The sequence below is a fragment of the Protomyctophum bolini genome (assembly GCF_963924005.1).
Source record: "Protomyctophum bolini genome assembly, chromosome: 11".
NCBI classification, from domain to species: domain Eukaryota; kingdom Metazoa; phylum Chordata; class Actinopteri; order Myctophiformes; family Myctophidae; genus Protomyctophum; species Protomyctophum bolini.
In genome coordinates this window covers 14,671,380-14,725,931 of record NC_137872.1, presented here as the reverse complement: position 1 = coordinate 14,725,931, position 54,552 = coordinate 14,671,380, and the positions used below count along the sequence as shown (strand labels likewise).

Below are 54,552 nucleotides of genomic sequence, written 5' to 3'. Positions count from 1 at the left end.
GTTCCATCCTGGAGGCCAATCTTTCCGGTGATAAGATGGCCACCAACGTAATCAAAAAAGTCAATCAAAGAACAAGATTCCTCTACAGGATCTCCTCACTGGTCAACAAAAACACCTTGAAGACCTTAACAGGAGCCCTCGTACAAGGTTTCTTTGACTATGCAGTATGCATCCACCTCTTGGTACCACAGCACCTCAAAGGCCCTTAAAACAAGGCTCCAGACCTCCCAAAACAAACTGGTCAGGCTCCTACTTGGCCTCACCCCCCGAACCCACCTCACCCCTGCCCACTTTGACAGGCTGGGATGGCTTAGGGTCGACGACAGAGTACAGCATCTTGCAATGGGTCTGGTCCACAAGATTCGATACACCACCAAGATACCCATGTACCTGTCTAAATACTTCCTTAATGTAAACGAAGTCACAACCCACAACACCAGAGGGAGTGCATCAAACCATGTACAACCCAGATTCGGCACAAACAAGGGACTAAATTATTTTCGCTCCTATGCCACCAAAATGTGGAACGCCCTACCAACAGTCATTAAGACATGTGAATCCCTTGACTCCTTCAAAACTGCTCTCAAAGGGCACCTACGGATGGCTGCAATTCGAAACTGGCCTCTGTAAAAGCTGAATTTTTATCTGGATTGTACTATGTTTTTGTATAGACGTGGTGTTGGGTGCCTGCACATATGCACACATGGCATCAACGCATGGTGTTGTGTGCAGGCGCCCTGCACTTTGTCCTTCTTTTATCTGTTGTACTATGTTTTTGTATGGACGTGGTGATGGGTGCCTGCACATGTGCACACATGGCATCAACGCATGGTGTTGTGTGCAGGCGCCCTACACTCTGTCTTTCTTTTTCTTTTACCCCCCTTTTCCCCTCACTGTATATGTATTTTTTCCCTTTTTGCTTCCTATATGATGAATTCCTGTTCTGTTCTTTAACTACATAGAAGTGTCTATTTGTTTGTCTCTAAATGTTTTGATGAATTGAACAATGTGGACCCTGTTGTAAACAAGTGTAAGGCTTAATTGGGTCGTCCACTCACAGTTAACAGTCTTTGTATTGAGTTTGTGCTTGAAATGTACTGTAATTCTGCAAACTGTTAATAAATATTTCAATCAATCAATCAAAACTGTTCAACCCCGGCCTATACCAAGGGGCCAGTGCCACCTATTGCCTGGCCAATGGTGAAACCCTTCACGTCCACAAACCACAGTTAACATTTTTTGTATTGAGTTGTACTTGAAATGTACAATGCAAACGGTTAATAAATTACTTCAATCAGCCCACAAAAACGAATTTCACCCACTTAAAACTGCGACGTTACAATAAAGCTGATTCTGGCTTGTATTTCTAGACCGGTTGCTTATTTCTTTCGAATCTGGCAACACTGTGAAGATGTAAAACCACTGGTTGTAACTTGTGTCCACACACACAGCAGCCAGTCGGCTGAAACTGGTCCGGGGAGGGAAGTTGTTCGTCTTATTGCATTTTGACGGCACGAAAAAACAAAAAGACCCGACTCGAAACCCATCATCATCACCATGACTTCGACGAACATGTTCCAGGGGCTGGACAGCAGCAAGCCCAGTTCGAGGTAATAAACACTGAGCCCGGGGTTCACTGTAACTTCACTTCACTCGACGAAGTTATGAAGGATACAACAAGTCAGCGTTGCGTTGTTTTACAGTCTCGGCCTCTTTTTTTGCCAGCTATTCTTCTGTTTTAGCCATAGAGTATGGTTTTAGCTCATAGCGGCTAGCTTGTTTCTACCGTGGCCACGTTTCGTTGCTTGTGTAACCCTGGGTTCTTTCAGCAACCTCACACCTCGTCCTCTGCAACGGTTTGTTTGGTGTTACCATAATGTCTGGTCTGGTGAGACTGTCTGCGTGTATGGCAAGGTTCAACTGGAGCTTTCTGGCGAGCTAAGCTAGCTAGTTGGCTAGCTAGTTTAGCCTCTACGGAACGGGTGTTGTGACATTTGGCAGCCCCGTCAGAATCTGTTTCCATGTGAAAGCCTGGTGAGGCGAGCTTAGTTTCCATGTAGTTTAACATTTACCGCCTTAGTTTTTACGCATTTTATTTTATAGCGAACATTTTTTATTGTATCATGTATTCTTCACTGTTTGGGAGTATTAATAAACGTGAATTGTCGCAGTGGAACCTCGTATTTAGGCGTAGCCTAAGATTTAGACTAGTAGTTGTATTTGATCGATTCTGACGAGATTCTTTACGAGTCTGTCTAAATCTTATGCTAATGTAGGCGTATCTTATCTGTTTGTACGTTAATTGAGAGCTTCTTATTTAGACCTCCTAGACGACCGATTTATTCAACGATTGGTAAATCAGTCAACGTGTTTAATTTTCTCACATGTAAACCCGAACGGGATGAACCGATGCCATGGGGCATGACATTTGACACACCACTACTACCAGGCGTTGCCCGCGAAGAGATCCGCTGTGTGCTAGTTCTGGACTGCGCTGTGGCCAAGCTCCAGTTTCTTTAAATCTTGTGTTTTCAAATTGGCTTTTTATGATACTTTTAGTGTGCATTTTTAACGAACTTAAGCCAAATCTAAAGGATCCTCGATCCATTGAAAGAATCTCCGTGTAATGTATATAGCATGACGTGCTTTGTCACTCCCAAGGCATTATCACATCATCACAAAACATCTCCGGGTGCGTCGATCACATAACACAACGTCCCTGTTCCATGTCCCTCTCACTGCCCTCATTTTCCTATGCAAATAATACTGCTCTCTTTTAACAGTCTTGCTTTCAAATAGATTTTTAGACAGGGAAACTATAATTTCAGCCTCTGGCATAGCCCCAACTTAAAATCTGCTCAGACCGTTATTGTTAAGCTTTCTTTAGCAAAAGGCACCGTGGGTGGCAGTAGTGAGCACCCTGCACCACAGTAGACTATTTTTGAAGCCTACCTTAAGGAATTATTTACTTTGTTTGTGTAGGTTTTCCTGGTAAATTGACTATTTCTTTAGCTCCTTTCTCCAAAGCGCTTATATTACATGATGTCAGATTCACCCATTCACATTGCACACACTCATTCGCAAACTGATGGCAGATGAAACCATGCAAGGCACCAACCTGCTCATCGGGAGCTGTAGGATTTAAAGGTGATATAGACAAGTTTTAAGCCAAAATTATTATTATTTTTGCCCTTTTCACTATCTTCATTAGTTACTGCCTCGGCAGTGTATTATTTCTGTTGTCAAAAGATACAAAATACATACAATAAAAAACAGTGCAATAAAAAATGGACAAGCAAAAAATCAAATCAAATATAAGCAATTGATTATTCTCAGTGCAATGCATTTGGTTGGTTGATTTTATTTCTCATGCATGCTTACTTCCACTCACGCACATAAAATGTACTATGTTGCATTCTGCGTCCATAGACACAATGGATTGATAAAGTATGCAATCATATCGCCCCCGGGGGTTCCTGGAACGCAATACTGTTGTACAGAATCCACGCCGTAAATGAATATAAATAATCCACGGACAGTCATTTTGCATGGCTGCATCAGACATCATCCTATGTTACATAAACAATGAAATCCACGTATACATCGTCGTAGAAACATGATCGAAATAATCATAACACATGGGCACAGCCATCTTGAATTGCGCAGCCTCAGACCAGAGATCTTTGGAGAGAAACTGCCGTCAGTGGCACGTAACCCATGTGCTCAAGATTGACAAGCTGGAGTGGCCCCAGGAAGTGAACCGAGTTGTCGCAACTCATCTAAATGGTGCTGCCGCAGACCATAGACCAAATTCTTTAAGGTCACTTCTTTGAGCATAACGGTGCAACACAGCGAAACAGTGGACATCTCTCTGCCAAAACAAGAGCACTGAGGACTGAGCAGACCCGATTGAATGGGTAACAGACTAGTAAATGAGTGTATTCACGGACCTCCGTGCCGACTAACACGGACCCCCGCCAAAGTGTTTTCTGTTTGCAATGCATAATACTTTGAAAATATTAAAGTTGTCAGATTGGGAATTGTATTTATTTATTTCAGATAAATTTTCTACATTCATATACCGGTAACCGAAATGGGAGTTAAATGCTGCAATTTGTAACAAAAAAAAGATGAAGTGGGACTCATGAAATGTCCCTGGGACCCATGTAAAAGACCACCCCTGGGTCCTGGGACCCATTTAATTGAAAACCTATTTACATCAGTTAACGCTTTGGCCAGGTTACAAACCTTGGATAAATGCTGGAGCTAACATGACGGGTATAGCTGACAACTTTTGAAACAGTCTTTTTATTATTAAAAATATTTCGATTCATTTTTCTGTAGAGTGTTGCGGCCTCCAGGAGGTGCCTCCAGTAACCTGTTTGGTGGTTATGAGGATGACGCCGCACCATCAAGAAGGCCCAATAAGACGGCCTCCTCTGCCATTTTTGCTCCAGCAGAAGAGCCCCAAGCAGGACCCAGACGCTCCAATCCCCCAGGTTAGACTTCTTGCGAGTCTGGGCAAATGGAGTACAGGCAGGCTTATCAGGGTCTCTCAATGACCAGGGTGTGAAAGCTGTCAAAGATCCCTTCAGTACAATTATTTGCTCATTGTCATCTTGACCTCGACGGGCTGTATGTTAACAGACCGCTTATTAATCCTCAGCCTCATTGTAATAAAGGGTAATTTAGCTGATTTTGAACCTAAATCCCATATGTACCCCATGTCATTTGTGTATTTCTCCTATAAGATGTAATGTCCTCAAAAATGTAATTGTCTGATGTGCAAGATGAAATGGGTGTGATTTTATGTGGACTGGCTGAACCAAAACACAAAAGAGAAAAAAGCCTAGTAGGAAAGTCTGTGAAAGATTCAATGTAAATTGCATGCTGCGTTCATGATTTGAGGCTTTTTGTTCAAGAAGGGCCAATCCTGCAAACTTTGAAAGCCAATGTTAGCCAATTAGGATGGAATATGAAATATCGGACAGATCCGTCTTGAACACATGACTATAGAGATAGTGTGTAACGATTTTTACAATCTTTTGGACAATCTGGGGAAAAAATGCGTTTCAAAAGTCGACCTCCTGGAACATTTGCGGCAGAGGTTCATCGTTTGCATCGTGTGTGTGTGTGTGTGTGTGTGTGTGCGCGCAGAATTTGGCAATCGACAGGGTGCCAAATAGCTGGTAACGGACGGACGCGCACACACTCGCACACGGATGGACTCGCACACGGACGGACTGAGTGCAAAACATAATCTCCCCATGCCTTCAGCCTGGTGGAGACAATAAAAATCACACCTATGTGAAGTGAGGGGCACTCCTATCATACATCATCATGACGTAACATGTCCATTTGCTCAGACATTGCCAATGTTTGTTGGCACAAAAAGCCGATTTGCTCAGACACATGACGTAAATTCTCCTTTCATTGTCAATGGCAAATGTGATACGAGTTATGACAAAAAGCTGTATATAAGAGGGGCTAGCGCCCCTCAAATCTAGGCTAAAAGGATAACACAAACTCGACTTCACGTAGCGCTGCAATGCTTGCATGCACTGTGGATTGTTTACAAAGCATGACCCCAGCAGATGATGGACCAGGTTTATCTGATCCAGTGTCCGTGAAATTAACTTGACATGTATTAATATTATGTAATGATAAATGAACAAGCTTGTCTCTGTCAACTCTGTCTCTGTCAACAACATCGACTCTGTATGGCACACAACACTTCCAAGTGTACAAACTTACAAGACATGCCCAAACACCCATCCATAATGGCAGTCTCTTTATCAAGCACCACATGAACCTTTTCCAGTTGAATATACATCGTTGTTGTGCAACAAAGTACAATTTAGCCTTAATGTGAATGTCAATAACGATGCCAATACAGGAAGATTCAACTCTGATACACACCCTCTGACAAATACAGTAATGGATGGTCTTAACACCCCACCTGCAAAATAACATGAAAAATAAAACTATTTTTAATGCTATAGGTGGGAAGAGTAGTGGAATATTTGGGGATCCTTACACTCCAGCTCAGCCACAGAAACCTGTACCTCCTGGAGGACCATCCAGCAACATTTTCGGGGGACCAGAGCACACCCCTGAAAAAAGCCCAGTCCGAGACCACCCCAACAAGCCAAAGGTTAGGAAAAGCTTTACTGCGAGTACATTAGTATCTATTCGTACACTAGGTACATTTCTGTCATTTAAGGGCTATGCTTAGTATTCCTGGATCCCAGTGCTTATTTACTCAATGAATGAATGAACCATTGTAAGCGCTTTGAGTAGGCACATAGTGCATAGAAAAGCGCCATAAAAATGCAATTAATTATTATGACACCCCCACTGGTCCTACACCCGCCACCCCTGGTGATATGTTCGAGTTACATGGATGTTTAATGACCACAAATCATTGTATGAAAATAGAGGATTGCCCATACCTAGTCCCCCCCACACACATGCAGCGTCTGTTCTTCAGGTGGGTCTACTCCATTAGTCAACATTACCATGTAGCATGCACAAGCTCCTGAGCTGTGTGTGTGTACTGGTGTCATGTGCATTGTTTAGCCTGCTGTTAGCATTCTATATTAGATAACAATGGATAAATATGTAAATAAATAGATGTAGGCGCTCCCTACCCTACCATACCCCCCGGCCGGCCGACGCCCAGTTCGCCACTTCACAACACTATTTCTTCCATGGTGAATGAATGAATGCCGACGATATGCTGGCTCCCCCAAAATATTTAGCAAGTTTAAGTGATGACTGTACCCACACAAAATTGGAAATCTAATTCAGTGGAGTATATGCTGACCATAATTGGTCATGGTTATTCTGGTTTGACAAATTAAGAAATGCATGTTGAGCAACTTGTTTTCTTACATTTTATTTTATAGGAAAACATAAGTGTGGTTGCTGAGCCTGAACCACCAGGTGAGTTTTTCTATATTCTACTTTTAATTTTGGTCTGTCAGCGCTGTCCAGATCAGCACATTGGGGCTGTTAAAGGGTTAGACCACTTTTGTAGAGCTTTGGGTTGTGTAGTTGCCTTGCCATGATGTAACTCCAAATGTGGACAAGAAATCAAAAATATTTGCTCAATTTCTTTTTTGGAAATTGATAAATCAAAATATGCTCCTCATTGACTTACATTGTACACTGAAACAGCTCTCAAACCTCACTCTTTTAGTACGTATACAAACACAAAGTTGATTCAGACAATATAGACTCTGCGCATCACAAACTCATGCTGTTTTATTTTTTTATAAAAATGTTAACGTCCTGTTTTTACTATTTATGTATTTGCTTTTTTTACCATGTCTTCTGTTCTTGCGTACTGTAAATCGCTCTGGATTAAGAGTGTCTGTTGAATGCCTAAATTGTAAGATCTTGATCCAGATCCACAAAGCCAGTCCGAGTTTTCTTCCTAATAAAAATGGTTTTGTGATGCTCTATATTGTCTGAATCAACTTTGTTTACGTACTAAAAGAGTACAATGTAAGAGTACAATGTAAGTCAATGAGGAGCATATTTTGAATTAGCAATTTTCTATTTCTTGTCCACATTTGGAGTTACATCAAACCTCTACAAAAGTGGTCTTACCCTTAAACTATTACATTCTTACAAATAAGCATATTTCTCGCTCTATTTAATTATTATATTTTGCCTAGAAAATGATGCACATAATGCATGCTATGTTCTGTACAGTTATAACCACAAGAGGGCACTCTCATACATGTAAAGAACAAGCTTACAAAAGTAACTTTAGTGGGTGTAAGGAGCAGTACAGCCTTGCTGCTAGTGGGGGTTTTAAGATAAGTTTTGTCAAGTATAAATTGAACTTAAGGAAAAGGTACTAGATTCGAGAATACATTGCAGAGTTTCTTGTTGAATCCATGCACTCAATTGTCATAGTAAATATACTATATTTTCTCTCTGAGACTTCGCAAAATAATTTGTTTAAAGAGAAGTTGTGCACATCAGCCACGAAGTATTATTATTATAGTAATAGTACTGCTTATTTAGGATTTGAACACTGATACAAATTCTGAATTCATCCAAGTATTCCTCACTTACACCTTCTTGTATCTTCAAGTGCCCCAAGCCACAGTTAGCCAAGTGGAGGTAAAAGAAGTACCCGTTTCCCCACCTGCCGAGCCCCCAGTACCAGCCAAGGAAGAGCCTGCCCCAGCCCCAGTCCTCGCCATGGTAGAGCCTGCCCCAGTCCCAGCCTGTCCTAAGCCAGAGTCCTCCCCATGCACCACTCAGGCTGAAGAACTTAAGGACCACGAACCCCACTTGGGGCCCCGGCCTCGCTCTCACAACAGGGTCCTCAACCCCCCAGGAGGAAAGTCTAGTGTTGTCTTCTACTGAACACCCTCCCACCCTCCCATATGACACTCCCTCCCTTGTTTTCTGTCTGTGCACCTCTCCCTGTCGGCTGTCGTACTCAACCTATCTCATTCCAACTTTATATTTGTCCTTTCCCCTCCATTTATTTCAACTGTACGATCAGGAATGTTAGCCTCTTATGATGACTTCCTGATTATGACTGTTGTTCATAACTTCTTGCACTTTTTGCCCCAATCCTTGGCCCTCTTTGTTTGTAGCTTTTACATTCTGTGAAACATTTAACAATCATGTGTACAATCAACAAACAGGCTATCTTCAATCTAATTACTGAAACTGACATAGTTCAGTCATTCAATCTCACGGTTACGGTTTCTTAACTTTTTCAAAAAGTTCCATGTTGGTCGAAGGCACGGTTATTTCAAATAAAACAAATGAATGCCTTGTAAGTGTTCTTGGGCAATGGGCAGACACAACTCCGTTTTTAAGTGGGCCTGTGTTCAATGTTTATTGTCACCTTTCATTTCCATAGGTCATACTGATGATGAGTAGATAGACCCCTCTATGTAATGCTTTAAGATGCCTTAGAGAGTTGATACAATGGTAATGTTTGCAACCAAATGTTTATTTGATTGAATAACCTTCAAAGGGATTATGCCAAATTAAAGCTCTGGGTAAGCTTGTTGACAAAGGATACCTTGCCATATGATGGAAGTATCACTCTCACTGACTTCACCTTTGCTATCAAGTTTTACATTTGATTTCCAGCTGTCAGGTTAGAACACTGATCAAGGAGCAACACCAACTTTTTAAACTATGACGGACGGTCGACATTGCCCAGTTCCAAAGTTGCCTGTTTCCTCAAAATGCATTTTAATTTTGTCATGTTGAGGCCGAATGTATTGTGCGGGTATTCTGCTCTGTCTTCATTGCTTGCTCTGGAGAGAAAATGCTCCTCGCTCAGGGTAGGCCTCTGTTTATGTTTTAAATTAAAACGGCTGAACACAAGTGAACTCTGGAAAAGTGCATGGCCGACAACTTTGTTTTCACAGACTTACTTCATTTACTGCACATGTTCACGGTATTCAAGTGCCAGCCTTTTCCCTTGAGTGTTGATGTGCCTGGCAGACAATGAGCACAGCAGAAGGACAAAAACAACCTGTGTATTGCAATAAAAATGTTATTTTGCAGCTTGTGTTTGTGTGTGTGACTATAATGGTACAGTTCAGAAGATGTGAAAGTTGTATTTATCGTCTAAATGTTTTTTTTGTCTCCCTGGGAGCTAGGAACCATACGAGCTGGGGATGATGGAGAGAAAGAAATCACATTTCATCATCCAGTCTGTTGCAGTGTACTAGCAGACGGATTGTACTAGGCCATAAGATAAGATAAAACCTTCCAAGAACAGTAATATATATCATATACAGTAATATTTAATTTAATTTTGAACAAAGTTGAAGGGTAAAACAAAACCCCCCGACCAGCGGGTCGGGGGTCCTTCAAATGAAATGGTGTGTGTGTGTGTGTGTGTCGCAGCCTGGGGAGCAAAGGAAAGCGTGCTCAATGCAGTTGTCTGTGTGAATTGAATTGTGTGTGTTTGACGTCAGCACACACGGTCAGCTCAGCTGGCAACAGTGTTGCCATGTCTGCTTATTATAAGCGTTATTGGGCTTCTTTTTCTGTGAAGTTGCTTGTAAAAATCGGTAGTTGAGGCTTGCTGGGTTTTTTTGGGTCTTGTTTACAAAACTATGCTTGTTTCTAAAGTGCTCCCAGACTCCAGTTCCAAATGTTTTAATTTAATAATGAAAATAGCCGATGCCTATAGGTCTAAACAAGTGCTCGAGTCATGACTGAGTCATGTGTGGGGCCTAGTTGCTTCTTTTGGGATTGTTTTCCTAGACCAGGTTGCTTATTAATCCCTCTCATAAAATCTGGCAACACTTGTCAGAATTGAAGAATCCAGGGAGAGTCCCGTTCCGTTCCGCTCCAGTCCGTTCCCCCCGTAGCGCCGCCGGGAGACATCGCTGGCTGTGCTGCTGCCGCCGCGCTGTGAGCCAGCATATCGTCGGCATTCATTCATTCACCATGGAAGAAATAGTGTTGTGAAGTGGCGAACTGGGCGTCGGCCGGCCGGGGGGTATGGTAGGGTAGGGAGCGCCTACATCTATTTATTTACATATTTATCCATTTATTTATTTATTTATTTGAGTCTGCTGCCAGCAGCCAGACAGTAATGGCTGAGGTCCACCGTTGCGGCTGCTGCTGATAGAGCGAGCGAGAGAGAGAGAGAGAGACAGAGAGAGAGGCAGCAGGTGCATCATCATTTCGGTATGGACTCAGCAGCGGCGAGGGCCGATCATCACCCACAGGCTGGACATCGCTTAGCGCAGCATCGCACCCGGGATTGGACGTTGACGTCGAGGAGGAAACGGTAGCTGGCCTGGTGGTGAAGAACCGTTTCTTCTCATCGAGGCTGCGGCGCAGCCGTGGTGCCCGAGGCGGCGGAGGACTGGGAGGAGGAGGAGAAGGAGGAGGAGGAGGAGGGCTCCGGCCTCTTTACATCAAAATATAGGTTCTAAATATTTCACTATACCCTGCTTCAAGGTTATGCGCTGTAAACACAGTCGTCGTCACGTTCTGTGGCAATATTTATATTGTAACGTGATCGGTCCTGGCTGAAATATGCCATAAATACAAATTTCTTGTTTCCATCAGGAAAAGACTGTGATTAGCCTACATGCCCCCTTTTCTTTTACGTTGATTGGATCGCAAAACCTTATAGCCTAGCATAATACAGTAACAGTACAGTATAGGCCCAGCTGTTCGACAGCAACATCTCCTGGAACCTGAAACCACCACCACCACAACATCATCATCATCCAGACCGCTCGCCAAGATGATGGAGCTCCAGTTGGACGAGGTGGTGTACCAGGAGGACTATGGCTCCGTGTCCGTGATGTCGGAGCGCGTGTCGGGCCTGGCCAACAGCATCTACCGGGAGTTCGAGCGGCTCATACGCAGCTACGATGAGGAGGTGGTGAAGGAGCTCATGCCCCTGGTTAGTTAATAAATAAAAACCCAATCTGGGAATAAATTCCTTATCAATAAATGTCTTCACCAATGTGTTTGTAAAGGTCTACTCTAGTGACACGTCTCACTGTCAAAGTCACTGTGACTGTCAATTTCCCTAGGGGAATCTTTGACAGCTGCATAAAGTTGGGGTATACCCTAATAATTGATTGGACACTAACAGTTTGCATGGGCAAGCACAGGGAAGTAGTTATTAAGTCTGCTAAAGCTAAAGGATGAATCCAAGAAATACTTTTTCTATTGAGTGTGCTTGAAATGTACTGTAATTCTAGTGCAAACTGTTAATAAATACTTCAATCAAATCAAACCAAAACGGAAAACCACTCCTTGGCAGAAAAAGTCCAAGCCCAGCTTCCAGCTCATTGCATACAATATCCTCCATATAGGCTATGCTTTTAGAAACACATTGGTGAAGAAATGTTTTGTTTTATATATTATATATATATATAGCCCAATGTGCTTTACATGATGTCATGTGGCAGCCAAGTCTATGGACTTTATATGTTTGCTTTAAGCATGCACAAACTAATAATCAATCATGCAATATTTACTGTATCGATGGTACACAACTGCATAAAGTTCACCAAATCAAATATCTTTGTCTCTGGCTTGACTCATGTCTATCACACAAATGTCATACGGTAGTCAGGAAAACCAACTTAAGCTACTGGTGTTCTACCAAGCACTGGTGTTCTAAATGCTTCACATTTACAGTAAGAAAGAAACTTGTTCAACAACTCATACTGCCAATTCTTGATTATGCTGATATAGGTTATCAGAATGCCCCCAAAACAAACATTCCTCTTAACTCTGTATACAACTGTTTATGCAGATTTATTATCGGTTGGCCATATATGACCCATCACTGTATCATGTACGAAAATCTCAACCTGCCATCTCTCATCTCAAGAAGACAGCAGCACTTATCCAGAGTATCTGAAACAGCTTTTGCTCACAGGTTTACTTTAAAATACCTAAATCAGTTGGCAAAAATCATTTATGTGTAAAGCTCCTTCTAACTGGAACAATGCACCTGTCCATATTTGTTCAATAACATCTTCTCAATTGTTTAAAACTGTGCTGTCCTCCCTCTCACCTTGGGATTACCTGTTCGTGTTTGCAATGATCCATACATACTATACTGTATGTCATAATATGTGTTATATGTACTGTAGTTATGTTGCAGTTGTGTTTTCGTATGTTTTGTTTTGTATGTTTTTGTCTGGTTGAATTGTGAATTGTCTGTCAAAAATATTTTGTCTTATTGTATTTTGTAATTTGTGGACCCCCTTGAAAACGAGATGGTTCATCTCAAGGGCTTTCTCCTAATGAAGACAATTTCAGACATGCTCCCCCGTGGCGTACAAAAGCAAACAAAAGAAATGCACCCCTCAGTTCACACAAGTGTGATTTATTAAATATCCTCTGCCTAGGTGGTTAACGTGCTGGAGAACCTGGACGCCGTGCTCACGGAGAACCAGGAGCACGAGGTGGAGCTGGAGCTGCTGAAGGAGGACAATGAGCAGCTCATCACGCAGTACGAGAGGGAGAAGGCGCTACGGAAGCAGGCGGAGGAGGTGAGCTCATACACAGACTAAACACAAGCAGGGGTCTTTTTCCCCCCAACGTTTTTCAGCCCAAGCACCCTTTAGGTCCGTGGTGCTCAACCTGTGGCTCGTCGGGACACCCTGGGGGGGTTCGTACATGAAAGAAGCAACATTGTAAAAATAGCAGATCTACTACGTTGTCGATCTGCTATTATCACAATATTTACATGTGGAAGTACTGAGTCACACTAAATTGAATACCGCAACTCCTACAATTCACAATGACAAGTGCTTGTCAGGGTGGGGTCCCACAAAAAGTCTAAACATAATAACATCATAGTCTAGTTTCCTAGAGAAATGTCTTGTATAAAAGTCTTAGATTTTTGACATTCATCTGCTTTTACCATTTGGCAAGAAAAAAATAAAGAATTATCATTTGAGAGTTGTGAAATAGTGTCTAATTGACCATAATTGACCATAATGGTCTAATTGACCATATATGGCCAAATATTACTCGACCCCCACTAGTACTACTAAATTATAATAACAATAATATTACTGAAGATTTTGCCCACCATACATTGAGTACTACAAATAATAAAAGCATGGGGGATTAATAATTCTGATCCATGGTGTACACATATTTGGGCCCCACACACAAGCTGATGAGATAAGTAAACACTACTGCAGGGGGTGAGAAACGTCATGCGCTTTGAGCTTGTAGAACAGCTATTTCCACTGTTATTGTAGTATAGATAGAAGTATTTAAATGTGTTATTTATCATATCTTCCCTGTGCAACTTTTGTTTACGAAGCCTAAAAGCCATAAAAAGTCACAATTCATTCATTCATAATGTTAATGTTCAACAACAGAAACACAGTTAAATCATTAATCACAATTATTTGAGAGATAATTAATCTAAAATATAATTGTGACAGCTCAAAATTAGATTCGTATTAGTGCTCAATGCTTTGCCCCCTGTCAAAAATGGAAGAGGCCTTTGTGACATGTTCCTTTTGAAGATATGTTGGTCATAGTATCCATAGCAATAAGCATCATCGGGGCCAGCAAAGTCTGTGGCTGTGAATATAGCAGCTTCGGAGTTCGGATGTTATCAGACTATTTAATCTCTCATCAGTCCTTATCAACACCATGCAATGCAGCCAGTACTATGGACATTACCACATACTGACGTTGTTATCAGCCATTTTGTGGCGTTGGTTGTGTTGTCCGACTATTACTAACCGTAACCCTAAATCTAACTCTAACCTCAGTCTTAAATGTCCACATAAGGCCCCTAACCTTATCAGTCTTAACCGACCACGTAAGGCCCCTAACCTTATCAGTCTTAACCGTCCACGTAAGGCCCCTAACCTTATCAGTCTTAACCGACCATGTAAGCAGTTTCACTATTTTTCGCTTCAGCGGCAGTAATTTCACTTACGCATTTCCTAGACGCCTACTCACGGTAGGCAGTATGTGGACAAGACATGTCCATATTGCCTGCATTGCATGGTCTAGACAAGAACATATGGTGATTATCGGTTGATAACATTCAAAGCGGGTGGTTTGATTGATTGATTGAATTTTTTATTTTATTTTTTATTTTATTTCACAGTATGCAGAATGGGTACATTTCAAACGAAAGCAATTCAATACAAAACTGTTACTGTGGACGACACCATGAATAAGCATTACGCTTGTTTACAACAGGGTCCACCATATCTACTTGTCGACAACAACTCAGTCAAGCCAGTGAACGGAAGCCACCACACCTTTGCTCAAGTTAGAGTGCTAAATTTGAATGTGACAAATTACACAGAGATATAGCTGTGTGTGTGTGTGCCTGGCAGAGAAGCATGGTGGGGGTTGGGATGAGTCGTTGGGGCTGGGGGAATCATAGTAAATCAATAGTACACAGAGGAGCACATTGAGGACGCCTGCTTTTCTAACCTAATTTGTACTTATGAGGAGAGTCACAGAGAGGCACAGAGCCACAGATGTATCTGAGAAAAATAAATTAGTTCATTTCAGTTCATAAAAACAAAACAAAAGTGTGCAGAGAGAATTGATGTAACATACTCCTGTGCCAGAAAGTATGTGAGAAAGCAATTATGGATTATAGTTCTCAGTCGCAACGACTGATTTCAATCAATTGGATTCCATTAGAAACCAGCATGTCTACTCTCAATGTGTCTCTGCGACGCATTGAGAGCTTGTAGATAGGCTATTTTCGATTATCATTTTAGGACTAAAGCATTTTAAGTGTTCAAATTAACTATCAATATGTTCAGATTCAGAAGCATCTGGCTTCCATAAAATGTCTCGGTCGGATATTTCACATCGATCTGTGATTTCTTCACCTGGTTGGCACTGGCAGTATGTGGAACAGCAGGAACAATGTACTAAAACAACATCATAATTTGACATACCGGATATTGTGTTCATTGTTTAGAAATCAGTGCTAGTAGTGTGGTGGGGGCTCCTTTCACACTGTTTTCACACAAATCATTTGTTCATACAGACATGTTTCAGTCGTGAGATTTGTATTTTTGCTAATCCACCATGAGCAGTGCACTGTGAGATATAGAGAGACAATGAACAAATAGACATGGAGGAATACGTACCCAGCCAAGGGAGGGAGGCAGAGAGAGAATCTCAAGGCCAGACAGACAACAACCCACCAATGTGCATCCTCCTCTCATGAGATGCAGGGAGTGGTGAGCACTGGGGGTCTCGGATTACAGGGCCTTTCTGACTCAGCCTAATGGTAAACAAAAGCCTCTTCTCCCTCTGCCCCACGATTGTCCTTGCGTAACACTGTGTAACCAGGATTACAGTGATTTACAGTAGCTGTTGGCTAGTAAGGATGTCACGATTATGACATTTTACATGCTGATTAATAAGTTGTCGTTGAACACTGGGAACATATGAATAAAGAACATTTTTGCTTCGTTTTTTAGGCTTTGGAGTTGCACAGGGCATATATGGCAAATAACCAGCCAAGACACATTTGATAATAACTTAACTTAATAACAACGCATGAGCTTGTAGAACTGCTATTTCCACTATTTTTTGGAAACGTTATATATTTGCACCTTTCGAAAGTATTTGCACCTTTCTCAACATGATGGAAATGCTTATGACAATTGTGCAAAGAATATTTGATCTAAAATCAGATTATTTCAAAGAATTGCTATCAGGCGATTATGTTACCGTAATGTGAGACAGGCCTAGTAGCTAGTCTCTGTTGTTGTCCTCTGATATGATCCCTACTTCACTGACTCTGCTGTTTCACCCAACACGTCCACTTACCGTATATGACCGCTGATTTAGCTTAAATGGCGTGGTGCATCTGTATGTTGAGAGCTCGCTTTCCACCAGCCTATGTAAGATGGTGCGCTTACTTTGGCACGTTTCACGTATAGACTGGTGGAGATTTCATCGTTGTCATCACCCTTTATTTCACCTCGAGAAGGCATTAAGAAAGAAGTGACCTAACCTTCCTTTGCAATGGAATCGAGTTATAAAGGATTTCCTGTGAGGTGTTTGTTTGCATCGTATAGTCAGTGTATTTGTGTTTGTAAAAGAAAAAGATGTCAAAATCTATTATAAAATGAACATTACGTTTTCGACCGACCATCCCTCCAGGCTACGGACAGTAACTTGCCCTAATCGGACGCAAGCTATCCGTCTGGCTATGGGCTCTATGTCAGAGCGTATGTCATTCGACAACACCATTTTTATAATTCATCATCAGACACACACACACACACACACACACACACACGGACCAACACACACAGATGAGAATCGAGGAGGGGATACTGTTTTCAAGCTCCAAAATAACGTACTTTTATTACTGGGGGAATGTTTCGACCCTTTTAGGTCTTCATGAGACAAATATTGCCTGTCTAACATTTGCTGTGGAGAGTCCAGGAGCTTAAAACAGTGTGCGGATGTTTTATTCTCTCCTTGATTCTCGCCTTGATGTCCAGCACCTGGCCTAAATACAGGCATTAACTGTGCACACAATCTTCTCTGTGAAGAGACACAGAGATCACGAGCAACTATGACACACACATGCATGGGTCATTTTACTATTAACCATGATAGGTTTCTGTACACAGAAATGGGCAGAATATGTCATCTCTCATAAGTCTGAATTCCAAAACTGTTACTTTTCAGGATTCAAATTAAAAAGTAGCAAAAGTATGCATAAAATGCAGCTCACTGAAAAACGCAGGCTGTTTTGGAATAATTAATGAATTAACATCTGTCCTTAATATCAGGCATATTGGATTGCCCGATATGTTTTTTGTTATTATGTCAGATGAAGGAGCATCCGTGGGATAAAAGTGCCTATTGGTTTCAAGTGTTATTACTCTGGTCCTGTGTTTGTGGTCTGTGTGCTCATATCAGCTGCATAATATGCAGCTGGCTGCATGCCACTGTCTCTTTGCAGTTGGAGGATTACAGCATTAAGGCTCAGTGTCCTTGCGGCACTGGAGAAAAAAGAACGTCTTTGTGAGCAGCTTTATAAAAACAGAACTCTGTGAGGCAGTGAGACAGGGAGGCTGATCTTTTTATGTTCAGCCTTTTCCTGAGAGCTTACTAGCTGAATTTACATGTGAGACAAATTGAGCTATTTTAAGGGCCTTTTGTAGTTCAAAGGCGACATACAGTATAGGGCCAGGCCCTTCCTGCTGCCTATACGTACGTAAGAGACCATTCGAATTTAACTACACCCTGGGATTCCTATTGTGGGCATATTAAAGGCAAATGTTTTCTAAATGGTTAAAATAATACAGCTAAAACAGCAGATCTACTTAATATGATACCGCCGTACCCACAGGACAGCTTTGTTATCATCATGTCATGTACTGTACAGTCAGAAACCATCTGAACAGTATTGTCATCACAAATTCTATTGCAGCTGAGTGAACAGACTTAGTCACAAAGATGAGGAAATAGCATCAGCAGCTAACGTGGTGGCCATGTTTGACATGTGGTGGTAGTTTAATGCTTTAGCTTGCGTTGATGAGTCAACTGTTGCTGTATCACTTCCAGGGCTGATAAAGATGATCACCTCTCGGTCCATTTATTACTACCAGTTGCACAAATAATGCTTGGGTATATCATGTGACAAAATCTTGTATTACGGTGTAACATTTAATTCAACTGGAAACGCTTTCTAGTAGCCTGGTAAACCATGAATTCACATGTGTCTTCTGCAGACCAGTCTGGCCCAAAGCGCGGGGGAGGGTGTTTCCCAGAAACCAAAAAGAGGAAGAGACAATCAGCGTCTGCACTCAGGGCCATTTGATTGACAGGCACTGATTGGCTACACATGAATGTGAAGTCACATGACCGGAATGGTTTAACATTGTGTACTTTTCTGTGATGTTTTGTTTTCCGTCAGAAATTCATCGAGTTTGAGGACACGTTGGAGACGGAGAAGAAGGAGCTGCAGATGCAGGTGGAGTTTCTGGAGCTGCAGGGGAAACAACTGGAGCTCAAGACCAAAAACTACTCTGACCAGAGTGAGTGGAAAACTACGCACAACTACACCCATCTGTTCAGACTCTGTAGACTCAAGGACCCCCAAATTGATATGTATCTGGCTGGCGACCCCCCCTCCCCCCCCCCACCCCCATCTGAAAAGTTTTTGTGCCAGGGAACCCCAAAAGAGATGGTTTATGTTTAAACATTTTCAAATTTATTTTAAACTTTCAAAAGTATTCAGAAATGTCCAAACATCTTTTATATTGATCAATATCAAAACATTAATAAAAATAGCAGGTGTACAAGCTCGCTGGAGAGACATGGTGTACCCTGTGACTGAACAAACACTATACAGCAATGATTACTATCAGAATTTAGAGCTTAATCTTTTAACAAAAAAACATTTTGCTTCAACCACTGAGAAACCTGTGGTCTTCACTCCCCGACCCCTTTAACAGTTAGCTTTAACATTTGCATGCAGATTGCATATGAAAAAGTTTGAGGACCATATTTGAACTCATTACTTTCATTCAAAAGACAAGAGTTACTGATTGTTCTTCTGTGTTCCTCAGTCTCTCGTCTGGAGGAGCGTGAGTCTGAAATGAAGAAGGAATACAACGCCCTGCATCAGCGCCACACTGAGGTAAGGAGGACACATCTATGTAATGTGCGTCACGGTGATGTTTCTCCCTGTTATTTTGCGTCTCACCTGAAGCTTAATTCATTCATTAAAAATTCAAAGGACCACAATGGAGAAATGCATAATGGGTTGATTGATTGATTGATTGATTGATTGATTGATTCATTCATTCATTTTCCGTCTTGGTTTCCTTTGTGGTCCTTACTCAATTCATCAAGACATGCAACACTAAAAGCTACAGTAGTATTACACAGTTCATTTTGGCAAGTGGGAAGTGGATCATAATTTAGGCCTAAAGTTAAGTTATAATACTTTTGTTTTCACACTACTATGATCTGCTGATTGCCCTCGGAGCCGGGCAGTTATAAACACTGCCATAATCCACTGCATTATGTCAGCAGCATAATCTGATTACGTTGCTGCTGTTATGTTTCACAAGACCTTCCCCCACAATGTACAGAATATCCATGGAACTGAATAATGAACACCAAATTAATTATTAACGGCATCATTATCATCCTCTTTACTTGATTTGTTTATTTAGACGGGACACAGCATATTAATGGACATTACGTAATGTATGCAACGTAAATATGCGGGTACCGGATTTAGCAAAGATGCTAATTTACATTCGCAGTCCCCACACAAAGCATGAAATCAAAACAAGCAGACAGTGGAATATATTACATTAAAAATACTTCTACATGAATTATCAGCCATCATGTCATGTTGTGTTAGTTTATAGCTAATCTCATAATGTATGGATGGCCATTTATGTCCATTCAAACTGCCGGCATTAGTGACTCGAGTCATCAACAATTTATTCAAAAGTACTCCGTAAAATTATCAATACTGCAATGCAGAAATACGCTATTACAAGTAAATGTCCGGTATTTTAAATGTAATTGAGTAAAAGTACAAAAATATATATATTTGCAATTTTCTGTTGTGTAACAGAATATATAGGGATTAGGCTGATTGATGATGATCTGCTGTCCCTTCTCATTCCAGATGATTCAGACCTACGTGGAATATATAGAACGCTCTAAAATGCAACAGGTGGGAAGTAACAGCCAGTCAGAAGCCCCAGGCAGTGGACGAACGTAAGTTATCGACTGTGTGTGTGCGTGTGTGCGTGTGCGCACGGCACGTGCGATTATAATTTGCATATTGTACTGTTAATCTACGTATTCCTTCAATATTTCGCCTTAGCATAGACTCTGGTGTGTTGTGGCATGTCCTTGTCTTCTGTCGTCTTTCTCTAATGTGTCTGTCTGTGTCTGTCTGTCTGCGTCTGTCTGTCTGCGTCTGTCTGTCTGTCTGTCTGTCTGTCTGTCTGTCTGTATGTCTGTCTGTCTGTGTGCTCCCATGTGCACAGTCAACGCCACACGTGGAGGAAAAGGTAATTTAAACAAAATCTCCCCCACCTGAAAATCCTTGATGTCGAGTGGAAACCTTGTATGTCCACCATGTCCTATTTTGTTACGTTTAAAATTAGTGAAATTGGCTGAATTTGTAGATGAGATTTGTTTTTTCACTACTTTAGTGTAACACTTTTGTAGGTACAAAAAAGAAAAGTTGTAATGTGGAGATACAAGGTTTCTTTTCCGACAGCAACAGAATCTACCTTCAAACCTCTCCCTTTATAGTGCTGTTAAGCAAGCAGCCATCTTGCTGCATCCTGCCCCTCAGACAAAACAATATGCCCCCATATTATCTTATCGTTGCTGTCTTCGCAGAAACCTCTTATCTCTATATTCTAACTTTTTGTGTTTTTCCGTAAATCAATCAAGAAGGCTCAAAAACGCTGGCAGTGGCTGCAGACTGTTCTAGAGAAACTCTGGCAGTTAATGAGTTCATTGTAATCTGAGAAAACGTTTAAAATAATGGTGATATTGATTTGAAGTCAATGGCCCGGTAGGTCATGAGGCCTGTAGGTCGTGTTAGGGCAGTGTTTCCAAACTGGTGTGCCGTGTTTGTGACAACAACATATTATTACTGCGATACACAGCATAACTCTACAGGTTGTTTCATTTTCATGTTCTATGTGCACAATACACATAGAACATTTGCCGATCTACCAGATTTAGATCACACGTGTCGTGATGCCAAGCTCACGGTGTGTCAGAGAACGATGCATTGTGACCTTGTTGATCAATCTGTTTTCACTATGAATACAGACATGCCTTCAGATTGTGACTTGCCCTTTGGGTAAAAATAGTTTCAAACACTTTGCGTTGTTTTGAGCTTGTGGATCTGCTACTTTTGATGCTTTTGTCTGACGCTGTAGTGTAGTGTGATAAAGTAGGGCATTGATTTAAGGGGGAGAACACAAAAAGTTAGAATATGGCGATAGGTTTCTGCACGACAGCGATGATATGCTGCTGCCTTGACCTGCCTACCTTCTCCTCTGCCTCCATAATTTGGTTCTGTGTGCCTGACTGTCTATGCCTGTCTGTCTGCCTGCCTGTCTGTCTGTCTGTCTGTCTGCCTGTCTGCCTGTCTCATATACTGTCTGTCTGCCTGTCTGTCTGTCTGCTTGTCTCATATACTGTCTGTCTGCCTGCCCATCTTTACAGTATTACAATGAAACATTTTCCAGAGACAAGATATATCTGTTTTCATTTAATAATGTTATACTCTGGTTGTGTAACATGGACCCACGTGCCACGACTTGGATCAACGCACTTCTCGTTTGGTTTATTGCAGTGGTTTTCAAATCCGTTTCCGCGTCGGCGGCGCACGTGCTCCAATCTCCAAAGTGTTCGCGGCCCACCCATCAGACTACTTAACACATAAAGTGGTCGGATGGGTGGGTGAGGCATTTTCATTGCATGCGAAATCTGAGTGGTTCTTCCACCACTGCTATTATGTCCTCCCCCACTCGGTGTGAGTCTCATGCTCGTGGTCTCTGTGTCTCCCTGTGTCTCCTGTCTCTCCCAGCAGCAAAGCAGAGCGCCCGCCGTCACTGAGCCTGTACCCCAACGCCGAAGGAATGGTACGTGGTGGGGGTCAAGGGGGGGCTAGGATGATGCCCGGAAAAGACACCTGGCAGGTCAGCGAGCTTGGCCAGCCCAACTACGGCTCCTCCGGCTATCAGGTGTGCCAGACGCGGCCCTGAATCTCTCCCCGTCCATCCGCCGCCTCGGAGGAGTGCAGGGGAGAGAGGCTGGCCTTCACCACCATCCTGCTATAGCCACACCCACAAGGACACCCCTCCCCCCCACGCCTGCTTGTTTCACTAAGGGGTGTCATTTGCGTCATCGGGATGGCAATTGCCACACCCTTGTGTTCACATTTAACCTTAAATGTGGTTATTTTATGCATATTACTGTCCCCAACAACATGTGACACGTGTTGTAATTTAGATTAGCCTTTAATTGTATGCAACCATTAATTTATTAACGACTTTAAAACGTGTTATAGGAGAACATTTTCAAACATTTTCTCTTTTTGCCCCGTAGTGAAAATAGTTCTACAAGTAGATCAACAATTTTTGTTATTTTAGAAATGGGGCTATGGTATTTTTTGCCACCCACTATTTCTTTCTGAAAACACGCCTCTGGTGTCACTTTAAGGATACATCATTTTGATCAAGTCACGTGTGTGACTCTTATCGTAGGCTAGAATCCATGGGGTTTGTTGGAAAACATGTTGACTCAAGCAAGCAGAGGGGTCCTTTGTTTTCTCGTGCTTTTTTTCTTTATGACTTGTGTGATTATTTTCCTGTGTGGTTGTGGAGTTTCAGCTTCCATCGTGTTGTGTATATAGTGTATAAGCCTTGTGTTTGTAAGTGTACCCTCCTTCACATTGTGCAATTTCAACAGTTTAGGTGGTGTACCAGTAGTTTTAGTTTTTAGGGACTGTTAAAATGCCCGATGTTCAGGTCACAAAGAGGCTGTGATGGCGTTGTAATGCCTGATTGTGCGGAGTCCCACACCCACGCTTAGCGTACCAAGCATAAAAGGCCATGTCTTAGTTCTGCTGGATTTTTCCAGTAGTCCCTCCCTAAAGGTTTTGTGTAGTTTCTATTTAGTGACGAAATTGTCAATACATTTAGTCATAGTTGTAGTCACCGCAACTTTGTTTTAGTATAGTTTTTGTCAGTGAAAAAAAGGTAGTCGACGAACATCTTTCATAGTTTTTCTAGTCAATGGAATTGCATGAGTCCGTGCTCCCTATGGATTAAAGTTCTCAGTCGCCACAACTAATTTGGATTCCATAGAAGCCAGCATGTCTTGTTATTCAGCATGTTTCGCAGTGAAAATATCAGATTTGCAGGCTTTTCTTGGTTATCATTTTAAGATACGAGCATTTGAAGTGGTCAAACTAGAAATTTGTTCAGAAGCATCTTCCTTAATAGATATTTCATAAAAGCAAAACTTAAAGCCTACAGCCTCAATGTGTGATTTTGGCAGTATGTTTTTAGATTTTTGGCAGTATGTAGCAGCAGCTAAAACATCGTACATTTACACATATTTATTAATGGGAAAGTGTGCAGGACTCCTTTTACACTGTTAATACAAGTGTAATACAACATGTTTCAGTGTTGAGGTTTTATTTAGCCTTTTGGTCCATGTGCTCCTCTTCATGAAAGGAGGACGGCTCCGAGTCGGACTCCGTGGCGGCCACACCCAGCAGCGCGGGGAGCAAGTCCAACACGCCCACCTCATCCGTCCCGTCCGCCTCTGTCACGCCGCTCAACGAGGCGGCAGAGTTTGACGCCATGCGGACCGGTGGCGGCAACCGCAGGAAAGGTGCCAAGCGCCTCAGCCGGAACATGGAGGTGCAGGTGTCCCAGGAAACGAGAAACGTGAGCATTGGTAAGAGCCGTAGTTCCCCCACCCCACTTCTTACATCTGATAAAAGCTATGACCACCCCGCATGAGCATATCCACTCATACACAACAGTCATACACAACACTGACAAGCTCTCAATGTGCCTGCGACGCATTGAGAGCTTGTAGATACAGTAGACATTTCTTCTTTTTTTTTAAAGTGCATTGAAGTGGTCAAACTAGCAATATGTTTAAAACACACTTTGTGTTTTCTGTGGGTTACACGTCCGCCGTGTAGGTGAACATGCCCTTAAGATACTATACTGAGCCCAGGCGGTGGCGTAACCGTCTGGGCACCCGACTGGTAATCCAGTCGCAGTGTCACGCAGCGACACGGCCTTTACTGCATGTCTTCCCCCATCTCTCTCCCGTTTTCCTGTCAGCCTACTCTGTCTGTCCCTTCAAAAAACCAATAAAAGGCATAGGCTAATCCGCAAAGAAATATCTTTAAAAAATAAAAAAGATACTATACTGATGCATTTTTTCTGTGATGCTTTTCATGCAGGTATGGGTAGCAGTGACGAGTGGTCTGAGTTTCAGGAGATCATCGATTCCACCCCAGAGTTGGACATGTGTGTGGACCCCCGGGTCTACGGAGGAGGCAGCAGGTAGGAAGACCTCAAACCAGCCACAATGCACATGCAAACTAATCGTCGCTGTCGGGCAGAAACCTCATATGTTCCATATGCTAACCTTTTGTGTTGTTTTTTCCTGTAAATTAACGGCCTACTTCACAGAAAAGCATCAAAAGCATGTTGATCTGCTACTTTTGCTATTTTGGAATTTGAATCCTGAAAAGTAACAATTTTGGGACATACAGTATGAGGTTTCCACCCGACAGAGAGGAAACATTACAGCGGTATCATCATGCCCCATCACAAAAGTAGATTCATGCATACACTTCTCGTGCAATTAGCACATACACTGCACGCACGCGTGTACCGTAAAGAGGTGCGAACATAGAGCGGCAAACATGCATACACTCAAATGTGTGCTTCTGCCTAGCTGCATAGACACACACATATTACACATACGTGTGAACATAAGAGGGGGATTGTCCATAAGTCTGACATCTTGTTAGTTCGATCTACGTGGCCGCTTAAGACTGAGGTTAGTATTGGCAGCCTACGTGGCTGGTTAAGACTGAGGTTAGTATTAGCAACCTACGTGGCTGGTTAAGACTGAGGTTAGTATTGGCAGCCTACGTGGCTGGTTAAGACTGATGTTAGTATTAGCAACCTACGTGGCTGGTTAAGACTGAGGTTAGTATTAGCAACCTACGTGGCTGGTTAAAACTGACGTTAGGGTTTAGTGATCTACGTGGCCGGTTAAAACTGAGGTTAGGGTTTATCGATCTACGTGGCTGGTTAAAACTGAGGTTAGGGTTTAGTGATCTACGTGGCCGGTTATAAATGAGGTTAGGGTTTAGTGATCTACGTGGCCGGTTATAACTGAGGTTAGTATTAGAAACCATGTGGCTGGTTAAGACTGAGGTTAGGGTTTGGGATAGTGATAGTAATCGGTCAGACTAACGGGAGGTCGAAACAATGACATGTTACCCATCATGGGTAACATGCTCATTCTCAGCTGTCCATGTGTCTCAGACCCTCCCAGGGCATAGTGAACTGTCCATGTCCCTCCCAGGGCATAGTGAACTGTCCATGTCCCTCCCAGGGCATAGTGAACTGTCCATGTGTCTCAGTCCCTCACCAGGGCATAGTGAACTGTCCATGTCCCTCCCAGGCCATAGTGAACTGTCCATGTGTCTCAGTCCCTCCCAGGGCATAGTGAACTGTCCATGTGTCTCAGTCCCTCACCAGGGCATAGTGAACTGTCCATGTCCCTCCCAGGGCATAGTGAACTGTCCATGTGTCTCAGTCCCTCCCAGGGCATAGTGAACTGTCCATGTGTCTCAGTCCCTCACCAGGGCATAGTGAACTGTCCATGTCCCTCCCAGGGCATAGTGAACTGTCCATGTCCCTCCCAGGGCATAGTGAACTGTCCATGTGTCTCAGTCCCTCACCAGGGCATAGTGAACTGTCCATGTCCCTCCCAGGCCATAGTGAACTGTCCATGTGTCTCAGTCCCTCCCAGGGCATAGTGAACTGTCCATGTGTCTCAGTCCCTCACCAGGGCATAGTGAACTGTCCATGTCCCTCCCAGGGCATAGTGAACTGTCCATGTGTCTTAGTCCCTCCCAGGGCATAGTGAACTGTCCATGTGTCTCAGTCCCTCACCAGGGCATAGTGAACTGTCCATGTGTCTCAGTCCCTCCCAGGGCATAGTGAACTGTCCATGTGTCTCAGTCCCTCCCAGGGCATAGTGAACTGTCCATGTGTCTCAGTCCCTCACCAGGGCATAGTGAACTGTCCATGTGTCTCAGTCCCTCCCAGGGCATAGTGAACGAGGCCTTTGGCATCAACACCGACTCTCTTTACCACGAGATCAAGGACGCCAAGTCGGACATCATCGGAGACGTGGACGCAGGAGCCGAGCTTTTAGGTCAGTGGTCCGGTCTTTGACTCAGATCACCCCTGTAAATAACTTCTAGTCTACCCCTGAATTTCATTGAACTTTATAGTACCTTTTGTCATATTAACGGTACGTAAATATGTAAATCTTTCCTGCAAACATATAGTATGTCACAAACTGGAGAGAATATTTGTTTCCATTAGGACAGACTGAAAACAACATCTATACTTGGGGTTGCACTTAAACCCCGGCATTCTTATTCTGGGGGGGGACATTCACCAGAACTAGCCGATCTACAAGCTCACAATGTTGTGAGCTTGTAGATCTGCTATAAGAGATTTGGTGTCCTGTAGGCTAAAAAAAGAGTACAGTTTTACGAAGCATAGAGGGTCTAAGTGACAAATTCCAAATATTATCAAAGTATCCCCCCCTCTGGCACCTACTTTGGTTGAAAGTGGTTAAACCTAGTTTCAAAATAAATCATACCGTCTCTGAGAAGCCGACACGAGCGAGACGAGACCTCACGTGGAACGTATACGATATCTACCACATTATCTAGACCAGTGGTTCTCTACCTTTTCAGGCCACGACCCCCCAAAATAATCATAATATGAACTGGGGACCCCCCACCCATCTTTCTTATATTATTATTATTATATTTATTATCGCGTATATCTATTCTACGTCCAAGCATAGACATGGTAACGCCCCACCTGCCTCTGATTGGCCTACCGACTGTCCATCTTGCATGTCCTCCGAGATGCAAGGGTACTCCGTGGTGGGAAATAATACAAGTACAAGAGAATGGCAACACGCGACAGTTACTTGTAACTTTAATTTTTTTAAAGAGGTGTTACCATGTCTATGCTCGGACGTAGAAAAGATATACGCTTTATTATCGTATAGTTTGTTGATTACTTTTGACACACACAGTACAGGTCTCATTTTTATTCATTTATTTTACTTTGGCGATATTAAGAAGGTCATTCAATTGTCACCTTAGAAATGTTCAGCTACCCTGCCTGCATACACTTACTATATACTGTATGTTGGTTTGTTAACTGTTGAGTGACAAAACAATGCTGCATATTTAGCAACCTGTAGGTTGAGAACCATGATTAGAGTCTAGTCATGGTAGGAAAGTGTTGAAGTGGAGGAAGGGAGGAGGTAGGGAAGGCAGCTTGCCAAAAGGCATTGAAACAGCTGAGGCCGGTGTTTGTTTTATGTTGCATTAAAGTGTGGCCGAGCGTCACATGATGCCAGGCTGTGTACACTGGATCTGACCTTTGACCCCTGCATGGCCCAGGCTGGACAGATTATCTCCCGTTGATATCCCATGATGCAGCACATGTCATCCTTCCATCGCACAGCACAGAAAAGCTTGCTTCTGCCATGGCGGCTGCACCTCCCCAACCTCCCCACCCACACCCAGCTTCCATGTATTCCCCTTGAGTTGTTGGGGGGGGGGGGGGGGGGGGGCTTGAACCCTTTGGTTTTGGTTAATTATTTTCCCTTCATTCAGTTTTCAGTTTTATGGGTTTTTAACTCACTGGTAAACTGGATTTTCTCCAACCCATTAAGACATCAGGCCGATTCTACAAATGTCTTCCGAATTCTGACAGTTTTCTGAAAAACCTATGTTGTTATATGTTCTCAAACGTTTTCATGTCAAGACAATATAATATTATGCATTTGACCGCAGACCCCCCCATCTCAACATATGTTGTTCCAGGGACTCCCAGAATCAAAGATTTTAGTTAAAAATATTCACCTAAAAAAATAAATTATATAATCTTCTATGACTAATATGTCAAGTTAATTTCAGCCAATTGCAAAGGGGAAGTGGGTGTATGTGTTTCATTATTTTGCTGTCTCTGAATGTTCTTGGTTTAGTGTGTGTGTGTGGGGCCGGGGCACAATGAAATAAGGAAATACAATTTGACACGCCCTCTCGTTCATCTGTTAATTAACTCTCACTCGTTTTGTTCTTTTTGTCCTGTTTTTGTACACGTCTGCTGCACACACCACTAGGGGAGTTCTCAGGTGTGTATCCGAACCATTGGTTGGTATCCCTCTCTGTCCATCACTTCTCCTTTCTCTTTTTAAGTGTGTAGACCAGTCGTTCTCAAACCTTTTCATCTCAAGGACCACCCTGTAACTCTGAGAGTGTACAAATGGAACCAAATGGACCTGTGTACACTCTCAGAGTTACAGACCTGCAAGGGTACCATTTGGAACCCCCTCTACCTCCAGGGAAAACCTGAGCGTCCCTGCCGGGCCCGGTTTGAGAACCTCTGGTGTAGATATTTATCAATAACTGATTGCTATCAACTACTTAAACCCTATGCTTTGTTGTACGTCATAACACGGGAATTGCTGAGCTTGCAGATCGGCTATCTTCGACGATTGTTGGCCTATTTTTGCCGAATGTTCACCTATTATGACATGCTCAGTAAAGAGATGCTGGGGTTCATGTGGTTAATTATCGTGCCTTTAATTATTATTAGACATAAGAGAACGCCTTTACTTTTCTCATCACAGCTCCTCTGAATTAGATGCCTTCCAAAACGCAGTACTGTAGTGACTTTGTCATTATCGTTACCTTTTGAAAAACATTAACACATTTTAGAATCAAATTTCTCATGAATATCCACTGCTTGATTTGAACGAGTCCCTAATTATCCAAATGACCACCTAGTGGCTCGGCAATTAGATTTGATTGGACAGCTCTACTATTACTATACAGTAGTTACCAGTGTCAAGGACATTTGAAAATGTCCGTTCTACAAGCTCACAATGTGTCGCATCGCAACACATTGTCAGCTTGTAGATCGGCTATTTTCAAATGTCCGAAATGTTTTTAGGGTTAACGTGGTTACTGCATGTTTTGTAATAATAATCTAAATCTACAAAGTAGTAACTAAAGTTATAACATAATTGCAGTGGAATAAAAAGTTAAATATTTGCCTCTGACGTGTAATGCTAATACCCGGTATTGAACATTGGAAGTACTCCAGCAAAGTAAAAATACCTCAAAATTATATTTAAGTACAGTAGTTGAGCAAATATACTTAGTTACTTTACTCCACTGGTAGTTACATTCTTGGAGTTTGCTTTCACCGTCTGTTAACAAGTGCTTATTGGCATTCCTCTATTTTCTCCAATTCCTGCCCTTCTCTGCATCCTTTAAACTTTCTTTCCTTCCTCTCTCCTCCTTCCCTTCTCTTTTCGCCACCAGTCCGTGATGATTTCTTCGGTAAGGTGTCCCTTGCCTTATTAACAGTCTTCATCTTATTGGTAGTTTATACATGATGATGTCACTTCCTGGCATGTGCTCCTCGCTTTGATGTCACACACCTCCCTACTGCCCTTGAACAGCGTTTTGTTTTGTTTTTTAATGTATTTAATTATTTGTTATTTAATCTTTATATCAACCCTGCATTGCGTCTCCCCATGCACTGGTCTTTACTGGTCCACAGCTCCTCTTTAACCCATTAAGATCTGAGTCCTGGGGGCATGGTGGCACAGTGCTGTCGCCTCACAGCTAGAAGGTCCTGGGTTCAATTCCCGCTGGGGACGGTGTGGGCGCTGGGAGCGTGTTCTCTCCTCCGCGTCATCAGTGCCCACACCCTAGAAAGGGCCTTTCTTTGTGGAGTTTGCATGTTCTCCCCGTGTCCCCTAGGGGTAGGTACCCTCACAAAAAACATGCATGCATTGTGTGCGTGCACTGCAAGCGAGTCATGAACGAGCGTCGTCGTTGTTGTGTATTGGCTATTTGGCTCTAACCTGACGCTGCCAGATCCAAGAAGCTTGCTACACAAATTTGTTTCACAGCTTATTGGGATCTGGGATCGCGGAAGCAAATTCGATGACGGGGCTGTTCCTTTTTTTCAAGATACTTGGTAGATGATTGGATGGGACCGTCTGTCTATCACCGTGTGGGCGTGCAAACACAACCAATCATATTGACGTGTCTATATAGCTTCACATCCGGTTTCGCACATATCCCGCCCTTAGCTCACGCTGATTGGTTCGGTACGGAACGGATTGGTGTTAGCTGAACTCCCTGAGAAATCCCAGATGGAAGCTGTGTTGGGGAACATGCCCAATACCGCCCCCATCTGGCAGCGTCAGGTTAATTTGGCTCGGCCGCCTCAGCGTGCTCATGTGATTGGCCCAGATGCCGCTCGAGCTGCAGTTCCTACTTTCGGCCACCATGTCTTTTTCGCTTCAGTGTTTCCTCTCTATTATATTATATATATACTCTAAGGTTTTAATGGGTTAAGACACCTTGTAGAGAAGTATTCGTGAAATGTATTCATTTACGAAGATCTTTATCTAGAGGGGAACGGAACCTTAGTTGAATCAATTGTTTTAGTTGAAATATTTGGGTAGTAAGTCGAGTTAATTTATTTGTAATAAACGTAAGTCAAACACTCAGCCCAAAAGGGATAGGACCAAAAAAAAATATGTAGGCCCTATGCAATCAATTCATAGACAAACTGTAACAACTGTTACAGATTCAAAGAGCTTTACTGGGACCACCTGAACAAAGGAAACAAACAACACTCCTTGTCCTTAGACCTTCAATTGGCCAACCATTGAGTGCCAAATGACACGAACATTCCATCACGTTTAAAAACAGATTCAAATGGGAGATAGTATAAGGTAGGCATTTAGAACATTGGTAATCCGTCATTTAGCTACATCCATTGTCTTATCTGACCTGTTATGTCAACTGCACATGAAGACTTATATTATATCCATACAATACAATACAATATTTGCAACACTGGCAAGCTACTGTGAGGAGGTCAAGGTTTGAATATATTCTATTATATTCATATTCAATTGGGGGCGACTGTAGCTGAGTGGGTAGAGTGTACAAACAAATCAATCATACCATCTGTCTAAACACCATGCCATCTAAATGACATATTTAGATGGCATATATGCCTTGCAGGAGCTTCTAGACTAACATTTCGGCATGGGGGTATACATTAAGCATGAGTGTCACTCAATTTTTATTTGTTTTGTTTTAAGCTTTTATGTGAGTGTCCAGCTTACGGTACTCCAATGCTTGTTGCTTCTTTGTTTTTTTCTTTTCTTTTCTTTTGTATAAAAGTAAAAGTAAAATTATAAAAGAAAACAGAATAGTACAGTAGAGAAAGAACAATAATACAAGAAAAGGATTGACATGTTTATATATGTTGCGCTGTGAGGACTCTTCACAGGGTACATTTATTTTTAGCATAATTGAGGATTGAACACATACTGTAGAATTTCACCACATTCTCACCTATGATCATCTTGATGTTTGTGAGGATAAGAACTAATGAGTTTTTTTGTTGCAGGGATGGGGAAGGAGGTGGAAAATCTTTTAACAGAGAACAAACAACTCCTAGAAACCAAGTAAGAGAGAGACAGAGAAAAAAAGAAAAGAAAAAAACACATGGACGCACGCACACACACACACACACACACACACACACACACACACACGTTCATCAGGAAAATCTATTTTTTTATTCGATGTTTGGAAATTGTGAATCAATTTCTGAATCGTTGATAAGAATGATTACGAATTGCATGAATGGATTTCTAACACCATATGACTGAATGCCCACGCCTCTTCCTCCGCCTCTGGCAGAAATGCTCTGAACATCGTGAAGAACGACCTGATTGCCAAAGTGGACGAGCTGTCGGGGGAACACGAGGTGTTGAGGGAGGAGCTGGAGGCTGTGAGACTGTCCAAGAACAAGCTGGACACCAGGGTCAAGGAGCTGGAGGAGGAGATTAAGAGGTGAGCCGTAACGGTCGAGTCCCACCAAGACCTGACATCAGCGGTTCTCACACTTTCTCGTGCCAAGGATCCACCTAAAATGGAGTGTCAAAAAACTACTTTCTGTTAAACTCACTTTGCCACTCGATTTACCGCTCACTTTATGCATGTGCATACCCTCTATTTAGATGTATTTGTGCCAGGGGACCCCCAGAAGAGAAGATTTGTGTTAAAAAAATACAAATTTTTAATTTTCTTTCTTTCTTTTTTGCATGATTCGACTACCAGTCGATTGTAGGCCAATCAGATTGGACTATATCAATTCCTGGTTGGGGACAGGCATGCGTGTGTACTCTCTCCTGAATGTTTCTTTGCTTTGGCTTTTTGCAGGTTGAGAGCAGAGGCTCTGGGAGCATCTCAGGACTCCAAGGATGAAGGGGGTGATGATGTGAGTGTATCTCATTATAAGAATCAATAACTTGCCTCCTGGAGATCACCTGGTGTGGCTACAGGGGGTGGGGGAGCCATGAGGCGCGTGCCACGTGGGTGGATGGTTCACTCCCCCATTCTCATTCTCTCTCTCTCTCTCTCTCTCTCTCTCTCTCTCTCTCTCTCTCTCTCTCTCTCTCTCTCTCTCTCCATCTTTCCTGTTTATCTACATCAGTGGTTCTCAAACGGTCCCCAAATGTGTAATTTGGCCCCCTCAGAAGAGAGGATTTGTGCTAAAGAAAAATACTTTCAACGTTTTTGCCAAAGCCAAAGTTTGCTGGGGGGGACCCTGGAACCTCTGAAGGACCCCTTGGGAGGCCCCGCTTTGAGAACCACTGCTCTACATTGTATTCACCCATCTTACTGTATTAGACTGAAAGGCCTGGTAACAGTCACCATTTTTTTAATCAGTTTTAAACTCAGACAAAGCAGGTTTTTTTCCTCCAAAATGAGTTAATAGCACAGGCAGACTCTTCACATACTAGCATGTCTGAAATAAGTGTCAAAGCTTAAATCGACATGAAAATATAAAATAAATAAACATGTAGCTAGGTGTAATGTTAGAGACCACAGAAGTGAACCTTTCAAGCCTGTTTTCTCAACTCACTGTTTTCTGCAAGACATTACTCTATAAGCCATATCTCCAAAACTGGTGGGTCAAACTGAACAACCAATATGTCAATTTGAAGCTATGATTCCCTGAACGAAAATGAAAATGGCAGTCCCTCAGTCAAATGTGGTCACATATGGTGTCGGGACAGAGTTGCAAGGACTGTCTGACTGTTGCAGGGGTGAAATGGCAACGTGTGTGTGGGAGATTCAGAGTTTAGATTTCTTAGATGAATTATTGTGTGATTTGCGTTTTGATTTTTTCTCGGTTCACTTCCTGTGTTTTTGAGAACTATCGGGCTATCTGCGACTTCTTGATGCAAAGGTAAAAAAAAACCCCACAAATTTAACATTAAAAACTTTAAAGTTATAATAAAAAATATTATAGTTTCACGGATTTCATTAAACAATTCATATAATATCTAATTTCAACAGTAATCCGTTCTGTCTTTCATCTCTATCGCAAGCTTCCTTCCTTTAATATATAACCTCAGCCTGCCTGCGCTAATCTGCAACTGCTTTTTTAGAGGCAGGGAAACTCCATGCAAAACTGACCCTCTAAATGTATGAGCGTTGGTGAATCCATCTAGAATGCACACCTTTCCTCACGTCAAGCTTGGTTTGTACTTGCGGTGGCGTGCTGGTGTCGTGGTAAATAGCAAGTTCTGAGCTTGTAGATCTGCTGTTTACCGCAGGCAACACCTGCCGGCAAGTAAGTACAAATGAGGCTTTATGTGCACTATTCTCTCTAATAACATGCATCTGCATAAAGGAGAGAAGTGCACTTTGTGTGAGGACTCACACAACAGTGCACTTAAATGACAGGAAAAGGCTGGTGCACCTCTGTGATAAAACTCACGAACGATACATGGTTTGACGATATGATACATGGATGACGTTGGTTCATATTTATGATGTGTGTGTGTGTGTGTGTGTGTGTGTGTGTGTGTGTGTGTGTAGATCTGCAATTTTCACTAGTTTGGGTTCCCGCAGGCAAACGTCTAAATTAATTCGTCTTTTTAATTGGGCTCTTGAGCTAAAACGTTTTGGGAACCGCTGTGGCTGTAACCAACCAACCCAGGTCACGTCTCTGACTGTCGTCTCCTCCCTCCCTCCTCTCTCCTCAGTATTCGTCCCCGATGCAGGACGGGGACATGACCATGACCCAGAGGAGGCGCTTCACCAGGGTGGAGATGGCCCGTGTTCTGATGGAGAGGAACCAGTACAAGGAGAGGCTGATGGAGCTGCAGGAGGCCGTGCGATGGACGGAGATGATCAGGTATGATGGTGATGATGATGGTGCTGATAGTGCCTCGACGACCTTACAGGCGTATGCAAACTCTAAACTTATGTCATTTAGATACTATGTAGACATAGCACTCTATAGTGTATACTCATAGTTTCAATGTACAGATATTCTACTGATATGATCCTTGATTAGTATTTATATGTATTTGATATATTACCATGTGTTGTTCTTGCTTACTGTAAATCACTTTGGATTAAGAGCTCTTACCTAAACTGTAATTGTAAATTGTATGATGATGAGTTAGGCCTGCATCCACAATTATGATCATAATCACCTAAATTGTAAATGATAAAGAAGATTATTGTCCATTACATTTATATAAAATTGAAATTTGTCTTTGGCACGCCGGCAGTCAGTGATTTGAGATCATCGTCGTAATTGTTTTCCATGTTGAGACATGTTTGAGTGTTTTCAAACATTTTCGAAAAATTGTGGAAGTAGCTGATCCTACAAGCTTTTATTGAGTACCCAGATTGCCCCATGGACTGACCGCCATCTGTCTTTCCTCTCAGGGCATCTCGGGAGAGTCCACAGATCACGGAGAAGAAGAAGTCCACCATCTGGCAGTTGTGAGATTCAGTTTTTCTATACAAATGATGTAGAGAAGTGGCAACTTTGCTGGGGACCCTCGGGAAAATAAATGTAATATTAATATGGTCTCCACCTAGCCTGGCGGGGCCAGACTCATAGCGAGGATTCACGGACACTTCCTCCTATGCGGGAGGAAGCGTCAGTGAATCCTCGCTATGAGTCTCCACCCCCAAAATGACAGATGCTTTTCCTATCAACTACTCACCCCACGGAGACTTGAATTCATGGATACCTGTTTGTTTTTCTTGCATTCCAAAGCCAATAATTTGATGATCAGCAGTGGTTCCCTATGGAGACACAAAGAGTTGTCTACCTACCTATGTCAGAGATTCCATTATCACCCATGATCACTCTGTCTGTCTGTCTGTTCAAAGTTTGTTTAGTAAACGCATTGACAATAAAGGGAAAATGTACGTCATGTGTCGTTTACGTCATATTGTTAATGGCGTGTAATGTTTGTGTTGGCACCGTTTGTTTTACATCACCACCATTACATGACCTAATCAACATGAGTTAGACTTTAATATATTAACGCCACTCACTTCACACGGGTGTGATTTTTTTATTTTATTGTAGCCCCTCCTATATACAGGTTTAATGTTTGTTTTGTCACTAACAAACATTAAATGCCATTAACAATGAACAGAGTTTAATGTTTGTTTTTTGCAAATCGGCATTTGATGTTATGTTATGATATCGCCATGGTGTAAGATGATAAGGGTTGGTAAAGCGCCCCTCACTTTTTTTTGTTATATGTTGATGATTTGTACACTCTATGGACCCCCTGTGTGTCTGGAATAAAGATTAATTCAGATATGTTTTTAATTGACATATCTGTGTGCTCCCTGCAGCTTCGCTCGTCTCTTCAGTTCGTCGTCCAGCCCCCCGCCGGTCAAGCGGCCGTACTACAGCGTCAACATCCACTACAAGTCACCGTCTCCGGCCGGCTTCCCTCAGAGACGCAGCCACACCATGTGCCAGATCTCCACGTCCAACCGCACGCTCGAGTTCTTCCCCGAAGAGTGAGCCACGCTTCATGTTGACAGCACATTTTTCTTTCTTAGTTTTAGTCGACTAAATATCATAAGACTTTAGTCGACTAAATGTACAGTTGATTTTGTCACCAAAAATAATTTTGCTTTGATGGCATCGTAATGGCAGATTTTAAAATTGGTTGTGCTCAGGGTGGCCATACCTAACATTTTAGTTTTTGTTTTTTTTTACAAAACTGTCAATATATTTAGTATTAGTTTTAGTTGTCATTCAGTGACAAAAGGTAGTTGACGAAAGTTTTTCGTCATAGTAGTCGACGAAATTAACACTGAGCAGCTAACAACTTACATTATACATAATAATAAAAATACAAGAAAAAACTTTTTAGAAATAATGAAAATAGCCGATCTCCAAGCTCTGAAAGCTTTAAATAATACGTTTGGGTTCTGGGAAGAACTGATGCTGTACCTCCTGGATCATAAGGGGTGGCGGTGGCTCAGGGGTAGAGTGCCTGGATGGGAACCGCAAGGTTGCCAGTTCGAACCCGGGCTCCCCCAGAGTTACTGTCGAAGTGTCCTTGAGCAAGACACTGAACCCCTAATTGCTCCCGATGTGCTAGTTGGTGCCTTGCATGGTTTCCGCTGCCATCGGTGTATGAATGGGTGAATGTAATGCACAATCTATGTAAAGCGCCTTGGATAAAGGCGCTATATAAATGCACCATTTACCATTTATTATCTCCACCCTCGCACGCACGCACGCACGCACGCACGCACGCACGCACGCACGCACGCACGCACGCACGCACGCACTCTTTGTCTTAATGCATGGTTGCTTGCTTGTACCAGCTTAAGAGGCTACAGGCGTTTCTTTGTGTCAGACGTGCCACAGACTGCACTGGAATGCTCACAGGATCACAAATACATGGATTTAAGTTGCCATGATTGATTTCAGTCACTTGGATTCCATAGAAGTCAGCATGTCTTCTATGGAAGCATGTTGTGCAGCGGAAATAGCCAATCTACAAGCGATGCATTGAGAGCTATATGCTATAGATAGAACTATAGAGCATTTCTGTCATTGTTTTCAGATTAGTGCATTTGAAGTGGTCAAACTAGCAACCTGTTCAGAAGAATCTTTCATAAAATCGTAATAGTAATAGCTTAGTAAAACATCATGATTTTACATATTTTGTTAGTTGTTTAGGAAACAGCATACAGAACAAATGTGCCTGTTTTTAGTTTGGACTCTTGTTGGAATGTTGCATTGTGTCTATAGACATTTTGTTCACTGAAACACTAAATCACCATAACACGCTCTATATACGCATTATTGTTAATAATAATGAAGTGCATTTTGTTTGTTTGCTTGGAATGAAAGTAAAGCTTAGCTTCTCTCTCTGTCTCTGTCTCTGTGTCTGTCTCTCTCTCTCTCTGTCTCACTCGCTGCTGGCTGGCCATGCTGCTAACCGCTTCGCCCTTTTCTCTCTCTCCCTCCCTGCCTCTCTTTCCCTCTCTCTCTCTCTCTCTCCTTCTCTCTCTCTCTCTCTCTCTCTCTCCCTCTCCATCTCTCCATCTCTCCATCTCTCTCTCTCTCTCTCTCTCTCTCTCTCTCTCTCTCTCTCTCTCTCTCTCTCTCTCTCCCTCTCTCTCTCTCTCTCCCTCCGTTGCTTTGCAGACTGGCCAGTAATGGTGTTGCGTCTCTCCTCAGTGACTCGGCGCTGTCCGCCCGCCGAGAGCAACGGCGCGAGCAGTATCGGCAGGTCCGCGAGCACATGCGCCGCGACGACGGCATCATGCAGGCTTGCGGCTGGAGCGTGCCGTCCCGCTTCAAACAGGTACACCGCAACGCCAAGACCCAATGGGCTGTAGGCACACACGCTGTTTTGGAAAGAACTTGGGCCCCAATTCTCTACTTCCTTCAAAGGTGTTACCGCTGATACTAATGAAGGCTCTTTTCCATTCTGGTCAAACAGAGTCAGGGTGCTGCTATTGTGCGTGTTGGCTCACTGGAAACACTCTGCTACACCAGTGGGTCTCAAAACACGTGTCCTTGAGTCGGTTCCAAATGGCCCCGTACGGGTGTGTAACTCTGAGAGTGTACAAATATAACCAAATGGACCCTTACGGGTCCACGCAGCACGAAGTAGTGCGTTGTGAGCGTTGTCGATCTGCTACTTTTGCTATTTTTGAATTTTAATTCAAAGGACCCAAAAGAGATGTTATACATTGTTGTGCAATGCAGTCGTGTGCCGGAAATTGCAAGTTTTTAGCAGTATTTTCACTGCGTCTTAATTATTATTATTTCTATTTATGGAATTCCTTAGATTTGTCTGTTTTTGTCTGTTTTGTCCACTCCCACACACAGACTGCTGGTCAAACAGACAGCGGACAGGACGGACAGCTGAAGAGAACACAGGTAAGTGAGACGTGTGATTCAAGATACCGACACGGTCGCGTAAAGACCCGCCCTCGCCTGCCTCTGATTGGCCTACCGAGCGTCCCCTTCTGTGGCGTACGCGGAACTGCTTCGCCTCTAGTCATGTGTCACATTCCCGAGCGTGGAAATAGTGACGGTGTCACAGTACCCGGATATGCACCAGGGGTCCATATCGGGTTGCAACTCGAACGGGGCTGAGTCGACTCAAGCAAACTTCGCAACGTTCAACACGGCAGCGCACTCTGTGGTGTCTCTCGTGGCGCCCCTCCGTCACGGTCTAATACTATACTTTTTCTGCCAAAAAAAAGTAGTCGGCGGTTATTGGAAAAATAGTTGACAGCAGCAGGATTCGAGGACCCAATTTTGGGCTGCGGACCCATTTTTAATACGTAACAAGCCTGAAGGAATTGGGTTCCACCACCAAGCCCCCCACCCCCTCCCCCACTGGTTCAACTTCCATCCAGTTACTCACTTACTCTCTTTCTTTGTGAATGGTCTTATAATAATAATAATAATAATAATAATACATTTTATTTATAACGCACTTTATATTTGAAACAAATCTCAAAGTGCTACAGATAAAAAAATAAAAATAAAAATAAGAATAAAACGGTTAAAAACAGCACACAGGGCAGCTTAAGAGTCCGACTGGGCAAATGCCTTACTAAAGAGGAAGGTCTTTATGACTTATGACATAATGTGTCCCGCCTCCCCACTTTCAGATAACCAATGAAAAAGAGGACAACCGCATGAAGAATGTACCTGTTCCTGTCTACTGTCGCCCCCTGGTGGAGAAGGATCCCAATAGGAAGGTAGGAAGACCAAGGAACTCAAGTTAAAGGTCTCTAAGGCGCCTGAAAAGTGTGAGAACCACTGGACTAGATTATCCTTTCATTGGATCTCAAATGTCCCACAAGTAATAGTAGAACATGAGCAAAAGACTGTGTGTGTTTGTGTTTGTGCGTGTGCGTGTGCGTGTGCGTGTGTGTGTGTGTGTGTGTGTGTGTGTGTGTGTGTGCGCATGCATGCGTGTGTGCGTGCGTGCGTAGTTGTGGTGTGCAGCGGGCGTGGACCTGACGGGGTGGAGGGCCTGGAGCCAGGAGCCTGTAGCCAAGGCTCTGACCTGTGACCCTCTGAACAGTGAGGAAGGAGCGGACACCAAGAGCAGCACCAACAGCTCCCCAGAGAAGAGGAAGGTAAGGCCAGGGCACTCAGCGTGCAGTTGGGTGAGCTCCGGGGAAAACGAATCTACAAGCTCACACAACGGTCCCACACACTCAGCTGCAGCCATGTGCACTTTGAAGGTGCCATGATTTATCTGTATAAAATTATATTTCTTTGCAAGCGGGCAGAAATTTACAGCAAACTTGTCAATTCCTCTTTAAACCGTTTGACCGCCAGGATTAATTCATCTATCTATCGCGCATTGCCAAGGTTTTATCACGCACAACCCTTATTTTGAAGAGCGGTGGTGGAGAAACCCAGAGTTTTCACCAGAAATAACATTCATTGCGCCGATTTGGAGATACAGGCCATTGAAAGCAGCACATAGAGTGCAAGTGGATGCACGCGCATCTTCAAAATGGCCGCGGCAACTGTCCCACTTTGACTGTTATGCTAACGAGCGGAAGCTAACGATTTGATCGGATCAAAACATGTATTGAAGAATATAAACCTTGGAAAACGTAGCCTACGGTTCTGGCAGGCTAGACGATTAATTTAATCCTACGGTCACTACGGTTCTGGCGGGCTTGCCCTGTAGTGATGCGCATGGGAGGCTGGGGAAAAACTGAGTCCAGGCATTCATTCAGTGAAAGCTGGAGTGTGGAACCTTTGAATTTGAATCCTGAAAAGTAGCATTTCCAACACTTTCGGAACAGATAGGGATAGGTTTACACCCAGACAGGGAAGATAATCACGCAAAAAAGAAAGAATAATGACACGAATGCTTTCCAAGTTTTAATGGGGTTTAATGGTACGGTTGTTCTTCCCTCCCAGTCTAAGGAGCTCCAGGAGACGGACGCCATGAGCAGCAGAGTGTGGATCCTGACCAGCACACACTCTGCCAGCAAGGTGGTCATCATCGACGCCAACCAGCCCGGCTCCCTGGTGGACCAGTTCAACGTGTGCAACGCCCATGTGCTCTGCATCTCTAGTGTGCCAGGTGAGACCAATTACCAATTAGTGTCTGTCATCTCCATCGCTTTAGAACAGTAGGACCAAGGGGGTCCCCCCGGCAACAGTAGTTAATATAGCATCATAATACATAATCTTTCTCTTCTGGGGGAGAACCCTTTGTTGGATTAATGGCTCAGGAATGCGACAGAAACCAACATTGGGGGCGTTTGCTTTAATCCCTGTGTCCAGCTGCCAGCGAGAGTGACTACCCGGCAGGGGAGATCGTCCTGGACCCGGGAGACGGTGGGACGGGCGGAGAGGAGACGGGCGGTGTGGAGGGCATGCTGGCGGGCATCACTCTGGTGGGCTGCGCCACCAACTGCAGCGTGGCGCGGAGCAGCAACTGCTCCTCGCGCACAGACACCCCCATACTAGACAAAGGGCAAGGTGAGCCTTGTAGGAAGTCACTATACGTGACATTTCACTCTAGTACTGTACGTCAGTAATAGTCATGGATTGAAGTTCTCAGTCGCCATGACCGATGTCAGCCATTTAGTATGAGATTAACACGTATCGATGAGATCGGAGAAAGAGAGAGAGAGAGATAATTCATTTCTCCAGAGCGTATGGTTGAGGCAGGGAATGAGTTAGAAGCGCGGCAGCGACGTCTTCTCGGAGAGGAGCTCGTCGTACGATGTGCCAGGTTGTTGTCCCCTACAAGAGCAGACAGTGTTGACAGACAGGCATATAGTCTGGGTGGTGTGAAGAGGTCCGGTCAAATCAGGTCTGAACAACTAGTGTCCGGTCCGGTCCGGTCCGGTCCGGTCCTGCATGCTTCCAATGGGAGCGTTTCCCTGGGCAAGATTGATAGGCAGGACAGCTGCAGAACACAAAGTACATTGAAAATACATTGATACGCCCTGGGAGAGACACATCTTTTCACCGCTGAGTGAGTTTTGTATAATCTCATCATTAATCTTGCATATGTTCTGTTTTCCTGTAGGAGCACTGAATGGTAAGATCCACCCTGCCCAGTCTGCAGAGGAAGCCACGGAGGCCACGGAGGTGACGGTGCCTGAAGCGCCAGTCGCCAGCCATGCGGCCGGACCGCCGGGACACTTCACCGAACACGTCTTCACCGACCCCCAGCCTCGCCTTGCAGACGCCACCGATAGGTAGGAGCAGTGTTGATGTCGTCCACTAAAACTATGACGAAATATGTTCAGCGGTTGCCTTTTTTCACTGGTGAAAACTTAATAAAAATAAGCTATGATCAATACAAGGTTTTATAAGAGGTTTGGGTGGTTTGTGTTGTCCTGACAGAAGCACAGGTCAGTCCAAAGAGGAGACCACGGCTGCCCCGGAGTCTGAGGAGGGAGGCGAAGAATCCAAGAATGTCACCAGCGTCGCCCCCACCATGTGGTTGGGAGCACAGAACGGATGGTGAGTAGTCTCTCAAAGCTCACTGGTTCCCAAACACTGGGTTTTTTATGGGTCCCTTTACTTTTTGTTTCCTACATTTTGTTTTTAATTATTATTTAAAAACATTCCCCAATTTCTTTTCCAGTAATTTCACGAAGAAATAAAAGAAAATAAATTCCATAAATTAGAAATCACATGTTCAAGTAGTAGTGAAAGTAGCCGATCTACAAGCTCACAACACAGCACGACGTGACACATTGTGAGCTTGTAGATCTGCTATTTTCACTAGTTTGAGGCCCGAGTAAACATCTGATTTCTCTTCTGGGTCTTGAGCTCAAACGTTTGGGAACCACTGCTCCAGCTAGACTCTACTGTCTTCAACGTTTTCCAGGCCAAGAGAGAGAGAGAGAGAGATAGAGAGAGCGAGAGTATCTACGTATTGTATATAATTGTGTTGCAGATTAAACCTTTTCATGGATTTCGTAGGTAGCTTCATAGACTTGTTTGACTGTTCTACATAATAGTGAAAATAGCAGATATACCTCGCAACGTGTTGTGAGCATGTACTGTAGATCTGCTATTTTCACTATTCTGTGCAACTGTGTCAAACAAAATGTAATGACTCAACTCCTACATAATGTACCAATAGTAAAAGTACCCTTTATGCAGAATGTCCCATTTCACAAGTTCAGTGCGTAAAGAATCTAAACGGAAGTAAAAAATATCTCTCAACATTGTACTCAAGTACATGCAATGAGTTACTTTTTCACCACTCACGTACACGTTGACTCATCCTCTCTCAAAGGCTGTACGTGCACTCAGCAGTCGGCAACTGGAAGAAGTGTCTTCACTCTATCAAACTGAAAGATTCTGTCCTCAGCCTCGTGTAAGTAAACCTTTGTGTGTGCGTGCTGGCGTGCATGCGTGTGCTGTGGCGTACATTCATAGTGTTAATACAAATATAAATAATAGATATAATGTATAATGTGCACACATACACATAATGGATAATATTTATTAAGTAGGGACCTCAAACTGTGCTATAACTAATGTACATAATTTGCATTTTTTCCCCCATGATATTGTTGCTACAGTATTCTTGAATACCTTAAATTAAGGTCATTTTGGCCATGTGCGTTGCGATGTTGGCTTGTGGTGGACATTTTTTGTAAAAATTATATTTTTACCACAGACATACAAAATGACACGGACAAGACCAAGTCTTTGCCACGGACATATTTGCCCATGTACGGACATTGATGAGTGGTGCCCACCTTGCCTTGTGCATTTGGGAAGCGTTTTGAATGAAGGTGCATGTTGTTATCTCTTGTCTTCTACACTGCAGGCATGTGAAGGGGCGTGTCCTGGTCGCCCTGGCCGACGGCACTCTGGCCATATTCCACAGAGCTGAGGGTACTTTGCCTTTTAAGCCATTTTGTTTTGTTTAGCTTTTAGGAGAGTTAACATGAAAAAAGATTTTAGAAGAAGGAGTTAATGCAGTGTCACAATCATAGCTATTCAAACATGGCAGAGCTACAAGCTCACGTTGCGTCACTTCGTCGTACCCCACTCGATCTCAGAGGAAAATATAGTACTTTTACTCCACTACAATTATAAGTTACTTTGTAGACGTTTATTATTATTACAAAACACACTAACCACTTCAGCCCTACAGTATGTATATAGGCCTATGCCATTTGAAAAGTAAAATTGAGTACTTATTCCATCACTGGAAGGAAGCCGAACTAAAATACATTTGACTCTATGTATGTACTGTATGCTGACTCAGAGCAACTACTCGTGAGATAAAAGCATGGGTGACTGTTTCAAGGTCTACAGAAATGATTTAATTGTTGTGGATGATGTTCCTGGAATCTATAAATACCAGGCTTGGACTACTCTTATTACTGATTCTGATCTTGGACGTTAAATCCAAGATCAGATTCAGAATCAATTATGCCCAGGCCAGGTTGCAGGCCGTATGCGTTGTTGTTGTTTTGTAGAGTAGTGGTTCTCAAACTTTTTCATGTCAAGGAGCCCTATAAATTGTAATGTGTTTTTGGTCACGGCTCACAGACTCCTTTATCTGAAAACGTTTTGTGTCAGGATATGTATATCTGGTCTTTTTGAATAGTTAACAATTATTTGTTTACAAACATTGAGGCTGGCCAGCCGGGGCGCCTGATGGAGGGGAAAGGAACTGGTTGGAATAACGTGTTCCTTCCACGCGCTACGTCCAACCAGGGAAACTCCCCCCTGTCAGGTGTAAAGGAGCAACTTGGACACTCAAGCATGAAGGAAGCATGAGTTAAGTCCGTTGCTCTCCCCAGGTTGGCGGAGGGTGTGTAGAGCCCAGGATCACATTAGATGATTGACACAGGGGTGAAAAATGGGTTACAAAATCGTGGGATAAAAAATATATTAAAAAAAAAAAACATTGAGGCTGGTCATGTAATCAATTCCCAACAGATCTCCAAACCTGTTGTTTTGGGGAGCACTGGTTTCAGTTCATTCAACCTCAGTGTGTTGGCTAGTGAGGTGCATCCTAGGGAGACATTTATACTTCATTGCACAACAGTATTTCCCACAGAGAACAGCTGATATACAAGCTCACATCGCGTTGCGGATGCGACTGTTGTGAGCTTAGAGGTCTGCTAGTCTCGGCCGTTCTCTGTGCACAGACAGAGCATAAATTATACTTGATGGGCTGCAGCTGCGTGTTCACAAACAGGCTCTGCTGCCGTGGTCATGAGCGCTCCCTGCGTTCTTATGACAGCGACAGGAGGTGTGGTTTTGAGGACAACTATTTTGAATTGCTATTATTGTTAACACACAACAGAAACCAATGGTTATATATTTCAAGGGCGAGAGATCACAATAAAAATCCTAATCATTCTTCCTCCACACTGGGAGAAAAACAGCATATGAAAATGTGATGGTGCATTTTTACACGTGAGCGCAGTTAGAACTTAGAGGCAGTTAGAGGCAGTGTTCATGTGCTGCAGGCCTGCGCGCGCATGCTGGTGCTTATCAGTGTGACGTCTTCTGTTAAGGATAACATGGATAAAGTGGTTAAAATGATTGTGATGCTGTAATAACATTTCTTTCTGGGGACAGGCGGTTCCTTTGGTTTACATAATGTGTGTGTGCGTGTTTGTCCTTCTGTTCAGCAGACGGACAGTGGGACCTGTCCAACTACCACCTGATGGACCTGGGCAGGCCTCACCACTCCATCCGCTGCATGGCGGTGGTCCATGACCGCGTCTGGGCGGGCTTCAAAAACCAAATCCACGTGATTCAGCCAAAATCAATGCAAATAGAGGTGCGAGTCACTGCCCACAAACCTCTAATTAGTACCCTATTGGTCTGAATATAAGACCATACGTTTTCTTTCCAATGGAAATATCCTAAAACACGGGGTCGTATTATAATCGGGGACTAGACTATTTGACATTCACTGTTCTTTTTACAAAAATGAGTCTTTCTTAGATTTTGATTTCTTTACTAAAATAAATTTTGTTATTTTTCACGGCCCACTGCCACCACACCACACAAAAATCACCCGAGGCTTGTTCCCTTTTCGATTTCCCCCCCTTTTCGTCACAGTACAGTATTCGTTGTATATGTTTTAGTTTATTCATTTTTTTATCCATCTCCTTTTTCTTCCCTCATCTTAGAAGTCGTTTGACGCCCATCCTAGGAGAGAGTCCCAGGTGCGACAGCTGGCGACGCTAGGCGACGGCGTGTGGGTGTCCATCCGGCTGGACTCCACGCTGCGCCTCTACCACGCCGTCACCCACCAGCACCTCCAGGACGTGGACATAGAGCCCTACGTCAGCAAGATGCTGGGTGAGAGTCCAGTCATCATTACAAACATCTCACCACTTAAACCCCATATGGGTAACGGGGCTCAATTGACCTTGATTTGATTTTTGATCAAAGCAAGGTGCTAACTAGAAGAAAGTTCTCCTCAGAATACGGAGGCTAGGGTTAAAGTGGTTAATGTGGTAACACTGGGGACCAACTAGGGGTCCCGGACTCCCTGTTGAAGACCCCTGCTCTTGAGTCATTTGATCAAGTATTTATTTTTCAGATTCCATTCCAGTTGGCTATAATGAATAATGATGGTGGAGTTGCCCTCCACCGGCCCTGGGTAGGCAACCTGGCCCATGGCACCCAGAGGAGCGCACCTTTTTACGTTGTTTTGTGTATTGAGGCCTTTTGTTCTGTTTTTTGTTTGTTTTTAAGACTCTGGTTATAATCCACAGGTACTGGCAAGCTGGGCTTCTCCTTTGTGCGAATCACGGCCCTCCTGATTGGTGGAAACCGTCTATGGGTGGGGACAGGAAATGGCGTGGTCATCTCCATCCCCCTGACAGAGAGTGAGTCTGACGTTCATACACACACATATGCCAATCATACTACAGTGTCACACAAAAGTATTAAAAATACCGGGCACCTAGGCTGCTAATACAGCCTGGCAGCGTGTCGTGGGTTCGACTCCCCATTTCCTGTCAGCTTACTGTATCAAATGAAGGCAGAAAAAGGCCCAAAAAAATCTTAAAAAAATAAAAAAATATATTGTCAATTTAGGGGTCCCCTTCCTACTTTCTTTCTCTATGATCCTCTTCTTTCCATCCTGTCGCACCTCTTTTTTACCTGGGGTTGAGATCCGGAACCGCAGGAACCAGATCCAACATCGAGGAACCAGGAATCGGTTCTGTCACATTTGGAACTGTTTTTCTATCACACTTTTCAGAGCTGGTACTGTATGTGGACTTCATGTCTGCTATACAATTAATACCGCTGGTTCTTAGACTTTATAATTTCAAGGACCACCATGACTCCGAGGCCCCTTTTCCATCAAAAGCACTTTGGTTCTAAAACTGGTTCCGTTCTTAATTTTTTTATGATAGTTTTACAATTATGTTTCACCTCTGTTTTCTGGACTGGTTGGGACAGTGTGCCTTCTGAGTAAAGGGGGAAAAACTAAGACTAGAGATGGATGGCTCCCCACACACTGGCTCCCCGTTTCAGCCAGGATCGATGTCGATGTCGATGATCGATGTCGATGTGGATCGATGTCATGTCGATCGATGTCGATGTGGATCGATGTCATGTGGATCGATGTCGATGTGGATCGATGTCATGTCGATCGATGTCGATGTGGATCGATGTGGATGTGGATCGATGTCGATGTGGATCGATGTCGATGTGGATCGATGTCGGTCGATCGATGTCGATGTGGATCGATGTCATGTGGATCGATGTCGATGTGGATCGATGTCGATGTGGATCGATGTCGGTCGATCGATGTCGATGTGGATCGATGTCGATCGATGTCGGTCGATCGATGTCGATGTGGATCGATGTCATGTGGATCGATGTCGATGTGGATCGATGTCATGTCGGTCGATGTCGATCAATGTCGGTCGACGTCGATCGATTGATGTCGAAATGCGGAAATCACCCTTCGCTACCGACACGCGTTGTTCCGACATGCGTTGCGTTGTGCTTTCGGTCAGGGTGTGGTTAGGGGTTTGGGTATAGGTTGTCGGTCTAATGACTGTCGGACCTTTGATGTGTCGGAACTAAAGCCTGTAAGTTTATATCACATCTGTATCTTCCGACCTGAATAGATGACACGCCCACTTTGGTTCCCACCTCGGGGCAAGAAGAAGCACTTCCTCGTTCCAGATCCGAACCAATTCATTTGGTTCAAAATTAGGCGGGAAACAAGAACGGAGCCGGTTCAACCCCCGGTGGAAAAGGACAGACCTGTAAGGGTCTATGGGACCGTTCAAATCCTAAAGGATCCCAACCCTACACACACACCTCTTCTGTCCTGACTATTTGCTCTGTGCTCTTTTCTCCTCTGCTTACCTTCCTCGTCCTCTTCCTCCTCCCGTCCTCTAGCGGTAGTCCTACACCGGGGACAGCTCCTGGGTTTGAGGGGTAAGTGGGAGCGCTCTCTCCCGTAAAACCAGCTCCCATGCAGCATCCTGCTTGCCTTCAACGCCCCGCATTTCATTCCAGTGCCATATCTGTTAAGAAACCGGCGGCCCTCGAAAAAGCTGTTTCATGTTTCACGGATGCCCGGTTGACATGTGTTTGCCCTCTCTGAGGTAAAGATGGATCTGTTATGGATCATGGCACACAGTCATACGGTCGTTCGTCCTTTTTTCCCCCCTTTGAAAAGACTTCCTGAAGCTGTTAAGTTTCTTTATTTTGCGTCAGAGAAGCCATTTTTGTTTGTCTGCATGCTATTGATGGTTGCCTCATAGCCCATTGACCAGAAGAACAAAACCTGTTTGTCATTGTTTGTCGTAACATGTAACTCATGATGTTGGCATAGTCATGAATTAATTTCCTACTATGGGGGTTTAAGAGGTTCTTGCATGATGCGACTGCATGCCAGAAATGTTTTACATTGTAGAGTTGGTGTTTTACTGTATCAGTGGATGTGCTGCACAGTTAAGGGTGATGTATGTCCATCCCTTTAAAATAGGGTTTGGCGACTTCAAATAAATATAACCATTATTTCAAACCTTTGCCTCAAATAACAGATCTACACGCTGACAACACGTCACAATGCGACATGTTGTAAGCTCTACTACTATATCAGCACTCCACCAATGATTGAATTGAATCGATTTTAGCAATTATAGAAAATCTATAAAAGTGTTGATTCATTCATTGATGTACTGTACTGTATAAGAAAACAGTGTTGTTTCTGCATTATTACATTAACCCATTAAGACCTTCTAAATCAGTAGTGTCAACTGTCAAGGCCATGGGCCCCCCATCTGAAAATGTTTTCTGCCAGGGACCCCAACAAGAGAAGATTTGTGTCAAAAACATAACATTCAACATTATTCGACTTTCAAAATATTTCAAATACTTTCAAGATTCCCCCCCCCCCCCAAACTGTTCAGAAATAGCAGCTGTACAAGCTTGTATCGCATTGTGAGCTGTGCTGTGAGCTTGCACATCTGATCATTTTGTATAGCCAACTCTAAAATGTAAAATATGACACGCTATCCTGGTTTAAAATGGGTTAACCATTACAACTGGCAACCTCTAACCCACGTTCTAAATGTGGGTTTCTACATATTTTCTGGTAATTGCCCAGCCCTACTTTGAATGTACTGTATTTCTTATGTTGTTTGGATGAAGGGAGGCCTGTAGCTGAGTTGTTCGCTCTGTGTATGTGTCCAAATAGGATCTCTTTTGTTTAGTTTTAGCATTTTTTTGTGACACAGTTATTAACTGTCCCTTCCTCCCTCCCTCCCTCCCTTTCTACCTCTCCTTCAGCCAATAAGGTGTCGCCTACGTCCTCTGGCGGCGTGATCCACGTGTACGGGGACGACAGCTCAGAGAAGAGCACGGGTAGTTTCATTCCGTACTGTTCCATGGCGCAGGCGCAGCTCTGTTTCCATGGACACCGCGATGCTGTCAAGTTCTTTGTCTCTGTGCCAGGTTGGTTGTTCGTCACAGAAACATCTCCATTTATACACATCTAACGTTTGTGTTGTATAGTGTGAGTGAGTGAGTGAGTGAGTGAGTGAGTGAGCAATCTTATAATATTTAATTGACTAAAACTAGACTAAAACTAAATTCAAATGACTCAAATATGACTAAAAAAAAACTAAGTGGTATTTTTTTCTAGACTATGACTAAAATAACTACATCAACACTTCCAATCTTTTACAATCCACACTGTAGGCTACCAGAATGACAGCTGATTACAGTTGAGGCTTAGATCAGTGGTTTTCAACCAGTGGCCCTTGAGGGGGTTCCAGGTGGTCCCCAGCTAAATGATGCAGAGTTGGCAACCAAATGGACCCTTATAGATCTTTTAACTTTTGAGAGCGTAAAATACGTATTTATACCATGAGTGATAAATTGTTAAATTACTTTTGATTTACAAGACAAGTCTATGCAATTGGAGAATGTAGAGGAGCTGTTTTTTTTGGTCAACGTTTGCCTATTATCTCTCCTATGGTACCACATCAATACAGCATGGAATTGCAGACAAAATCTTATCCAACGACAACAAAATATTCTAGGTTTTGGGCCTGAGAGGTTAAATCTCATCAATCTGTTGCTCAAATACCGAACACTTTCTGGACCTTGATGTGAAAAGGGTTGACTGCTCTTAGATGACTCCTGTGCCCTGCGTGAAGTAACGCCATGCTTTTCATTGGCAGGAAATGTTTTGGCGACACTGAACGGAAGCGTGTTGGACAGTCCATCAGAAGGGCAGGGCTCCACGGCGCCCCCAGAGGCAGAAGCGCAGACTGTTCACAATGTGTTGGTGCTGAGTGGAGGAGAAGGTTACATCGACTTCCGTATCGGTGAGACGAAGACTTCAATAAACACACGTGTTCTTTCACTTCATCACACAATGGTGTCCTGCATTTTTTAATGTTTTTGAAAGATCTTGACTGTAATGACATGCCCAAAATAGATAGATTTATTCCTCCAATACTTTATTAAGCCATCAATTATCCATGAATTATTCCCCAATCGATTCATTTGATTAGTGCGATTAACCTTGTGGCTTGTTGTTCCCTATTATAGGGAATAAGTGGCTAAAGTGCATGAATAAGTGGCTAAAGTGTGTGTGTGTGTGTGTGTGTGTGTGTGTGTGTGTGTGTGTGTGTGTGTGTGTGTGTGTGTGTGTGTGTGTGTGTGTGTGTGTGTGTGTGTGTGTGTGTGTGTGTGTGTGTGTGTGTGTGTGTGTGTGTGTGTGTGTGTGTGTGTGTGTGTGTGTGTGTGTGTGTGCGTGGCTGCATGTGTGCGTGCGTGTGTGTGTGTGTGTGCGTGCGTGGCTGCATGTGTGCGTGCGTGCGTGTGTGTGTACCTTCCTCAGGTGATGGAGAGGATGAGGAGACGGAGGAAGGGGAGAGCACGAGCACGGCAGCAGCTCCTCAACAAATGAAACCTGCCTTGTGCAAAGCTGAGCGGAGTCACATCATCGTGTGGCAGGTGTCCTACGTCCCAGAGTGACTCCGCCGTACCCACGTGTCTACCCCCCACGTGTACCCCCCCCCCCCCCCCCGCGCCCCAAACCTTGTACTTTATCCCCGGTCATGTAAAAGTTCCCTCTTGGCTCTGAAATGACCCTCCAAGACCTGTATCTATCTATCCCTGTAACTATTCTGCCCCCCCCCCCAACACTTGTAACTATCTATTGCCTTGTAAGTACCTCATCTGATTCAGTAACCTTATCACCTACCATCCTATTCCTGTCCTCTCTTCATGAGCCTTGTAACCCAGCCTCATAACTACCTCCCTCTTCTCAAATTGCCCTCGTATCCATCTTGTAAGTACGACTGTATCTCCTATATTTATCTCAAATGTCCTGCATCAGTGTCCCCCCCCCACCCCAAGTTTATTCCATTTAAACGGTTCGTCCTCGCCATCGTTATCCGTGAAAGGTCAACATTGCAGATCTTCTGTAATTCCCGTCGTGAGGCGGCCGCGTGAAGGTCTGTCAGCAAAGTTCAAATGACACTGTCCGGTTCGTTAAGATCTGCACAGCGCACGTTTCATCGCCAGCTCATGGACCCTCAGCTAAATGATTGCCAGTTAGGAACCCCAAGGGACCCTTACAGGTCTGTAGCTCTCAGAATTATGGGGTTTTTATTATACCAACTTGGGGATCCTTGACATTCGATAGTTTGAGAATGGCACCATCATGTCTTTCATTTGTCTGGAAGCCGACACGGGCCCTTCTTGCAGCTACATGGACACAGTATAATCAGGCTTTTAAGCAACAGAACTGTACGATTCGGGTTACAAATCGGCAACGTTGCCCTGTTAAGGCAGTGGTTTTCAAAGTGGGGTCAGGGGAATGCCTTGAGGGGGTCACCAGCTACAGTATTGTTGATAGTTGGGGACCTTTACAGATCTGTATCTCTGAGAGCGTACAAATAGAACCAAATGGACCTGTGAGGGATTATTTCAGTGGTCGGTAAGTAAGATTGGCCTCGGCCTGATCTTTTTCTGAGCCATTAGAAAACATAATGAATGGGGTTAGTAAGAACTAGAACATGTGACAGAAAGTCTATAAAAGTTAATAAATAAAGATGTGTGGTATAACTGTACTGTATACTGATACAGCTGCATGTGTATTCATACTGCATGTGCAGAGAAATACTATTGTGATCATGCAGGTCAACTCCTTGAATGTGAGGACATTTTAGTTCATTAAAATGTTTTAAAAAGAGCATTTTATCTGGATACAGTCATACTCCTTTTTTGAAAAAACAAAGAGTTCTTACATAGGACGAGAGCTCTAAAATTGATCAAGGTCTCTCTGGAGAGAAACACTACAAGGCAAGTGATTAGATATAATCTTCACATAATAATTATAATAAGCATTCTTCCAGTACAGGTTGACCCTCGATTTGGTAACCTCGCATCACCAGGCTTTCCACCTCGGATGAAAGCCTGGTCTGTGTTACAAAATTGCTGTGTGATCTGGTCGGGAGCGGATGATATCGTTACGTCATGTTGTAGTCATTGTTTTGTTAGTCATCAGGCCGGAGACATCATACCCTGAAGGCAACCTGCTTGCCGAAACGTTGGTTTATAGCATCGTGACTACGAGCTGTGCGGCCTCTTTTCTTATGTCAAAGTTTTATCTCCTGTGGTCAGCACCTCACCACTACTGGTGTGCGCTCCTTTCCGTTTGTTCTAAGTCATCAGGCCGGAACCATCAATCTGGAACTTCCTTTCCCTCAAACCGGAAGAATAACTATAGAGGGTATGCGCATGCATAAAGTGAATGGAAAATCGAGTGGCAAATTGAGTGGAAAAGTGAGTTTAACACTGTTTAACGTCGTTTAATGCAATCAAATAGGACTTTTCGGTTTGGATGTATGAGCTGTCAAGACCAGAAAGTAGTTTTTTGTTAGGTGTTCCCACATAACTTCCAGGTATGATGATGATGTAACGCGCATACCCTCTATAAAAACATACCTTGTTCTCTCGTAGCCTACGGCTTTTATTTGGAAAAATCGGTTTGAGGGAAAGGAAGTTCCAAATTGAGGGCCCCGGCCTGATGAGAACATAACCATGATTACAACATGACGTAACGATATCCGCTCCAGACCGGACGATAACCCGAAAAAGAATGCTGCACAGGCTATCGATTTGGACATAGCCTTAATTGTCATGGGTGGGTCCCAGTTCTGGCCACCCTTTGCCTACTAGTGGTCTATTGATAATTGATTTGTACACTTTCAGAGTTGTTGGAGGTTGGGGGGGGGGGGGGGGGGGGGCTTAATCAGGCAGCCAGATCAGATTTTGATGACAAATAGGGAGAGAGAAAAGAGAAAAACAAAATCTGTCTGAAAGCAATCTGGTGAAAAGTCACTGATCTCTGTTTTGGTCCAAGGATGGACAATTTGAGGGTTGGTGGAGGAAATTAAATCTGACTCAAATTTGTGACTGAAAAACGGACTGAAAACCTTAAGGGCATGTCGTTGACGGAGTTGACCCCGGAGCCCTTACTCGAGAGGTGAATGTGAACAATTAATTAGGCTGTTGAAACACACAGAACAGAACACAAGGGTGGAGCTGAAACCAAAGTGTTAAAGTACAGATGTCTGGACGATAAGCTGCACTGCATTAACCTGACGCTGCCAGATCCAAAAAGCTTGCTACACAAATTTGTTTCACAGCTTATTTGGATCTGGGATCGCGGAAGCAAATTCGATGACGGGGCTGTTCCTTTTTTTCAAGATACATGGTAGATGATTGGATGGGAGCGTCTGTCTATCACCGTGTGGGCGTGCAAACACAACCAATCAAATCGACGTGTCTATATACCGTCACATCCGCATCCCGCCTTTAGCTCACGCTGATTGGTTCGGTACGAAGCAGATCTGACTCAGGGCTCAACTCCGTCAGAGATCCCAGATGAGTGTTGTGTTGGGGAATATGTTTCCGCAATACCGCCCTCATCTGGCAGCGTCAGGTTAGCACTGCATATGATTGGAACCAAAATGGTTCTCAACCTGTTGGCCGGGGCCGTAATTAAGAAAATAGCAGGCCTACAAGCTTGTACCAAAATGGGTTAATAGAAAAGAAAAAGACCATTAATGCATCCAAAGTATACAACAAACTATACTACATAAACTGGTCAAACAAACACAAAGATTGTGTTTTGTGAAAATAGCCGATAGCTCTTGCAACACGAGGAGGAGTCCGGCCTGAAAAGGTTGAGAACCACAGTCTTGTGCATTTTTGTAATTCTGAAAGTGTACAAAAAGAGCCGGTTTATCACGTTACAGTGTATAGATTTGGGGGGGGGGGGGTCAGAGAGAAGAGAATT

The 54,552-nt window shown here is 43.4% G+C and overlaps 2 protein-coding genes across 31 annotated transcripts; both read left to right on the top strand.

The window, feature by feature from the left end:
* Window positions 1-1,416: 1,416 nt before the first annotated feature.
* jpt2 (Jupiter microtubule associated homolog 2) lies at window positions 1,417-9,551 on the top strand. Its single transcript, XM_080777134.1, has 5 exons — window positions 1,417-1,610; window positions 4,345-4,499; window positions 6,003-6,154; window positions 6,909-6,945; window positions 8,108-9,551. The coding sequence occupies exons 1-5, from the start codon at window positions 1,558-1,560 to the stop codon at window positions 8,383-8,385; spliced, it is 675 nt and encodes a 224-aa protein (XP_080633260.1). The 5' UTR covers window positions 1,417-1,557; the 3' UTR covers window positions 8,386-9,551.
* A 940-nt stretch (window positions 9,552-10,491) lies between these two features.
* mapk8ip3 (mitogen-activated protein kinase 8 interacting protein 3) lies at window positions 10,492-53,474 on the top strand (the record flags this gene model as incomplete). 30 transcript variants are annotated; one of them, XM_080776789.1, is made up of 34 exons in its annotated part: window positions 10,492-11,419; window positions 12,885-13,028; window positions 18,422-18,542; window positions 19,077-19,147; window positions 20,156-20,247; window positions 20,523-20,546; window positions 22,091-22,142; window positions 23,745-23,967; window positions 24,488-24,590; window positions 26,366-26,496; window positions 29,693-29,710; window positions 31,809-31,866; window positions 32,105-32,257; window positions 32,627-32,684; window positions 34,462-34,613; window positions 35,156-35,212; window positions 36,086-36,256; window positions 37,905-38,064; window positions 38,595-38,645; window positions 39,389-39,478; window positions 39,716-39,862; window positions 40,665-40,830; window positions 41,034-41,231; window positions 41,788-41,959; window positions 42,108-42,227; window positions 43,012-43,092; window positions 43,552-43,619; window positions 45,377-45,528; window positions 45,884-46,055; window positions 46,475-46,588; window positions 48,123-48,161; window positions 49,521-49,685; window positions 50,417-50,563; window positions 51,082-53,474. In XM_080776789.1, the coding sequence occupies exons 1-34, from the start codon at window positions 11,258-11,260 to the stop codon at window positions 51,216-51,218; spliced, it is 3,969 nt and encodes a 1,322-aa protein (XP_080632915.1). In that variant the 5' UTR covers window positions 10,492-11,257. The 30 variants fall into 30 exon arrangements, with proteins under 30 accessions (XP_080632915.1, XP_080632927.1, XP_080632917.1 ...); XM_080776801.1 differs by having other exon boundaries at window positions 23,742-23,967; window positions 37,938-38,064; window positions 45,380-45,528; XM_080776791.1 differs by having other exon boundaries at window positions 23,742-23,967; window positions 37,938-38,064.
* Window positions 53,475-54,552: the final 1,078 nt, after the last annotated feature.

What these genes read in the sequence shown, in the direction of transcription:
- jpt2 (XM_080777134.1), top strand. Translation starts at nt 1,558, where the DNA reads ATGACTTCGACGAACATGTTCCAGGGGCTGGACAGCAGCAAGCCCAGT. An exon ending in AGCAGCAAGCCCAGTTCGAG is followed by an intron (nt 1,611 to 4,344) that starts GTAATAAACACT and finishes ATTTTTCTGTAG; the next exon opens with AGTGTTGCGGCCTCCAGGAG. An exon ending in CAGACGCTCCAATCCCCCAG is followed by an intron (nt 4,500 to 6,002) that starts GTTAGACTTCTT and finishes TTAATGCTATAG; the next exon opens with GTGGGAAGAGTAGTGGAATA.